The 55377-nt window shown below is 42.6% G+C and overlaps 1 protein-coding gene and 1 long non-coding RNA gene across 5 annotated transcripts; one reads left to right on the forward strand and one right to left on the reverse strand.

Annotated features, from left to right (window-relative positions):
- Positions 1-11098: 11098 nt before the first annotated feature.
- On the reverse strand, positions 11099-16528 carry LOC134464410 (uncharacterized). Of its 2 annotated transcripts, XR_010037884.1 has the most exons (5): positions 16210-16528; positions 14463-14565; positions 14242-14340; positions 12213-12285; positions 11099-11823 (listed from the first exon to the last, which is right to left on the reverse strand). It is a non-coding gene; the product is annotated as an uncharacterized LOC134464410 (long non-coding RNA). The 2 variants fall into 2 exon arrangements; XR_010037883.1 differs by lacking the exons at positions 14242-14340; positions 14463-14565; positions 16210-16528 and adding exons at positions 13119-13220; positions 13357-13423.
- A 6463-nt stretch (positions 16529-22991) lies between these two features.
- Positions 22992-43409, forward strand: il17rel (interleukin 17 receptor E-like). Of its 3 annotated transcripts, XM_063217861.1 has the most exons (19): positions 22992-23157; positions 23410-23544; positions 25599-25626; positions 26332-26475; positions 28873-28976; positions 29363-29477; positions 29796-29840; positions 29945-30084; positions 30511-30582; positions 31065-31119; positions 32555-32718; positions 39396-39440; positions 39564-39621; positions 39850-39995; positions 40309-40374; positions 40477-40534; positions 41797-41937; positions 42067-42126; positions 42316-43409. In XM_063217861.1, exons 2-19 carry the CDS (start codon positions 23437-23439, stop codon positions 42486-42488), a joined length of 1722 nt encoding a protein of 573 aa, XP_063073931.1. In that variant the 5' UTR covers positions 22992-23157; positions 23410-23436; the 3' UTR covers positions 42489-43409. The 3 variants fall into 3 exon arrangements, with proteins under 3 accessions (XP_063073931.1, XP_063073933.1, XP_063073932.1); XM_063217863.1 differs by lacking the exon at positions 29796-29840; XM_063217862.1 differs by lacking the exon at positions 22992-23157 and having other exon boundaries at positions 23249-23544.
- The last annotated feature ends 11968 nt before the right edge of the window (positions 43410-55377 follow it).

Here is a 55377-nt window from a genome sequence, read left to right on the forward strand (position 1 = left end):
AAGCAAAAATAAATCAAAAATAAAATTTAAAAAATGGAATAAAAAGAATGGTATGTAAGCTTATATATAAACTATGCTTTTGATGCAAAATTCAGTTCTGTGATGGCCGCTGCATAGAAACTGTTTTTCAGTCTGTTTGTCCTTGTCTTCATGGACCTGAATCTCCTGCCCGATGGCAGCAATTCAAAAAGACTGTGACCTGGGTGGGATGTGTCTCTCAGAATGCACTTGGCCTTTTTTAGGCAGCGGGTGCTGTGTAGGCCCTCCAAACATGGAAGAGGGCAGCCAATGATGTTCTCTGCAGCCTTTATGACCCCCTGGAGCTCTTTCCTCTGTGCCACAGTGCAGCCTGGGAACCACACACAAAGACAATATGTTAATATGCTCTCCACTGAGCAGCGGTAGAAGGACACAAGCAGCTTCTGACAGATGTTGTTTTTCCTAAGTATTCTTAGGAAATAAAGTCTTTGCTGTGCCTTCTTCACTAGCCCAGTGGTGTTGACACCCCAGGTCAGGTCCTCGCTGATGTGAACTCCCAGGAAACGGAAGTCTGACACCCTCTCCACACACACCCCCTCAATCATAAGTGGCTGGATGGCAGACCTCTTCCTCCTGAAATCGACCACCAGCTCCTTGATCTTGGCTTTGTTCAGGAGCAAGTTGTTCTCTCTGCACCACCCCACCAAGCGCTCTACTTCATCTCTGTAGGCAGACTCATCCCCATTTGAAATAAGTCCAACTACTGTGGTGTCATCAGCAAATTTCACTATGGTGTTATTAGTGCAGACTGGGGAGCAGTCGTGGCTGTACAGTGTGTACAGCAGAGGACTTAACACACATCCCTGCGGCGAGCCAGTGCTGAGGTTGAGGTCCATGGAGGTGTTATGACCTATGCGCACTCGCTGTTAAAAAGTCTTTAATCCAAAGGCAGGTGGAGTGTGGTATGCCAATGCTTGATAGTTTGTCCACCAGTCTGCTAGGGAGGATGGTATTAAAGGCAGAGCTGAAGTCGATGAAAAGCAGCCGAGCATAACTCCCCTGCTGCTCCAGATGGTACAATGCAGCATGGAGAGCTGTGGCTACTGCATCCTCAGTGGCCCTATTTTCCCTGTATGCAAACTGGTGTGGGTCAAAAGTGGGGGGGATGAAGCACAGGATGTGCTTTCGTACCAGCTTCTCAAAGCACTTCATGACCACAGGAGTGAGTGCTACTGGCCTATAGTCGTTGAGGGAGGTGATGTTGGTCTTTTTCGGCAAGGGGACTATGGTGGAGGACTTAAGACAGGATGGTACAGTGCACTGGGAGAGGGACTGGTTGAAGATCTTTGTAAAGACCCCCGCCAGCTGGTCTGCACAGTCTTTAACCCTGTGAAACCTGAACCATGAAAGCAATGAGAGAAAATTCATTTTTTTTAGAATTTGCTTCAATATTGGTCCCTTATAAGAAATGTAAAAAAAAAATTCAAAATTTTGTTAAGGTCACTGAGATATTTAATGCATCATATATGATGCATCAGGCTTTTAATGAATGAACATTCCAATTTCATGACCATTGAAAAATGACTTTTAATGCATTTACAACTTTTTTTTTAATTTAAAAAAGTTGTCAGACAATTTAATTTGAGGATTATCTTTAAATATTTAGTGAGATCCTGCCATTTTTTTAAGCCTATCCTTGTTTTAGCAGGACCATATTTTACATTTCCCACAGCCTGTTTGGGTATTTTTTTTTAAATCTATGTAAAAACATAGCTGATCAAATGCTTAACAACCGATTTATGAGTGTAATATAGATCATTATTCATTTTTGATGTGTAATTTGAATATATGGGTCCATTACTACAATTGGACCATTTCTCCATTCACTTCAATGCATTTTTTACGAGATCATAATTTCAACATTTTGCATTACATTTTCAAAATTGCAAGTAAAACCTGTTTCTTAAGGCAATATCTTTGTCTTGAAGTAAAACAACTTGTGTGTTTTGTTAAACGATCGTCGTGGTATGCTTTGTAAGTTTCCCTATGGAGCAAATGCGTTGATGGCTGACTTCCTGCCACCGCCGGATGGTGCTTATATGTTTTATCAGTTTTAGCACGATCTCTCTGCAACACGGTGTAAAAATATAAACTCTTCCTTGATTAATTGCACAAAGCAAGTGTTCAAATTAAAGGATGTAGAGTTATATTTCGGAAATTTGTACACAAACCTTTTGCAATTTGACGATATCTCAGCGTCGGTCAGGGAAACCGTTTCTACTCCATTTTTGCATTTTTCGCCGAGCTGTGATCAACTTGTTGTTGACCGCTGCTCTCTTGTGGCGGTTTCCGTGTACTGCAGGACGTTTGGAAATGACACGCAGGATGTTTTTGAGATGGATTTTTTTTTGTGTCAGCGTGGAGAGGGCTTTGAATTTGATGCATCATATATGATGCATCCGGCGCGATAGGGTTAAGCACACGCCCACAGATGCCATCGGGCCTGGGTGCCTTTCTTGGGTTGATGGCCCGCAGTATGCTCCTCACCTCATGCTCCTCCACTGCAAAGACGATGTGGTCAGCGGTGGGGAGTTGCCTTCCTTCCTCTGGTTGAATTGCCTCAAAGCGAGTAAAGAAGTGATTTAGCTCCTCTGCCAGGGAAACATCGCCTTCAGCACCCCCAGCTCTGGTCTTGTAACTGGTGATGTGCTGTATTCCCTGCCACACCTGCCTGCTGTTGTTGCTCTCCAGGTGGCACTCAATTTTCCTCCTGTGATCAGCCTTGGCCTTACGTATGCCACTCTTGAGTTTGGAACGTGCTGTACTGTACAGAGACGCATCCCCTGATCTGAGAGCAATGTCCCTTTCTTTCAGCAGCAGCTTGACCTCTTTAGACATCCAGGGCTTCTGGTTAGGGTAGACCCGTATGTGTTTATCAACTGTTACAGTATCTACACAGTGCTTGATGTAACATATCACACTGTCTGTAAACACATCTAGATCTGGATCTTCAAAAATGTCCCAACAGGTTGTGTTAAAGCAGTCCTGCAGTAGCTGAGTGGCTCCCTCAGGCCATGTTTATACAGTTCTTGTGGTGATGGAATTCCTCCTCCTTAGTGGAATATAAGATGGAATGCAGTTTCAGTTGAATGTCCACTTCTGAAACCAGATTGTTTTGGGTCCAGTAATCCGTTTTGGTTTAGGAAGTTGGTGACCTGCTTTGCAACTGCCCTTTCTAGCGTCTTGGATAGGAAGGGAAGCAGTGAGACAGGTCTGTAGTTTCGACATGAGCAGGGTTCAGTATAGGCTTCTTCAGTAGTGGTGTCACCCTTGCTTGTTTGAAGGAGGAGGGGACAGTGCCGGAGGAGAGTGAGGAGTTCATGATGGATGTGATTGCTGGGACCACTGTTTGGGCAATGTCTTGAAGAAGGTTCGTGGGCACTGGGTCTAGAAGGCAGGTAGTGGGACGGCTTCTTGTGATGAGTTTGGAAACGTCTTCTTCAGAGAGCAGAGTGAATTCATGAAGTGTTGCAGGAGTCGGCGTGTTTTCCAGGGGGGTGTCTTCTGGGCGGGAGGGCGGCTCACAGAATTGCTTGCTAATATTTGCCGTCTTTTCCGTGAAGAAGGTGGCAAAGTTGTCTGGGTTCAGGTCTGTGGGCGCAGGAGGGGGGGGAGGGTTGAGCAGTGACTTGAATCTAGAAAACAACTTACGTGGGTCTGTAGTGTTGCTGATCTTGTCGTTGTAGTAGGTCGTCTTGGCAGCTGTTACAGAGGCGGAGAAGGAGGCTAGTAGAGATCTAAGTTTTTCGAGGTCAGATGGGTTGCGGGTTTTGCGCTATTTCCTTTCCGCCGCTCTGAGGGTGGTACGTCGAGCTCGGATGGTCTCTGTCAGCCATGGTCGCGGTTGTGAAGGTCTTGCAGGTTTAGTGACTAGTGGGCACAGGTTGTCGAGGCAAGAGGTCAGTGTGGAGCTGAGCGAATCCGTAGCAGTGTCAACATCGAGTGAGGAGAGCACGCTTGCTGAGGGCAAGGCATCTGCCAATACTAGGGTGGCCATCGGTCCGTTTTTACGACCTGTTTACGACGTTCATGTGTCCCTCTCTTTGTCTTTCCTCTCCTCCTCGCCTTGTGCTTATGGCCTCGATATACGAGGCAACGTCATTGACACAAACTAGATTGACAGACGGTCGTGTTTCCGATACAGTATCTGCGTCCGCCATGTTACTCCAGATTTTACTACAGACCCCGCACAACAAATTAACTATATTGCTGTACTGGCAACGCATAGTGCAAGCAAGTTTGTCCGCTAAATGCATTTACAACGAGGGCTCTCGTAACTTTTCAACCAGGGCAAAGAAAGCATCTTTCTGCACGGGCGCTCTCTGTATTTTGAGCTCGTGCTGTTGCTATGGTTATCCAAGCGTCTGCAGGAAAAAAATGCTGACAGAAGCGGCTGCCTCTCGTTTTAAAACACAGCTGATCAACACACTCCTGACATTTACTTTCAGTAAAGTACTTCAAATAAATTGTAGGCTATGCACATCATGCATGCATGAAAAAAGATGAAATAAATACAGACTAGGCTACATCAACGGAGGGATTGTCTATCGTATAGCCTACTCTACTGTCTCTGATAGGGTACAACGTTAAATTAGTTGTTCTGATGACTCCTTTATCGGAGTGGGGATGTAGGTGTAATGAAATGCGAAAATCCTTCCCAAAACATCTTGTTTTAGAACTAAAACTGTTTTTGGTAGCCGAGTTAGTCGAGGTAAGATGGCAGCGCAGCTTCCTCATTCCAGCCTGCTGTTTAGAATGACACGAAGTCTGGGAGTGACAGGAAGGCGGGGAGTCAGCCAGTTGAAGCCACGGGTACTGCGCAAGGACGCTAGGATAGATAGTTAAGGGGCGGGGTTGTCCGGCCGAAGTCCGGACAGGTGGTCACCCTAGCCAATACGGATGCAAAGCTAGTGCTAGTGCTAGAGCTAGTGATTCCGCCTATACAGTGAGTCCAATAAGTATTTGATCCCTTGCTGATTTTGTTGGTTTGCCTACTAACAAAGACATGATCAGTCAATAAATGTTATGATAATATGTATTATAATATGGAGAGACAGAATATCAAAAAGAAAATCCAGAAATTAACTTAAGAGAATATATATTAATTTATTTCCATTTCATCGAGCAAAATAAGTATTTGATCCCCTGCCAACTGATTACAGTTCCGGGCCCACAGACCAGATGGGCACTTCCGATCAACTTGTCATCTGTATGAAAGACACCTGTACATACTAACATGCATAAAAGACACATTTAATCAGCAGAATCAGTCCATAGTATGAGTGAATCAGTCACACTCCAACCTCACCATCATGATAAAGACCAAAGAGCGGTCAAATGATATCAGGGACAAGATTTTAGACCTGAACAAAGATTAAATGGGCTGCAAAGCCACAAGAAAGAGACTGGGTATTAATGACCCAGCTGTTGATGCATTTATTCCAAAATGTGAGGAATACAAAATGACTATCCATCAGCCTGTCTGGGGTTCTATACAAGATTTGACCTTTTGTAGGGATTTGATAACCATGAGAACAGAAAGAAAGCACCCTAGACCTGTACGGGATGAACTAGGCAATGATATCAAAGCTACTGGGACCAAAATCACTGAGAAAACTACTGGTAACACTTAATGCCACAGAGGTTTAAAATCCTGTAGTGCACACATGGTACCTCTACTTCAGAAGGAACCTGTGCAGTCCCACCTGAGGTTTGCCAACGGACATCAGGCTGGTTTAGGATATGATAAGGAGGTGCTGTAGTCAGATAAAACCAAAATCAAGCTGTTTGGCATTAACACAATTCAATGTGTTTTGAGAAAGAGTACTGCTGTCTATGATTCCAAGAACACCCTCCTCACCATCATGCATGAAAGTGGTATCATTATGGTTTGAGGGTGTTTGTCTGGCCAAGGCACAGGACAACTTCACATCATCAACAAATGGATGGAGGGAGACATGTAATGTGCAATCCTGAGTGCAAACGTCCTTCCCTCCACCACTACACTGAAGGGTGGGCCATTTTTGGATCTCCCAACATGACAATAATACACAATATACAGACAAAGCAATGAAGGAGTGGCTCAATAAGAAGCATATTAAAGTCGTGCAGTGGCCTAGACAGTCTCCAAATATTAACCCTATAGTAATTCTATGGAGAGAACTGAACCTCCCATTCGCCAAGCTACAGCCACAAACTATTAATGTTTTGGAGATAATCTGCAAAGAAAAATGGGCAAAAATATGTTCTACTATATGCACAAACATTGTCATCAACTAAAAGAAGCATCTGACCTCAGTGCTAGACAACTAGGACTTTGCCACAAAGCACTTTATCTTCTTTAGCTAGAGGGGTCAAATACTTATTAGCCTAAATTAAATACAAATAAATTAAAATATATTGTTTTAAGTTATTTTCTGGAATTTCTTTTTGATATTCTGTCTCTCCATGTTTGAATACATATTATCATAAATTTATAGACTGATCATGTCTTTATTAGTGGGCAAACAGGCAAAATCAGCAAGGGATCAAATACATATTGGACTCACTGTATGTGACCAAGGGAGGGGGGGTGGGTGTAGGGTCGGGTAGGGAGGTGCTGAAATGAAGGAAAAAGTGGTCTGAAATATGCATTGGTGTTACCTTGATGTTGTCTGCTTGGCAGTCCTTAGTCCTTAGCGACATGGTCTATTCCTGCCAGCAAGCCTTCCATTGCCCTCTGAAAAATGGCACACGCAGATGATACGCCAAATGGAAGGCGCGTGTATTGGAACAAGCCGCGGTGTCACCAGTTTTCGGGAGTCTTCTGCCAAAACTAGCTGCTGGTAGGCATGGGACATATCTAACCTGGAGAAGCAGACACCTCCAGCCAGCTTTGCAAATAGCTCGTCGATCTGTGGGAGTGGGTACTGCTCCACTCGAGATGCTACATTCACTGTCAGCTTATAGTCACCACAGATGCGGATGGAACCATCTCCCTTTTGAACTGGCACAATTGGGGCAGCCCACTCTGAGTAAGTCACCGGTTGGAGGATTCATTCCTGAGTCCACCAGCCGAGTCAACTCTGTTTCGACTTCCTTTTGTAAGGGCAGCGGAACAGGGCGCGCTTTGCAGAACCTTGGGGGTACAGTGTCGTCCACATTGATGGTTACTTTTGTGCCTTTTAACTCCCCTAGCTCATCGTTAAACACTGACTTGTGGTCTTCCAGAACCCCTGCTAGGGAGCAATCAGACACCAGATGAAGCCCATGTTGCAGCGCAGGCCAGTCTAAGGGCAGAGTGTTGATCCAGTCACGCCCCAGCAGATTGGAGCCCTCACCCGACACCACAAGTGCGTTAAGGTTGTAGGAGCCCCCTTTGTAAGACACTGTAACTTCAGTAGCCCCCTTCAATTGGATGTGCTGGCCAGTGTATGATCTGAGAGAAATGTTACATGGTTCCAAAGCCAGTGAGGGAGTGTGTGCATGTAGCCGTGAAAATGTCATTTCTGACATGACAATTCGGGACGCCCCAGTGTCAACCTCAAAACGTGTCTCCATGCCTACTTCTTACCGCAGTAGTGGCACTCTCTGGCACCCTCAGGCCTGTGGGCCTCACCACACCTGTAGCAGCGCAGTGACTGAGATGACGCAGTTTTGGTGCTAGGCCCCCTCATAGCCTTGCTGGACTGATAATGTGGTGCCACTTTGTTTATGTCTTTTGGGGACAGTAAGGCTAAAGCCCCCTTCTCCGCCGTTTCAAAAGCTAAGCACATCTCTAATGCTTTCACCCATGTTAAATTGGAGACAGCCAGGAGGCGTTTTTGGAGCTGCTCAGTATTTATGCTCCACACGAGCTGATCCCTCAGCCTTTCTTCTAAAGTGGCGGCAAGTTCACATCGAGCAGCCTGATGTTTCAAACGAGCCACATACGAGTTCACAGATTCCTCACCGATGTGTGCGCAGGACTTAAACTTAAATCTTTCCACTATGACATTGTTCTTTGGTTCGTAGTGGTCCTGTAGCTTGGCTACTAAATCAGTAAAGGACATGTCCGCGGGGGCGGCTGGTGCAAATAAGTCACGAAGCACTCCATAAACAAACGGCCCGCATACTGTTAAAAGTATGGCTCTCTTCTTATCATCGTCAGTAATGCCGTTGCCGACAAAGTCAAAATTCAGCCTTTCGGCGTACCTGCTCCATTGTTCCGTATTGGAGTCAAATGCATCTATCCTTCCAAATGTCGCCATGTCAAGCCAGGTAATTCACTTGCCTCAGAGGTGAAGTTCAACGAAAGTCAAATTCTCGTCCCAGAGTAGACATCAGACGGAAAACCATGTGTATCCTCGTCGCCAGTTGTTGTAACTTAAACTTCTCAGCTTAACATCTTAATAAGATAACGGAGTCAGTCATATCTGCCCATCTGCTCCTGGCTTCCAGCTTTCCTCCTCTCTCTTACTCCAAATCCAGCATGAGGCATGTTCCGCCTCCTCTCCCATCCGACGAGCTGCCTGCTTCTTACTTCATCCATGCCTATGGCAGACAGGGAACTCCACGTAGACCTTGCTGGAAAGCCCCTGCACCCTATCTCCACGGGGAAGACCCATGCCTGCCAGCCTCTGTCTCAGCAGTCTTGGACCAGCTGTTGGTATTTTGCAACCTTCCTTTCATGGGCCTCCTCGCACCCCTCCTCCCATGGTACTGTCAATTCAACCAGGATTATCTTCTGGTCCTTGGATGACCACGGCACTATGTCCGGGTGGAGGGAAGTTTGCACCACCTCAGGGAACTGCAGCCTCCTCCCCACATCCACCCTCATCTCCCAGGAGCTTGCGGCCTGGAGGATGCTGGTTCTTTTCCTTTTGGTGGTCTGTGAAGGTCCAGCTCCCTCCTTGACGAAGGTGATGGCTCTCCTTGCTCCCCTGGGAACCTTGCTGCACTGCTCTTGCTACTCGCTTCTCTTCCTCTCTGCTCCTCACTTCCATTTGCACCATGCCTCTCCTGGTTCTTGTGCTTGCACCTCCCCAGGTTTGGAATTGTGCAGAGCCAAGGCCTTGTCGGTGGATGCACTGGTTGCCCACTATATCCCGCAACTTCAAGGAGCTGACTGCCTGATCCACCGCTACGTTGGCAGCCCACTTGCGTCCAGACCTGGTTGTCATGCCAGCTTGACTGATGAGGTCATCGTTGGAGTCCCTCAGACTTAGGACAACTCTGCATTTCGCCACCTTGTAAGCTTACTCCTCAACTACTGACGACAGGGGGAGTTGCAGTTGACCAGACCTGATGTAAAGGCGCACTGATGAGAAGCTTGGGGGAATGCCCAGCCACCTCCGCAGGTGCTTGTTGGTCCTCCTCTCAATGAGCTCAATGGTGGTCATGGGAAACTCGTAGACTGTGAGTAGCCAAAGGAGCCTGGGCAAGAGGCCATGTTGATACAGCCAGGTCTTAAACTTGCCTGGGAGTAAAGATTTGTCAATCTTCTTCAGCCACTCTTCAGTCTGCTTCACCGCCTCAGCTACGTTGAAACCATCCGCATTAAACCACTTTCCCAGGCATTTTACTGGGTTACCCTCGATTGGTGGGATGACCTCACCCTGGACCTGGAGACTAAACTTGCCGGTGACTCTACCCTTCTTGATGACCATGCTCCTAGACTTCCTGGCCTTGAACAGCATCCCTGCCCAGGAGGCAACGCTGCCCAATGTATCCAGCACCCATCTTGCTTGGAGGTGCGTCACAGTGGTCACTGTGATGTCGTCCATAAACGCACGCAGTACTGGCTGCACAACACCATATTCCAATTTAGGGCCCCGGGTTATGCCTTCCGCAGCGGTTAGCAGTATGTTCATGCCCATAATGAACAAGATGGGGGAGATGGTGCACCCTGTTGGAATCCCCTTTTGGAGGTCCAGCCATTTGGTGGTAAAGAGTGCCGATGTAAATCTGGGAGTCCCAAAAAAGGTTAAAAAGAATGTTAAAAAGGCAAAAAAGTAGGAAAAAATATATATTTAAAAAGTTGAAAAAGTTGAAAGCTGCAAAAAAATAAATTAAAAAAATTGGCAGGTTGGAGAAAGGGGAGATGTGATGAGTGAATTCCTTCCTATGTTGGTGTTTTTGAATTCAACAGTCTGATACACTGAGGGAAGAAGCTGTCCCTGAGTCGGCTGGTGTGAGCACGTAAGCACCTGTATCTCCGGGCAGATGGTAGAAGGGTGAAGTGTGTGTAGCTGGGGTGGTGCGGATCAGCTATAATTCGTTTGGCCCTCCTCAGACACCGCTGATTGTAAAGATCCTGGCAGATTTGATGACTCGCTGGAGGTCTCTCCTGTCTTGGGCAGTGGTGTTACCATACCAGGCTGTGAAATTACCAGTTAAAATGCTTTCTATTGTACAGCGATAGAAGTTGGCCAGTATCCTACTCTCCATTCCATATCTGTGCAGCCGTCTCAGAAAAAACAGTCGCTGTCTAGCCGTCTTAGTGATGCAATTGATGTGATGAGACCAGCTGAGATCCTCCTTGATGTTGACTCCTAGGAATGTATAGCTCTTAACCCTCTCTACTGCAGTACACTCTTAAAAAAGATTGGTTAAAATAAACAAAAAATTAGTAGTTTTTAACCGATCTGTTCGATTAATATGTGTCCGAGAAAAATATTAGTCAAAATAACCGATTAGACTTCAGTTAAAATTTCAACTAATCTAGATCGGTTAAAAAACTAACCAATTCCAAATCGGTTGTTTTGACCAATAGATTGGTTATGTTTAACCAATCTTTATAAGTCAAAAATGTACCAATCCCCCAATGGTTGTTCTGACCAATTTGTTCGATTAATATGTGTCCGACACAGATATTGGTTAAAATTTTAACCGATTTGCTTGGTTAGATGGACACTGCAATTACTTCACTCCAAATTAACAGTTTCAAAGCTATATCAATCATAACCAATAACCAAGATTTGAGTTTGTTTTCACAAAGTTTATTAACAATTTAATTTCAAAAGGCTTTAAAGAACTGATCTGAAAGGATGGGGATACAGTAACTTAGTTCCTTCCCAACACTGATGATGGTTAAGTTGTGTGGACACAACAAAAAGACAGGCTGGTATTAAGGGACATTTAAAAAAAAGAAAAATCAAAAGCAGAGGTAACATTTTATGCTTGGTGAGCCGTTTTCGACGAAAATTCAAATTACAAATGCATGCATATCCTGTGACTATTACTTACTTACAAAACGTTAAGGTTGTGCTTGACAACCGGAGAAAACCTCAGAGTCAACATGATCTTACTTTAAGTTATATTCAAAGAACAGTACATTTTTGCAAAACAAGGAGGCAAGTATCACTTAGAATGGCATACAATGCTGTTTCTCCAGTACCAGGTAAATTACCTGAATCTGCATAGGATGTAGTCTGCATGTCAGTGGAATCAGAAGTAATTAAAATACACATGGTGTGGAGTGGTGGTGTTTGCGTAGATGTTTTAAAAAATGTCCAGTGACTACAGAGCAACTTGAAGTGATAAATGTTCCAGTACCTTGGCCCACTTTTTGGTTGAGATGGTTATATCGTACACATATTCAAAAGAGGCAAAAACAGAGTTAAACTGTGGTGGATATGCCAAGTTACACACCCAGTAGAGCATGAAAAGCTTGTCACTGCGCAAGTCAGGCAATCAGCAACAGGAATGGTTACATTGTCATCCATGGCAGTGATGACACTGCCGTGTCAAACTCTCGCCTCCTAGTAGTGGGGTCCTTGAAACCTTCTCAGTGTCAGTGCCGAGGGATGCAAAGTTGGTTCCAGTCTGAAAGAATTTTTAAGATTTGAGAGAGAGAGAGAAAGAGAGAGAGAGAGAGATACATCAATGGTGCTTAGCCCCATAATGCACGCCATACCATCTGAAACATGCTGTAATAGTCATTGAAAGGTTAATTGCCAGTACTACTCTACTATGACATAACATAGGGCCTTTAGTAATGCTCAGTAATTGCCATTCTGGTAACCACAAAATTTATAACGCCCTGTTTTAACAGGTTATATAGAAAGCTTTACTCTACTGAGTGAACGGTATAAATCATGCAGTATCAGGAAGCTTAATTAACACCAAGTATAGCCAAAATCAACAATGCACACAACTATATCGTGACTTGTTCTTTCTAAATAAAGGTTAAAAAAAATGTCTGGCAGACGTACCAAACTTGGCATCTCCAGAAAGCGTGGAAATTTCTCAAAGATGTCACGCATGGAGGGGGAGTCCTCAGCGATCCTGAAAAATACAACAAATTGAGAAAACGTAACCCAAATACTCCACTCAATGAAACGGTGGGCTCAGTGTCATAGGCCTAACAGCAGAAGGCACCAAGGGTGCGTTTGTAAACTGCCGCTCTGAGCACACAACAATTGGTAATGTCATGTATGAGCAGTGGTGGACAAAGTAAAAGTAAAAGTTAAAAAAAAAACAAAAACAAAAACAGTTTCTTTCTGAGTAAAAAGTAGACCAATGTACTTGTCTTACGACGAGCTGATTCTGCACAGGTTGGATTGAGTTTGTGGTGGGTTCTTGTTAGGTTTTTATTGTTTTTCAGTAATAACACAGTCTATCTCAATAGGTAGGTATACTGGAGCAAACGGTTTAACAGCTATGTAATATCATGTGCTACTGTTGTAATTACACCACAAAAGTACTTTTACTTTGTCCACCACTGTGTACGAGTGTGTTATTCAGACTGTTAGATAGTAGACATTTGAAACACACATTTGGTGCAGATTTATTAAAATTTGCTTACCGGTATATTTAGAAACTGTTTTTTTTCAGTATTTTTAGACATGGTGCTACAAAGGGGATCAATGTACTGTAACCAGGCAGCTGCCATCCTTAACTCTGTAGTGCAGCGTTATGGCTCTATGTAATGTCATAGCAATGTTGTTATGATGTATTTAAGCATTTTCAGCAAGTGAATAGGGTCGCTGGCGACCTATCCTCTCAAAATAACACACAAGATGAACAGGATGCATCTCTGATTAACAGTGTGTGGTTCAAACTGTTAAGACATTTGAAACACACATACATGTGGTGTACATTTGTGAATGGTTGCTAACCTTTAGAAATTCTGTCAATGTTCAGAAGCATTTGCAGACATGGTCAGGGGGGCTCAAGTACGACCAGAGAGCAACCATCCAGCAATAAGGATATCTTCTGAGCTGCACACAACATTAACACACAACACACAACATTAATTTGCATCTCATATTGACAGCATGAAATACATAGCATGTTTAGCACTTTGACTTTTATAAAAATGATTGGTTTTGTGTGAATTCATGAACTTAAACTCACCTCTTGCAACAGTGTTTATTTTCTCTGAGGTACACCACACCAGAGGAATCACTCAGTGTAATCAGACAGTCATCTGCAAAGCATGACAGCACAAAACATGAACATGATTATGCATTTATAGGCCTAATTATTACAAGAAAATAATGAAAAATGATAACACCACCACGACACAATATGATGATGAATAGGCCTAGAGTATGAAACATCTAAAAGATACATGTCTGTATACATGTAAAATGTTTTTTTTGTTTGTTTGTTTTATATCATTGATCATTTTCCCAGACGGATTGACAACAGATGGCTCAAAGAATTCAGTGTGCTAAACTGGAGGGCAAAATGAGCAGATAATGTATCTTTATGGATATTTTACTCATCACTTGAAATTAAATCTAAATCTAAATCTAATCTAAGATGTCACGCATAGAGGAGGAGTCCTCAACGATCCTGGAAAATACAACAAATTGACAAAATGTAACCCAAATACTCCACTCAATGAAACGGTGGGCTCAGTGCCATTGGCCTAACAGCAGAAGGCACTAAGGGTGCGTTTGTAAACTGCCGCTCCGAGCACATAACATATTGGTCATGTCATGTATGAGTGTGTTATTCAGACTATTAGATAGTAGACATTTGAAACACACATTTGGTGCAGAGTTATAAAAAATGCTTACATTTACAAACTGATTTTTCTCAGCATTTTAGACATGGTGCTACAAAGGGGATCAATGTACTGTAACCAGGCAGCTGCCATTATTCCTTAACTATCCTCTCAAAATAACACACGGCATGATCAGGACGCATCTCTGATTAACAGTGTGTGCTTCAAACTGTTAAGACATTTGAAACACACATACATGTGGTGTAAATTTGTGAATGGTTGCTAACCTTTAGAAATTCTGTCAATGTTCAGAAGCATTTGCAGATATGGTCCACTACGACCAGAGCTACCATCCAGCAATAAGGATATCTTGGCCATCTTCTCAGCTGCAATAATAACACACAACATTAGTATGCATCTCATATTGACAGCATGAAATACAGAGCAAGTTAGAACTTTGACTTTTAAAAAATACATGGATAGGTTTTGTGTGACTTTATAAACTCACCTCTTGCAACAGTGTTTATTTCTCTGAGGTACACCACACCAGAGGAATCACTCCGTGTAATCAGCCAGCTTCCATGTAGGATCCTTCAGCAATATTCTGTCATCTGCAAAGCAAGACAGCACAGAACATGAACATGATTATGTATCAATATGCCTAATTATTACACAAAAATAAAGTTTGAAAAATGATAACACTACCATGACACAATAGGCTGAATAGGCCTACAATATGAAACATCTATAAGATGCATTTCTTAAATTGTTTTCATTGATCATTTTCCCACACGGATTGACACCAGATGGCTCAAAGAATTCAGTGTGCTAAACTAGAGGGCAAAAAGAACAGATTATATATCTTTCTGGATATTTTACCCATCACTTGAAATGAAATCTGATGCATAGCCCACTTGTTAAGACCTCTAAAATCACTAGGCCTACTAGTAGATCCAAAAAGGATGGGCAAAGAAATCTAAATATTTATTGCAGTAACCATACAAATTAAGCATCTTTGATCAAGCCAAAAATTAAGCACTCTACACATCTGGGTGTTTCTGGGCTCATTATTTCAGGAGAAATCTGTCAAATAGGTAATGCCTATTTATTGAAAAGAACACGATCTGATGGCTGACAGTGGTTTCTCCCTGAACAGAGAGAACAGCCCACAGAGTTGGCAGTAACAGAATGGGACAAAACAGCACACTGTGTGCATAATAACAAGTTCAGAATCAGTTTACTTACTCACTTCCTTTACACAACGAACAGGGAAAGGCACATGTGTTAAAACATACTTCAGAGCAAGTGTATAGTCAAAATGAGTTCGTTTCTAACAATAAAAATCAGGCATAAGTTGTGGCTACTTCAAGCTTCTGAGTCAGCTAAAATATAAGCTGATGTTGCTAACGAACTTCTAGCTAGCTCTTCTCTCTGGTATTTGTGTTTTACTTTGGCTCAAGTACATTAACTGGATATCTTCAGAGCATAATTATACTCAAAGGGAGTTCGTTTCTAACAAAAAAAAAAAGACTTTAGCTAGCTAATGTTGCTAGCGGACAAGAGATTCATTATTCAGTTTGGCTAGCTCTAATGTTGCTAGCGGACATTTAGCTAGCTCTTAACTTTGGCGCCAACAGTCTTACAACACTAACTTGGCATGTTGTAACTTCAGAACAAAATTATATCCAAAATGTGTTCGTTTCTAACAAGAAACCAATATTCAGTTATGAATACATCGGGCTATTTCAAACATCCCTCAACAAAGGCAACATGATTTAACCGTTAGACTATAGCTAATTGTTGCTAGCGAACCACCTCATCATGCAGCGCTAGCTCTTTCAGGTGAAGAGGCCGGCGCAAACAATCTCTGGCCGGCGGGGAAGCACTCCCTTCGGCCCTCCTCCAGAAACCACTGATAGCTATGTTGCTAGCGGACATTTAGCTAGGTCTTGACTCTGACATGGGTGTTTTGGCACCACTGGACAAGTTTTATAGCTCTTTCGGAGCAAATCTATATTGTACATTTCGTAGAGTTTGTTTCTAACAAAACACAAACTTTCCAACAAAGTTGNGAAAACAACCTAGGGCTAAGTTAGCATACCGGTAGTTATAATAGTGGCCTGTTAGCGGAGGTATGGTCTGAAGACAAATTCATTGCAAATTACCATCCTGAACAAGAAACTGTTTCGTTATTCACTGTATATTTGGCATTGTCTTGAAATTATTAACGAAACATTGAAAATAAACGAACTTACCTCACAAAGTGTTTGAATTCCACCAATATCTCAAACGGCTTTCCTGCAGCACCAAGATGGCGGCTTTGTCAGAAAATTGAGAAGCAGAGTTACGTACTTGACGTTGAGCGTCAGACCTGCGTCAGTTACCAATCTCTTAGTTAACATTTGCTTAACCAATGATATTAGTCATTTTTCAACCAATCTTTTATTAAAGTTAACTAATATCTTTGTTAAATCAACCAATTTGTTCTTAACCAATGATATTAGTTGTTAGATAACCAATTTGTTTGTTTAATAGTTACCAATGTCACAGTTAATTTGACCAATATTGCCTCAACCAACGAGATTAGTCACTTTTTTAACCAATCTCTTTTAAGGGTGTATCAGCGATGTAAATTGGCTGGTGTGGCTGGTGTTGTATCCTCCGGAAATCCACGATCAACTCCTTTGTTTTGCTGACATTCAGGAGTAGATTGTTATCCACACACCAGGTTGACAATGCCGCCACCTCAGCCCTGTAGGCCGACTCATCTCCATTTGTGATGCAGCCAATTACGTAGTGTCGTCAGCAAACTTAATGATGGTATTGGAATTGTGAATGGCTGTGCAGTCATGTGCAGTGGCGACTTGGACAAGTTTACTGCTTGGCCCCGCATTGCTGCTTGCAGCTATATTTTATTTTAAACTTGATGAAATTCACTAGACTAGTGTTAAAGGTCCGGTTACTTTTTCGTTCATTCATGATTCTATTTTGGAAGTCGCACAAGAAATGAAAAAGGACTCAAAGGAAACTCACGCGTGAAATGGAATCCGCAGAGACATGTTTTGATATCTGTTAAGCACTGAATGAAACACTGAATCGCATAAAAAATAATAACATTTCCCTCTTGCTCAGCCAAGATGTGCACATGTTGTTATTTGTTCAGACATCTTTTCCCATTCTTTGAAAAAACATGCAAACAGTGAGACAGTTGCGTCGCGGCAGGAACAGACAGTTGCGGGTTCAGAGGATTTTGACAGCTCTGGTCATCCTATCAACCTTTCCGTTTCCCAGCTCATGTATGTGTAGGCTACTGCCTGGAAACCTCCAGGGATACCACTAATGCCGCAAATACATAAAGTGCAATCAATGCATGCATACATAAACAGTAGCTATTATGTTTTTGAAGCGCTCGGCAACAGCGCTTGCTTCAGCGCATCACTAAACTCGCGAGCGAAAGAATAGACTACTCAACGTTTTTGTGGGCTAGCGTTCAGTCCGTTTACAGATAAGACTTAAATGTTTAGCCTACGAGACTTCTAAAATAATGATGCAAGACATAACGCATCTTACAATAATAATATCGCCATAACTCCTATGTCGCAATTAGGTAGGCCTACCCTTTTCTGTTGCCAGTCAGACTACAAAATTTCCTTCAGGGTAAATGATAGGGTCAGTCACACAAATTTCAATACATAAATAAACAAATATTAGCCTAATCATTGAAAATTGCTCAAAAATATTGTCAATTTTTCTAATAATGAACGAAAAAGTACACGGACCGTTAAACTAGTGTTTAAAGAATTCAAGACTGAAGCTAGGCCTACCTGGCTTGCTTGTCTCTTTGGCTCTAGATTATTTTTATTTTTTGAAATTAAGAATTTAACTATACCTTTTTGGTTGCAAAATCCATCTCCAACATTTTCTGAAAATTTCACAAAAGGATGTCCAAAATTCCCTGACATTCTGTCAGTTGAACTGTGCAGTATCTCTCAGCAGAGGAAAACAGTACTGTACTCTCTCAGTGGTTTCAGCAAAGTAAGGTGAAAACCAATATTCTAGTTTGAACATTCTAGTTTGAACATTCTACCATGAGCATTCTAGTTTGAACATTCTACTTCAACAAGCTGCCTCCTTTATGATGTCATTGCATTTACAGAACCCTTTGCATACATCCCTGTCCACTGTTTCATATGATTGAATGAATGAATGAATGAATGAATGAATGAATGAATGTATGACTGAATGATTTAACTAACTAATTAATTAATTAATTAAGTGTGCAAGTCAATTCATAACAACAGGTGCCATTAGGTTCACTCCGGTGGGTAGAAATTCATGCAGCTAGTTTGACTTGAATTTGTAGCCAAGGTGTCAGGGCAGGAATCGAGTTGTCCAATGGTTCCGCACATTCTCTAAAAACCCAAAGAAATGTCTAGACAAAATTGGATTAAAACACATTCCAATGTAATGAATGTGTGAAACGGGTTGGTTAGATTTCACTCTGCTGTTCAGTTTAATCAGTTTGATAGTAAATGAAACTTTTTTCACCTCTTTTGTACCATTTCAAGCTATTCAATGAGTGTCTAGAACTTGCAAAAAAAAAGGAAAATTACGGTGATCCCAAATGTATGGACAGTAGTGTAATATCTGTGCAGACCATTTTATTTCATAGTGTTACAGGCCTTAATGGTTATCATTTCAGGCTTTCAGTTTGATTTGGGAAACATGCAATAGTGAGGGATTTGGCAATTTGGGCAAAACAGGGTAGTCATGGGTAAGTGGTTAGGGCATCAGACTTGTAGCCCAAAGGTTGCCGGTTTGACTCCCGACCCACCAAGTTGGCGGGTGGAGCAATTAACCAGTGCTATCATCCATTCTCTTCTATGACTGAGGTACCCTGAGCACAGTGGTGTAGTCTACGTAGAATGCGGGTATACGGAGTATACCCACTTCTAAATTTCAGGGATTTCAGTATACCCACTTAAAATTGGTTGATCCATTATTTTGAATAGCACATATATATACAGTATACCCACTTCAAAAAATGCTTGAATATACAGTATACCCACTTCAAAAAAGTAGACTACACCACTGCCTGAGCATGGTACCGGCCTGCCGCACTGCTCCCTTTCGGACGTCATTAGGGGTACTATGTAGTGTTGGTGTGAATTTAACTGATTTAACAAGAGAAAAAGCATTTAATGATGGTGAAGACTGGGATTCACACAAAACATGCACACCCCAGCCACAAATATAACCTCTTTGAGATCACCAGAATCAAAGTAAAATTCATTAAAGAAGTTCATACAAGAATTCACAATTGTTGAAATTTACGACCAGGCAGTAATTATTTGCACTCCATGTAGCCACACAAGTCATCATGAGAAGGCCTGATACGTAACCTTTTAAGGTCACTCATGTCACAAGCACTGTACATGTAGGCCTACATTCAAACCCTTGAGTTGTATTTCCTATGTACTATGTCATCCGATGATCTTATGTCTCACCTTTCACTCAAAGTATTTGTTATTTATTTGTTGCCTTGGGTGGGAGTCCTCTAATTTGTTATCCAGATGGCTCTGTTACCCAGAAAACTGCACCAAGGATTCTTCCTTGTTGCATGTTACTGGCTGCAGACTGGAACAGGTCTTGGCTTACATGCAAAGTCTTAGAAGTGAATATGAAAAAATAACTGTTTTTAAGTGACTTTGATCCAATTCTGCCTTACGTAATATTAATGTGTGGGTCACGGCCAGTCTGCCAAGAACCCTGTTCCCCATTCACTTGGGGGGTGGAGTAACATTTCTGAGAAGCGTCTGCTACCTTTCTGTCACAGAACTAGTCATTAGACTTTTACCGTACGTTGACAGACATACCAGGAAGTACTGTGCATGGGGATTATTAGGGGTCATGGAGTAAAGTGCTTTTACGGTACAAGCATGAACATTTAAGTTAAGGAAATGTTATTTGCTTCTCATCTAAACTAGCTGAGCTAGATAGTTACAGTAATCAAGCAACATCTCGTATTGAAACACATGGTTGCCGAAGACATTGACTACGGACTCTCTGCCATCATTGGAGACTTTAAGGAGAGCAATTAATACTGTAGGAATGTTGTTGGGTTTAGAGTTACTCAACAAAACCTTTAGCTGCCACTGTGTTTGAAGTTAGTTTATTTTCCTTATTATCTGTTAATGTTTTATGTATGTTTATTTTCCTTATTATGTGTGAATGTGTTTGCCTGCGTCTGGAACTTTTTATTTGCTGCCATTTTGACCAGGACTCCCTGGCAGAAGAGACACTTAGTCTAAATGGACAGTCCTGGGTAAATAAAGGAAAAACAAAATGAAACATAGGCCTACATGTATTTCACTCAAATGATTTTAGAAACTTTCAAACTGATGTAGTTGACAGCACACAATGCATTAGAATGTTAATCTTCATTCGATCTCAGCTAAAGAGGCAACACAAAAAAAACTCTTTAAAAGTGTTTCCATCAGAAACGATCCAACGATTTTATCCTATGTTGGGTCCTAATCCATTTTTTTTGCTCCAAATACAACCTGAGGCCCTTGGCTGCTGAAACAAAAGCAAAGCGAGTCTCTTTCTGGCCACAAGATGTCACCCTAGTGTTAAGGGCCTCTTTTTATCTTTTAGTGGTGACAGAAAAAAAACACATAATCTGCTGTCCTTGGGTGGCTATCAGGGCCACAAAGACTTTATTTATTTATTCATTTACTTATTTACTTATTAGCCATGTTTGTGTGGTTATTGAGATAGGACGGTGAAGATCTTGGACAGGAAAGTAGAGAGATATGGGGACCCAGGCTGAATTCGGTCGTGGGTGCCTGCCCATTCAAGGTATGGGGCATTAGCGCGATGCAGGACAACATCCCTATGGGTTGTGTGCGTGTGCGTGTGGAATTTGTTTAGATATTTTAGATATTCTTGGGATTTTTACATATACATTATACAGTGAGGGCAGCAAGAGACACAATGAGTGTGGAGAGAGGCAACTTGGGTCAAACCCGGTTCCCTGGTATAATTAATGGTCTGACTGAGACTGAGCCACCCCGCCCCCAGTGAATCACGTCTTATGACATCCAAGCTCATGTGATACCAAATGTGTCCTTCAAGAAGGAAAGAGGAACGCTGCTGCATCTGCCAATCATGATTTGAGGTTGATTTGTCTTCTTCAGGAATGTCCCGGTTTTGGTAGAGGAGGATTTTCCCTGCCTGTTGTGCATGTCATGGTCTTATGGATGGCAAGGCCAGGCCAGCTGCACGTCAGTTTGTAAAAATAAATAAATAAATAAATAAATATAAACTTGGAAAGTGCCCTGGTGATAAAAAGAGTGGTGGTGTGAAGGTGGTGTTGCAATGGAGCTGTGCATTATATCTTATGGACAGAAAGCCAGCACTGGCCTGCCCTTGCCATCCAAAAACCCACACATCACCTTGCACCGCGTCATGGTCTTATTTCTTTATTTGCTTTGCTTTGCTTCAAGAGCAGGTATTGTTGTAAAGGAAGATCTTCTGGCTAGCGTGCATCCCAAGGGTAGGCTCAATTAAACCTTTCCTACCGCTTGTGTTGCATTCAGGCTTCAGGTTGGAGTGAAGCACCTGCGCACCTGTCTGCACACGTCTTGCCTAGTAGGTGAGTCGATATAGCCTACTGTATATAGGCACTTTGGTTGGCTACTTTAAACGAAAATCATGCTGTAAGTTGCTATGTCATGGACCATGTTATCTGATGTGATTTAGCCGAGGCTAAGACACTCATGAAAGTGAAAGGGATGCCATTTCCCGGAAGCCGCGGCGATTCTTTGATATCGACGCATGTGATGTGATGCTTTTCACCTGCTATACCCAGTCCAGAGACTATCATAAACGTAGGCCTATAGTTTGATCTGGCAACATTAGCTGATTGTCGCGCACTTAGTAGGCCACATGTTAACTTTTAACCAACGTCGATTGCTTAATGTGTGTGTGTATAATTATTCATGATTGATGATGATTGATGAGTGATGATTGTCGACATCGCTTGCTTGTAGTCGCCAGTTAGGACGGTGTTATCATAGGGCACCGCGGACACGCAAGGGATTACAGGAACTAGCCGTATTTCCTGACAATATTGTTTCATTCCTCTCATAGCACGACTGTGTGAGGAGGGAAGATGGAGGGTTTGGTATTTTTGGCAGACATCCCAAGTCTCCCTGAAGCTCAGGGAGTCTCCCTGATCTTGATAGTGGCTCCTCGATGCCCCGAGTCAGATGAATTGGCCTATCCCTGATTTTAGACTTTGCATGTTAGCGTTTTTTTTTCTTTCTTTTTTTCCCCCCAATTCACAATGTGGGACAGATAAAGATAATGACTCGTGCGGCATGCGTGGAATACTTCGAATAGATTGCGCGCCCTGCAAAAGTCCCAGGAAAAATAGTAGGCAGGTCGGTATTCTATGCAGACTGGACGATATAGGACATGAACATACAAATGTTTAAACACTAACTGTTTTGTTTGTCGGGGGTGTCGAGGCTCGATAAGCATCTCCCTGAAATGTGTTTTTGGAACGGGGTGTCTGTTTTGGAGAATGCGCGAGTGCACAGCATCTAGGAAACGCATGTCCTCCTCAGCAGAAGAAAAGCCCTACAAGACATAACTTGTTGCCCCGCGCGAGGTTTCTGGATACAACTTACAAGTTAGTTCTAAACTATTCAGTATGCCTAGTCATTGTGTGAGTTATATTGACAACAGACATCAGCTATTCCAAGAAGGATGCAGTCCTGGTTTAAAAAAACACACGTTGGCTATCCACCAAAAGAAAATCTAGGCGTATAGACTGTTATTATTACTGCCCTTTAACACACTTCTCTTTTCTCCCACATGAATAGAGTTTGACCTCTCATACAATTTAAGACTTCCTGCTAACACTGTAACAGCACTTACTGTAATGGGAGTTCTGTTATGCAGGTGTACAGTGTTTGCAGCAGAACCGCACAGCTGCCATTTGCCCCGGCACGCCTCTGGATTTGACGGGGGACTCCGGGATCAGAGGCCGTGACCCAGTCAGTCATCATGTACCTGAGAATAACAAGTCTCTGCAAGTGTACGTGGGAGTCTGCATGAATGCGGGGGTGGCGTGAGGCAGGGTTTGGGTCCATTTAAGAGCGTGCAGCAGGAGGAGAGCCCAGCGAGGAAGAGTGGTGGGTGTGGTTACTGTATTCATTCATGTATTTATGTGTTGTTGTCACTGAAAAGTTGCTGAGATTTGCTAGTTGGTAAGGCTGGGTAGTTAACTCCCTAAAGGAGGTTCAGTAATCATAGTAAATGTTACCTGCGAATGTTCTGTAATGTTAATTGGAAGTGGAGATGCAAAAATCTTACAAATGATGGGATTTTATTTTTGAGTGATGAGTTAATCCACCTTAATAGTGTTTTGTTGAAATATTAATTAGACTGTAGAGTGAAGAGACACAGAGAAGATGAGGTCCACATTGCTGCTGATGCTTCAGATGTTGGATCTCTACACTTACCTGTCACATGGTACTAACATTCAACACGTCCAGCACTGTGGAACGCACTGCACTCAGGTAGTATACCATCTTATCTACTATGTATCTATTTACAATTATTTGCACAGGTTATTTTATAGTATTTAAGTGTTTTTTTTTTGTTTCTTTTCAAGGTAGACCTGCGATCTCTGTATGGAGGCTAAAGGCTATTATTGTTTTGCTGAAATAATTTGTTGAAATGGGAGTGAGTTGGTCACAATGTGTGTTGATTATGAATAGGCTTATATGGTAGGCTATGTCAGTTATACGATCAGCAGGCTATTGTGTCACGTCCCTTCATTCACTCCCCTGTTTTGAGCAATGTGTTTTTAAGTGCAGTGGACTTGATAGAAAAGAGTTAATTTGATGATGCATTGGATTTTTAGCTGGGATAGCCTACGGGCAATATTGTGTCATGGGTTTTTGGCAGATTGATAACTATCTGTGTCATTCACTAACAGGGTGAGTCATTTCTAATGTGTTTCCAGGGTGATGATGTGTGGAATGGGAAAACCCTGCTGTTAATATCATTTCATAATCAAGGTAGAATGATGGCAACATGATTCCGTGCTCCTGGACACGGATGTTAAGGACACAAAATCCGTGTCCAGGAGCACGGATTTTGCCAAAATTCCATGCTCCTGGACACAGAATTATTTTCCGTGATGGACACACAGAAGTGCTCTCTCTATACTACCACGGCTCTATGTTTCCACAGTCAGATTTTTCTAATTTCAAATATTTTTTCTATAAAAAACATTTCTTACTGACAGGTTAGGGTTGGGGATTGTTTTGGTCTGGGCACAGCTAGTTTTCTTTCATTCATTATATGAATTTGACAGCCTAGCAACCAACTGGAAAAGGTATTTCTCAAAAATATGTCTTTAATGACAGGTTAAGGTTAGAGAATGTGTTGGTCAGGGCACAACTTCAATTGCTATAGCATTATTTTGTTTAGGATTAGCATTTGGTATGTATTTTCTAATGATAGAGTTAACACAGTGCTGTGGTAATAGCCTATAGAAAGCACTTCCGTGTGCCCATCACGGAAAACAATTCCGTGTCCAGCAGCACGGAAAACAATTCCGTGTCCAGGAGCACGGAATTTTGGCAAAATCCGTGCTCCTGGACACGGATTTCATGTCTTTAACATCCGTGTCCAGGAGCACGGAATTTTGGGAGATCAGGCTGATGATGTCAACAATGGTTATAAAAAAAATAGACTTTTGGTTTACCCTATTATTTGCCAATACCATGAGCGCAGTGGTGCTTTTTGTTTACCTTTCCAGATAGCTCTCAACACATTGTTTAACCCCTTCGCGCAGAACATATGTTATATAACCTTACTGTCACCAAAACTGTAATAGCTATGTCTTAATCTGTTACTTAAGGCTATGTTACTTAAGTTTGTTCTGATGTAGTTGAGTATTTTCAGCCAATAGTGAATAGTGAGCCCACGGGCGACCCCATCTGCACTAAGAGGATATAACGTCGTGTTGCCAGGTTGTTTGGTACTATAGGGTTTCCAAGAATGTGCTCGGAACTGTCAGATGATTTAGGTCCAATCATGCGGATGGGGCCCCCACTTCACTGTAATTCAATAGCCTTTAATAACTGCAAATTATCAGCCCACTCATCAAAATGTCACACACCAAAATAGCTCTGAGGAAGAAGCTTTTGGCGGCCTCAGTCTTGACAGATGCGCCCCACCCTTGTAAAGAGAGAGAGACAGAGAGAGAGAGACAGAGAAAAAAAAGATAACGTTAAGTGCCCACTCAGGGAGAGGAGAAGAAGAAGATGTTCTGTTGCATAAAACCAGGATGTAGTGACTTAAAGCAGGCACTTGGGCAAACCCCTTCTGTCAAACCGTTTCCTCATAACACATGCAATCTCCAAACCATGTATGCACAGCAGTGCACAGCACTGCGCATGCAAATCATTGGCTCTGCACGCTCTGTTGTTCATGGTAGTTTAAGGTCATATCATCACATTTTAGATATGAACTTTACACCTTTGCCTATTACTAGCTAGGTTAATAGCTATCTTTTTGGTACCTTATTAATGACTCTTTTCCCCCCTCCTCTGTCTCGCAGGGTTTGCACTGTAAAACGAAATCTTATTGTGAGTATGCCTTGCTCAATTGTGTTATCCACTCAGTTTGCACATACTGTATGCCGTTAACATGCAGGGTTGAATTTACAATAAATCGGGTAAAAAGGACTGTACACTAACTGTGCTTTCCAAGAGATACAAGTCAATCACTACCATATCATATGTATTAGGGCTATAACGATACACTCAACTCACGATTCGGTTCGTATCGGGATTTTTGACCTACGGTTCGAAACACCCCACAGTTTCTGAAATGTATCTCCATTGAAGTTTGGAAACACTATCACATCATATCATGAGGTTGCTTTCTTGACTAATGGGTAATAAAACTTTGAAAGGGCGTATCACGGTACTGCCTCCTTGTACCACGATACAGCATCTTGACTCTGTGCATCACGATTTCTCGGTTTGATACAATATCATTACAGCCCTTATCTGTATAGATCATAATCATACATTTCACTCTTTGCATGCCTACGTACGTACCTTTAGAATACAAAATAAAACTGGGTCTTTAGTAGAGTAATAATAGAATGACATTTATTAATCCCAAGTTGTCATAGCACAGCAGCATAGTAGACACTAGATCCACAGTACACACTACACAGTACTCAAAACCCAAGACACCATGGACATAATTGCACAGCATACCGTGTTAAATTAAATTGATTTAGTTGCTGACCTTATCCCTTTTTCGTTGTGTGTTACAAACAGCAAATTTGTCACTGTGTAAGAAGCCACCAGCAGGCCTCCAGAGCAAGCTGTCTCTCGGCATGAGCATCTCCACCGTCATGAGGTGTACAGGGCATCAGCAGTGCTCCCTACAGCTCCAAGTCAACAGCTCCCTGACTATGAACGGTACAAAATACACTTCTCACCATCTATTTGGTCTTTTTCATTCCTTTATTGGTGCAGGACAGAGACAGACAGACAGACAGACAGACAGACAGACAGACAGACAGACAGACAGACAGACAGACAGACAGACAGACAGACAGACAGACAGACAGATGGGGAAGAATCAGTAAATGATCTCTGGTTGGGTTTGAGCCAGACTCCTCAGGTTTATTGCATGGCGTCTTACAGTGTTGCTGGTTTGGGCTGGGCCCAGGACAAAGTGATCTGAAAAGACCCACCGAATACATACTATAACACTGCAATGGGTTCCCTCCATCCATGGGCCTGGGACGCCTGACCTGTTTGTTTCCCTCTGGCTGGCTTCCCCAGCGTTTTATCCCACGGCACCTACCCCATCATCTCTTGTTTTCACTGACTACAACTTTTCTGTATCTGTCCTGTCCATCTGACCAGGAAGGTACTGCAGCAAGGATGAGTCACTTGGATGACTCATTGAACTCCAATTCACCTGAGGCCAATGGCAAATCTCCTGTTAAATGAACCCTTATGACTTCATTGTCCTTATGAAACAAAGTTGTAAAGCTCTCCTGAATCATAAGATTTACTACTAACTTTCAGGGAACGTATCCACTTACCCCCTACCATTTTGTCCCCAAGTGGTGCATGCAATGACTTGTGTACTTACCGTAATTAAAAAAAAATCAATAACAGTTGACTTTCCTTTTGTGATTATTGATTTTACAGACGTCGGAAAACACAAGCTTAACGTCTGTAAAACCCTAGTTTTATTATGGAAGACCTATCTGAATGATCAATTGTAACTCTGTTCTGGGCAAAGATTGGCTTAGTGTTCCAACCACAATGGCCACTCTAGGTGTGGTGTTCAACCAACCATGGTGTCTTTTGCCCTGGCAAGGACCAAAGGCCATTTGGTTCACTTCACCAGTATATAAGGATATGATCATGAGTTGCTCAGGGCGATACTCTGCTCCCACACACACACAGCTTTGAGTGAAGTGTAATGGTTAACTTGCATTTGATCTTTAAATTGTCATTCACCATTCATTCATTTGTATCTCCTCATGTGTCATCATGCCATTCATGGGTCCTTAGTTAATAATACTTCTGTTCAAAGATATCCACCTCCTGCCGTCGTTGGTTGGAGAATAAATGGATAAAGTAACTCTTTACACTTCTGTGCCTTAACTTTTTTGACTTCTCAGTAATTCTGCAGACATGCATGTCATTAACACACCTTTCCTTTGACCACTTCCACCTCAACAAGTGGGCTATGTGAAGTCTTCATATAGCAGAACAAAGCCTCAGTTAAGCCTAATATATCACATTAGCATGGGTGGATTCCAATATGCAGACTCCCATCCTCCCTTGCTCACCTGCCTCCTTGTGGCCTTGTGGTGACGTCACTGACAACAGAATTGTATTTCAATATCTCACAAAATCTCAATTTTAATGTCATTTTATCGTTTGCAAATGGAATGGTGTCCCCCAGAAGTTGCTGCGGCTAGTCTGACGGTGGGGAAACTTTATTGTTTTGTCCACGGAAACGGGGCGTCAGCGAAACGCGAGGCCACACGCACAGACTGAGGACAGAAGTCTGCATATTGGAATCCACCCCATGTGCAGCTTCATCGTGAGCTACATGTGCACAGCTCAAAGCCTAGGACAGGGACGTGTCTCATGGCTTTGTTATCGCCAGCAGCTCTGTTTTTAAAATTACATCAAGGCTGTGTTTCCCAAAAACTATTAAGTAGTACTTAATCCTAATGAGGTGATCCTCTAGGCAATATACCACATACGTTTATACATACAATAATTTTATAGGCCTACATGCAGTATTTTTTCACGCACATGCAAATAAAATGCTTGCGCAAAGTGCATGTGTGAGGGAAAATAGTGCATATTTAAGCTTAGTGATGATGTGACACCTATTTATGATGTATTGCATAGAGGGCATCTCATACTTAAGGACTACTTAAGGGAAATGCAGCCCAAAGTGTCTCAGTCACATACCTCACATTACACATATTCACTGCAACCTGATGTGTGTAGAAGAGGGCATGGATCTATGGGTTGTGTAAAACCAAGTGCGAGAATCTCCGCACACTGTTTTCTGCTACCTGTTATCCCACATTTCAAGTGATGGGGTCTCCAGTCCCCAGGGCTTTTTGATTCAGCACCTGTTGACATGGATGTTTTGTGCATTGGGAATATACCATGATGCTACTTTTGTTCTATGTACCTTTGTTCGACTGCTGTCAATGAAGAGAAAATAACTGTTGAACTCTTCCAAACAAAGGACCTCCTGTCAAGAATTGGACAAAAACATTTCTCTATAACTTAACGTGACTCATGTGTTCTGTATTCTGTATCATCCAGAGCGTGTGAAGGGTGTCACCATATGCGCTGTTGCAGCCGGCACAATTGAACGCTGCAGGACTCACAACTTCCTCAACCCAGCGCAGAAGCTAAGCGGACAGCAGGTATGCCTTATTCATAGTGCCACCAACAGCCGTAAAGTAATATTCAACGGTGGAAAGTTTGAAATTACATCATTCCACTCTAGTCAGTGCTATTAAACACATTTCACAATAGCATGGCATTGGTTAGGTGGACCAACATGGAAAGATCCATGCAGATTGCTAATTTTCTATTTTGTTTTTAAATTGGCTCTATGTTTCACTTTGAAAGGTGCAAACTTTACCAAGGAGGAGTTTTGTGCATTCAGGAATGCATGCTGGTTGCCAGGAGTTTGGCACACCACTAGATTCTGTGGAACTAAAAACACATTGTTCAGACCTCTGTTCTTAATCTTCGAGACTTCCCCCGGAAAAAAAACAAACATATTTTTGTGGCTTACCTACCACAGGTGGAAGTTCAAGACAACTGCTTTGAAGTGGGAGTTGGCCAAGACGTTCACGTCTCTGTGAAAACTGTGCCTGAGTTCTGCCATTTGTGGGTTTCCAAAACATACAGCGTTCCAGGTAAGGAGAGTGAAAGGCACGTGATTACACATGAGTTCATGTGCACAGCCTGAATGAATGCATGAATGCTATCTGACATGACATTGTTGGTAGAGTCAACCCACCCACAATCCACCTTCATACCTCCAACAGACCACCAACCGACATACTGCAGTATACATATCTGATGCAATGATTACATTTTCCATGTAGGCACATCACCAAGCTATTCATACAAAGCAAATTATCTTCGCAATTTTCCTAAACATAAATTTAAGATGATGCGCAGCGTGTTATGACTGTCAGGAATTGAATGTGAGGTCATTATTTTTATTTTAGGCTGTAGCCATGCAGAACTTCAAAAGAATGTTCCGGAGTGCATTGGTATTTTATTTATTTTACTATTTTTTTTCAGTTATTTTGCTACGTCTGAAACGTGACCACTGGTTTCTGACCTCAATGTGTCATCTTGTCTGTCACTGTTGCAGCTGGGAAAATAGCATACCAACTGGACTCTGAGAGAAAAGAGTTGTCTGTGTCGGTGACAGACATGCTGGAGGATGCAGATTACAACCTCAGGCTGTGCCACAAGGGATACATCTGCCGTGGCATAGACACACAGACCCTGGTGAGACCACCATTTACATACTACATGTCTACAGGTTTAATCTATGTACAGTATGTCCATAGATCTATTGTCCCCATGCTTCTATGGTAAACTCTATAGAACCTCACAGAATTCAATCTGCACTACATAACACCAACAAAATTAGAAACTACTGTAGGTTTATATCTACGCTCTAAATTGGTCCTTTTTCAACCCGAAAAGCAAACTAGATGGTCATAAATGAATGCCACAGAGATGGAAAATGTTTGTGTATACATACAGTATAATGCCCCCCAGGCTTGAGGAGAGAGTATGCTATGTTCACTATCGCCCACCTAGCATGAAGTCATGCTCTGTGATATCTTGATTGTTCTTGTTGCAAACACAGACTTATGTGTCATCACCCAATTAATCCTCGACAGTTTTATGTGCTGTTTGCATTTCCAGATAAAAAAGGAGGACCCAGAGAAAAAGGCCACATTGCGGTACACCAGACCACTGCCTTGTTTATGCATCGAGGTAAGTACCTGTGTAATTACTTCACTGGAACCAGACGAAAGTCATATCTCTCACTGTCTCTACAGACACAATCATTCTTAGACATAAACAAACTTGTGCTGAGCTGATGTTGCTGTTTTTGGAGGAAGTGGAAACAAATGCACTTAGATTTGGTTTGCATCTTTGTGTGCAGTGTAGCCAGGTAATGGACACTATTCTGTCTGTGAAACGCTGCTATTGTCTCTGAATAGACTTTACTGCCATAACACTACACTACTACGACAGAGATATGAAAATATGACTATGCCTATGAGAGTTTAACACAAAAAAAATAATGAATCAATACAAACAGTACGTGGACTGTTAAGACAGAAAGATGAGACTTTTGCAAGAAGCAAAAGTTTCCTCAGGCTATATGCTGCCAATGATATCTAGACTCTAGACATGTTGTCTGTGGGAGAGAGATGGCTTCTCTTATGACCAACTTCTTTTTCACTTGACAGGGCTGGTCCTCTGTAGTCGACGCCCCTCGGGTCCAAGTCTGTCCCTTTAAGAAAAGTATGTTTGTAATGCTTTGTATTTCTTAACGTAAAAAAGGAATGCTACAAATGGCATTTCCTCATATTTTTTGCTGCATTTCTGCAACAGAGCTAGTGGTTTACTTGTGGTGGCTTGTATAGAGTTAAGTACAAAAGAGAAACTTCATTGATCCTGATGGAAATTGAGGTTTCTAGGAACTAATTACCTCCACCAAAGACGTTATGTTTTTGGTCACGTTGGTGTGTATCTGTTTGTCTGTCTGTTTGTTAGTGGTGTCAACAATGATCGATTCGGCGATCCGAATCGATCCGGGGCATGGACGATCCAGATCCAGATCCAGCAAGTTCCAGAATCAATCCGGCAATTTTTTTAAGTTTCAATTACTTCCATGGATATTTCGGGAGCAAATGAATGTTAAATTAAATAAAAACACTTCAAAACATTGCAAGACTGATACAGACTGATACAGAAAACAGCCAATAAATTGTTGCTCAGTATCTGGCTGCTCATCATGGCTGTTCATTTGCTTTGCGTTCAGTAGAAATGTAATGCATTGCAATGCATTGTAGAATTGAATCGAATCGGATTGGATCTGTTAGAATCGAATCGAATCGGATCTACTACCTCCCGAATCGTGATCGAATCGGATCGTGAGGGCAGTGTCAATCCACACCACTACTGTCTGTTTGTTTGTTTGTCTGTCTATCAGCAGGGTACGGTAACTCAAAAATTTCTGCACAGATTTTGATAGTAGGGAATGGATCGCACTCAATTTTTCTTCTTTCTTGTGGTTTTATTTTATTTTAACTTTGCAGGGACTGACATGACAGACGTTTCGGCTGCACAGAGCCTTCTTTAGTGTCTGTGCAGCCGAAACGTCTGTCATGTCAGTCCCTGCAAAGTTAAAATAAAATAAAACCACAAGAAAGAAGAAAAATTGAGTGCGATCCATTCCCTACTACTAGATTACTTCAGAGACGCACCAACAAGACGGAAGAGCGCGGTGTGTGGAAGATAACCTTGCACAGATTTTGATGAAATTTTGTGGAGTTGGTAGAAATGACAAAAGGAACAAGTGACTCAATTCTGGTGGTGATCCGGATCATGGTCTGGATCCAGGAATTTGTAAAAAGATTCTTCACCATTGCGACAAATTTTCACATTCCAGTTTCTAATTCCACAAAAACAAGGCAGAAAGACTTGGAAAAATTAGGGTGTACCAGTCAAATGTTCTATCAAACAGCTTCATTCAGCTTCCTCTCTGAGTGCATTTCTAGTTACGTATATACATTGCACAGCAGATAGCACAGACGTTAGGCAGATCAATCATCTATCTGCATACAAACAACATTAGCTGGAGGGAGAGGGAAAACAGCAATGCAGAAAAAAAACACAAATGTAAACCAACAAGGTGCAAAGTGTTGTAATAAAGGTGTGTGATCATTCATTGCAGATATGGAGGAGTTGTGGTCAGGGGTGGCCTTCAATAGTGCAGAGCAGACACTGTCATGGGAACCGGCATGCCAGACTGAGGTGGCAGTCAGCCTTTGCCAAAACACGGAGCAGAGCGGCTGTCACGATCTAGCCAACGCCTCCCAGTCTGTTACGCGGGGCAAGGTGAGATGGCTTTTTTTTTTAACCAGACCGGTTGTCAAAATAACCTTAGGTCCAAAAGGGGGTCCCAGCAGAAAAAGTTTGGGAACCACTGGCCTACTACGATGTTGTTCTTTTTTTGTCTTTATTGCATGAATGGACAAGAAGAGAGTGAGAAAGATAAACGGGGTAGAGTTGGGAAATGACCCTGGCTGGATTTGAACCTGGGTCCCCATTAGGCCAGTCAATCTAGCTGTAAAAAGGCCAAAACATGGGACGAATTGCAATAGTAATAGGAATTGCAATGGTTCCTACTTGTAAGTAAGTAGGTGCTCCTTAAAAACCCATTGCATCACATATTAAAAATCTACGGATTGATATTTAGTGCAGCATGCTTTTTTCAAGGTCGAAGTTGGATTTTACCCATTCATTTTTCGGTAACACTTTACTTGACGCTGGTGTCATAGGCATGTCATTGCAGTGTCATAATGTCATAACAGAGTCATAGATAAGGTGCTGTTTCCACGTAGCTGGATATTTTTATATGTGGATATTTTTTTCTCTTGGTTGCATTGGTTTTGCATTGGTTTTGGCCTTCCGTTTCCACGCAGCAGATATTTAAAATCCAGGTTTTAAAAGCAGGAGAAAAAAAATCCTGTTTAGGGGGCTGAAACGCATTTGTTACAATGAAGGATTTATTTTCATCCTCATGTTGCGTTTACACCTCAACAGGAGAAAAAAATACCCTGCTAAAAAAATATCCTGCTACGTGGAAACAGCACCTAAGTCAGAAATACTATGTCCATGTCATAAACATTTTATGACTGTTGGCCTTAAGTGACATTCGGTTATGGCAAAGACAACCGCATGTCACTTAAAGCCAAAAGTCATACAATGTTTATGATATGGACATCATTTTTATGACACGTTCATAACTGTGCCATGACATGTTTATGACACGTTCATAACTGTGCCATGACACAGTTATGACACTGTAATGACATGCATATGACACCAGCGTCAAGTAAAATGTTACCCATTTTTCAATAGGGTGACAATATAGGAGATACTAGGTGAATAAGATAACATTTTTTAAACTACATATTGATTTGAAACTTTCACAGTTGTTAAACCCACATTAGGGTAACTATTTTTTGTATTGCAAGTTTTCTGAAATATGATGATTAAATATGCAAATGAGGTCATATGTACTGACATATATAATACAATCTGTGGTTACAGACCAAACATAAAGCAAATTGCAATAGTAATGGTTCATACCTTCAACCCCTCTGCATTACATATTAAAAGTCTACCCTCATCAATTTAGTGGAGCATACTTTTGCCAAGGTCAAAAGTATCAGGTTTTACCCACTGAATGTCAAAATGCATTGGAAATCTGCTTCTTCTGACCTTTAACCCATTTTAGCCTGATGACTCATATACGTATGTGGTTTGACCTTTGGTGCCTGGAGACACAGAGTATACGCTGCATTCAGACTTGAAATTTTTGCTTTTATAATAAAAGTTTGGATATGTTACAGCTGAATGAACACACTCTAATTCAAGATGCGGGTCTTAGCAGGCGTCATTCAGCAGGCGTTTTTTGCAGGTGCTTTAGGCATCAATGGGTTAAAAAAAGTATGTTCCAGTGAAGTGATGAAAGTTGATTTGTCATACGTAATAGAGGGTGGATTAAGTATCAAAAAAAGTGTGAATCATTACTTTTGCAATTTGTTTTATGTTTAGTTCTGGCAAACCCAGTGACTACTGCGAATAGGGCAGTTGGAGGACGACTGGAGGACGTCTAGGAGAGACTGGATGACAGCAGGGAAAGACCGCACTGGGCGTGGGCGGCTAGTTACCTAACCCACTGGTCTCTCAATAGAGAGACACCCAACTCTAACTACGAAGAACCAAAGAAAGCAACAACCCGAGGGCCCTCCGAGAGGCGGGATGGAAGATGGGCCCAACAGGACGGACAACATGATGACGACAGCAATGGAAAAGGATTACGAGAAAACCAGAACGCCAGGAAATGAGAAGATCCTCCGAAAGTGTGCATGTGGATGGGAGAAAGTGATCACGTTTAGGGGCTTACGGATCCACCAGGGGAAAGCAAGATGTGGACAGAAGGTCCAACAGCAGCCTTGCACTGCAACAGCAGGTGAGACAAGAGGGACCAAAAGCCAGGGCAAAAACCACAGAGCCAATGGACCCAATGTTGCTGACGGCGTGAGGGTAGCAGAGGAGGATGGTCCACTGGTGGAGAACGAGCCCCAACGCGAGCACGAAGACCCAGTCCTCACCACGCCAGACAGGGCAGAGCCAAACACAGAGACCAAGACAGCCGCCAGAAGGAGCAAGATCAAGTGGCCAAAGTCTAGTGAAGCAGAGGCATGGCGCACACTGGACACACACTTGATCAATATCCTTGGGGAGTCACTGCATGGAGGGGCAGAGGCCAAGCTCAATCTGATTGGGGACATCATATACCAGACCTGCAAGGACAGGTTTGGTGAGATTGTGCCCAGACAGAAGACCATCCAAAGGGAGAAGGGAAGGAGAGAAAAGGAAATCCTCCAACTGGTTCAAAGGCGACGGCAACTACGTAAGAACTGGAGAAAGGCAACACAGGCAGAGAAGGAAGGCTTGAAAGCCTTGTGGGAGGAGGTCAGGAAGAGGCTAGCCATGCTACTCAGAGCTGAGCGCATCCGGAAATGCAGCAAACGGAAGCAAACAGAGCGAGACTGCTTCTTCAAGGACCCCTTCAAGCATGCCAGACAGCTGCTGGAGGAGAAGAAGACTGGCAAGCTCGAAACAACCAGGGAGCAGTTGGAACAGCATATCAGAGAGCAGTATAGTGATCCACAAAGGAGCGTCCCCTTAGGAACACCAGGATACGTACCGCGACCTGCACAACCAACAGCTGAATTCAACATCATGCCTCCCAAGCTCAGCGAGGTCAGGCAAGTTGTGGAGAAGGCAAGGTCCTCCTCCGCACCAGGCCCCAACGGAGTCCCCTACAAGCTCTACAAGAACTGCCCCAAGGTACTGGAGCTGCTATGGTACTTAATGAGAACCATTTGGAAAAAACAACTCATTCCATCTGAGTGGTAAAGAGCGGTAGCAGTGTTTATCCCAAAGGAAGCAAACTCCACAGAGATTGGCCAATTCCGTAACATCGCCCTCGTCAACGTAGAAGGAAAGATCTTCTTCTCAGTGCTAGCCAGAAGGATGACCAACTACCTGCTCCAAAACAACTACATCGACACCAACTGCCAGAAGGCAGGAGTGCCAGGTTTCCCAGGATGTGTTGAGCACTCCACAATGATCTGGGATCAGATCCAGAGAGCTAAGCGGGACAAGACAGATCTGCACGTCATCTGGCTTGACCTGGCGAACGCATATGGATCAGTCCCACACCAGCTGATCACTTACGCCATGGAGTTCTTCCACATGCCCACTTGCATTAGGAACATGATAGCATGCTATTTTAACAACCTGCAGATGTGCTTCTCTACTCAAGACTTCACCACAGGGTGGCAGCGGCTTGAAGTCGGAATAGCGATGGGGTGTGCCATTTCTCCAATACTCTTTGTCGCAGCATTTGAGATCATTCTTATCGGTGCTAGGCAAATGGCAGGAGGAATCAAACTGCCAACTGGCCAGAGGCTTCCCCCGCTAAGGAGCTACATGGATGACGTCACCACCCTTCTTCAGACAGCGCCATGTACATCAAGGCTTCTGAAGAGGATTTATGAGCTGATGTCATGAGCAAGAATGAAGATCAAGCCCTCCAAGTCCCGTAGCCTGTCACTCAGGAGAGGAGTCAGGAACGACAGCACCACCTTTGTCATCAGAGGAGAAAAGATCACACTACTCACAGAGCAACCAATCAAAAGCCTGGGGAGGCAGTGCACTGCTGAGCTTTCCGATAAGCAGATGGGGAAAGCTGTCATGAAGCAGCTCTCAGATGGCCTGGCGAGGATCGACCAAAGCCAACTCCCGGGGAAGTACAAGGTCTGGTGCTACCAATTCACTCTCTACCAGAGAGTAATGTGGCCCCTGAAAATGAGCGAGATCCCCTCATCGACCGTGAGTAAGATGGGTGGGAAAGCCAACTCATTCATCCGAAAGTGGTTGGGGCTGGAACGGTGCCTCTCTGACACTGGCCTGTTCGGGAGAAACATGCTCCAGCTACCATTGAAATCACTGCAGCTGGGCTACAGGCAAGAAAAGACTGGTGAAAAAGTTGGTGCTTGAGCTTTGGGAAGTCCACAGACGAGTCAGTGAGGAAAGCCAATGCCAGGGTCCTAACTGGCCGCAAGTGGAATGCCCAGACAGAGGTCGACCAAGCTGTCAGTCGGCTGCAACACAAGGAAATCGTGGGAAGAGTCCAGGTAGGAAGAGCAGGCCTAGGATGGGGAGATGCACCACGCTTCTGGTCCAAGGCCCACCGCAAGGAAAGGAAGGAGATGGTGGTGGCGGAGGTCACAAGGATGGAGGAAGACCGCTACAAGATCAAGGCCGTGTCTCAGGGTCGGCAAGGAAGCTGGACAACCTGGGAGGGAATCTCAAACAGAAACATCAGTTGGTCAGACATATGGAAGATCCCACAGGCAAGACTCAGCTTCCTTATCCGCTCAACGTATGACACGCTTCCCTGTCCTCGGAACCTCTGCCAGTGGTTCGGAAAGGAGGAATGTTGTGCACTCTGCAGTGCTCCCAGCGCAAGCCTCCAGCACATCCTGTCAGGGTGCAAAATCACGCTCTCTCAGGGCCGCTACAGATGGCGCCATGACCAGGTCCTGAGAAAGCTAGCCGAGGTGCTGGAGGAGTGCAGACAGGGTAGCAGAATACCATCGCCTGCAGAGGACTCTACCATCTTTATTGCGGAAGGAGGAATTGGACGCATCAGGCAAAAAGAAACAACAAGGCCCTTCACTCCCGGCCAGGAGTGGAGCATGAAGGTTGACTTGGATAGAAAGCTTCACTTTCCCACAGAGATCACCACCACATCTCTCCGGCCAGACATAGTGGCTTGGTCTGCAAAGGCAAGAGCGGTAGCTCTCATAGAGCTCACGGTACCATCGGAGGAACGGATTGAGGCTGCCTTTGAACGGAAAAAGGCCAAGTACACCGAACTGGCTGCGGAGTGCCGGGAGGCGGGCTGGAAGACTTCCATATATCCAGTGGAAGTTGGATGCCAAGGCTTTTTGGGGTTGTCGACCATACGCCTTCTGAAAGATGTGGGAGTCACTGGAGGAAGGCTAAAGAAGGCAACAAAGGAGCTGGCAGAGGAGGCAGAAAAAGGTAGCTTTTGACTCTGGCTGCGGAGGAAGGACAGGAGCTGGGGGAATAACAACTAACCCCCAGAAAACAGCCGCAGGGATAACATCTATCAGCTGCAGGGGGTGACAGGGAGACGTCCCTGTCACTGCCCCGCCACCGGAGACGTTTCGGGATTAAAGGGGCGAAACGTTGATGACACGGTGGTTCCCGACTGATGACCCTGCAGCTGACCCATGGGCACTGGAGGAGGTGCGACAGGCAGCAATGCCCAGCAGGATGTAACACCTTCCTGTACAAATCCAGTCCATTGTTTCAGATTTTGACACATATTTCTCATTTTCATATGTAATCATCACATTTCAGACAACTTGCAATGCAAAAATTCTTTCTCTTAGCTTGAATAAACTACTGTGAAAGTTTCAAATTGATATCTCATAGTTACATTTTTTACCCCATTCACCAAGTATCTCCTATATTGTCTCCCTGTGGAAAAATGAATGGGAAACCTCTAATTTCACCTTGAATTTTTTTTTCCACTAATGTAAATCTTCAGATTTTTAATGTCACTTCGACATACCTAGGGATTACAAAAAAACTTGGGATGATTCCTATGTCCCGGGTCAAACATTAGATTCACAGGCCTACATTAGTACTCTGACTATTTATGGTGCAGTGCATTTGCCCAGTGCGTCATTCAGTAATATCATCACCAATCTGTTTACCTAAGCACGTTTTAAACAGTCAGCCGACAGTGATGTAATTCATACAGTCTGTTGGGCAACCTGCTGAACCTACCTGCTGGTGTTTTCCGTCCAGTCATTTACTTAGTAGGTTGCCAAATCACCTGCTGTAAGGGCACAGGTGGCAGACGTACAACAAAGTAATCTCAAATGAATAGCAGGAAGTGATGAAGGGTTATAGCATGGCAACCGCTGCTGATGGCAGGTTTCCCAGCACAACTCATGATGTCCTGCTGTTGGATTTTCACAGTATTTCAAAACCCGGTTGACCCACCAAATATGAGAGCACGGAAGATTTAAAAAAGTAGGCAAAGAATCACAACATACATGGAGTATAATACAGTTCAGACAAAAGAGAATGATAAAGACTTCAAGAACGGGGTTGCTAATAAACAAAGACCCAAATTGGAGTGGAACTCCAGGTGCATTGGAAATATTGGACCCCTTGAATGATTTCAGATTTAGCAATACAATATAAGTATACTAATAATAGCTTTCAATGGGTTTCTGTCAGTTCCCTTTCCCCTGCTCAACCAACTGAGACATGGGAACAGTGGGGAATGACACTGAGTGAGAAGTGAGAAGAGGGTGTGCCCAGAGAAGAACCAGGGGCTGCAGTCATGATGTTCATGGCATGTTCATATTTCTTTCTGCATTTTATTTCAGGTTTTGTTCTCAAAGGTGGAGCCGCACCCACAGCTCTGTATGAAGGTGAGGAGAGGGGGCTGATAGTGTTTCACATGTCATGCCGATACTGACCAGCCGTCTTCTTCGTGTGAGTCACTCCCAGACTGCTGACTCATCCTAAGTGTGTACTTTTTTGTCATCCATCAGTTTTCCACAAAAACGGGGTCTTGGATAAGGTGTCCCTTTGCTGGCAGCGATTGTACAGGTAATCCTATTGTGATGCTCACCTACCTCACCTTCATGACAATAACAGTCTGATATTCTGTCTGTGTGGGAGGTATGATAGATACTCTAATGATGGGGGTTTCTTTCATTTTACTTTTACACACTCTGTAACCTGGTCGTGTCCTGTAGCAACATGCGGTCACATCACTGGAAAAAAAAGACATGACGGAACCAGAATGATTTTCATCTACTCCTCCTTTGCTTTCAGCATGGCACATAGACGAATTGAGGGTGAACGGCAAGACGCAACTTGTGGTGACCTCAAAGAACACGCCGACACTTCTTCTTAGTTTGTGTACAAGGACCGGACCCTTGGCATGTGAAGAACACAAAGATGTAATCATCGTCAATGTTGTGAGTTTCAGATGTCCTCCAGATTACTAACTGATACAAATCTACACGTGCTAATTTAGCGCAAGTAAACAACTTTCTCTTTTCACTTGAAACGTTCACGTGGAAAGGATATTTGAATGTGGTCTGGCCCATTCTAAGTTAGCCAACATGCTACAAGTATGTACGTGTTGCCAGAAATGATTGGCAGTCATGCAAAGTTTGTGGTTTGTCTAAGGGAAATAATGTGGTTTCAGTTTTGCATGCAGGTACGTACATTTGATGCACTTGTATCCTGAAATATAATGAATTTGTGTGTTGACATCTACATTAACAGACCAAACCTCAGATGGTGGTGCCCAAACTAGACTTGACAACGTGTGGTCAGAATTGCTGCATTCAGGTCAGTTTCACATTTTCTACTTGACAGGCTGAATCTGAATCACAAGTTTGAAAGTGAATCCATCTATATACCGGTATAACATGTCAAGTTCTGTTCTCATAGGCACGAAGAATTGATGTGAAGTATGCAGCTAAAGTTCTCCTCTGTGACTTCAAGTCACGTAAGTTCAGTTATCCCCCGAAACCTTGTGGAACATTTTTCTAAATGTTTTTGACTGCTTCGACATGTAAAATGGTATCCCAGCAACAAGTCTTTGTGGTTTTGTTTACAAAGATAGTAATATAGGGGACTGACACCATTCCTCACTCTTATCAGATACGGGTACAAAGTTTCGTTGCTCATGGCGCAACGTGTATAAAGCTCTAAATGTTCCTTGAGGAAATATGTGTTGATGGTTGTTGTGGTGTTTTCGGAGTCCTCCCCTGTGCTACGTGAGGCAGCCGCGTGGGTGTGTCGAGGGTGTGGTTGAGGTCAGGGTTTACCCTTTTCTGACAGGGCTGACTCAGTGTCATAGGCAAACAAAAGCTCACGAGTGTTTTATTGTACTACGTATTGTCACCTGAGATTTGAATGGAAGATTTGATATTTTTAGATCTGATTTACTACTGTAGGAGTCACATGTCAGTTATTTAAAGAATGCACTTATCAGAATGGGAATGAGAAGAAGAATTAAAAAAAACATTAGTAACAGCATTTACATCATATTCTGAAACAGAAGCTCAGCATTACATTACATTACATTTGACACCCGCTTTTTAACCAAAGCGACTTAATGGAGGACATAGCCTACAACACTTGCAGATACATAGTGCACAGGAAATGTAACAGAACAATAAGTGCAGATGTCGAGTAGGGTTACACATAAGCACAGGGTTAAGTAGAGTGAACACAACACAACATGCCACGGAATGTACCCCAGGACTGGACCAGCTTAAGCATTTATGCAGTAACTAGTCACGAAAGAGAAGAGTCTTTACTTGCTTCTTGAGAGTTGGGAGAGATGTGCCTGGTCTTGCTGCCTCTGGGAGTTTGTCCCACCACTGAAGGACAGTGGCAGAAAACAGTCTTGACAGTTAACAGTCCTACAGACCCCTCAAGGCCCTAAAGACCCATTCTAACTTGGATATCATGTCTAATTTCCCTGTGCACTGCACTGTATGTACATAATGTTTTTTGTCTATTTCCATGTGTGTGTTTTAATATAAAGTGAACTGGTGCACCCATGAGTTACAGCAGGCCTATGCAAGTCAAGAAGCATCCAATTTAAAATGCTTTGAACTGACTTAAAACTTAATCAAGTTCAATGGATTTTTTGTGTCTTGTCTTATTTCACGTAGTCCACAAAAGCCCAGTGATATTTGTATTCTTTCAGCTGAGCTTGAATTGCTCTGACTTACAGTATTGCCATCCATGTCGTTACAGCTGACATCATGGAGGCTACAGCCCCTCTGGTCTCCTCTCGCCCCTGGCAGAGTGTCTGGGTTGTCGCCCCGGCCGTTGGCGTGCTGACTGCGCTGCTTGTGTCCACCCTTTTGGTTGGCGCTGCCATCACAGCCATCACAGGTGCTAACACATCTCACACACTGAACATTTATTGCAGTGATGTGGAAACTAATTTATTTGAACATTTAAATGCAGTATTGTTGGTTCATTTCTAGATGGTATACTGACAAATGTGATATAATTGTGTAGTTTACCAGAAGAGGAGCACAAAGAGGGCGTGCCATGTCACTGCAAGTCAACACAACACTGGTAGGTAGTCATATCTTAGAAACTTAAACTCGCGCCAACAAATCCATTTCATAGGACTAGGTGTTACTTGCTATTCCTTATTAGATACGGTATGTACCTAAGACATCGATGAGACAGTGTGTCGTTCAAATCAGTGACGGGATCCTTTTGATCCATGATGTAATCATATGGTAATGGTTGTTTTCTCAGGCTTGATGTCTACACATCTGGTCACTCCAGGTTCAGCAAAGCAGTTTTCTCCTCAGAACATGTTTGTGGTGTCCACCCACTGTTATTACCCAACGACTGAAGACGCACCTCATTTTGAGAACAGCGAGAAAACAAATCTGCTGAACTGGGTAAAAAAAGACTCAATGATTTAGTTACATGGTGACTTCAAAAGGGTTAAATTGTGGTCTGAGCCTCTCAGGGGAAGTGACAAACTGTCCTTCAAGCGTCAAATAAGTCCTTTTGCCTACAACTAAACTTTTTTTTATATAAGATGAACTGTATGAATGAGAATCGTCACAACTTATATGATGCATGTATGTATATGGACCTTGAACGGTGTTCTTTCAATGACTACAAAAGATCCAATGCTTTACTGAAACCAGAGTTGGCTGATAACCTGAGTGTGTACCTTGTTAGTATTTTAGTGAGTAGTAGTTGTCAAGCATTAGTTGGCATTCCCAAATAATTGGACTGCTTGAATTGCTAGATATTTGCTTACGGCTTGTTATGTAAGAGGTGAATTAAGTTGCAGAATTGAGTGCTTGGTGTGATAGTCTGAACGAATATATTAATGACACATGTACAGAAGCGTTGGCACTGCCATTTGTATTGTAAGATGTATATTTTTGTACCCTGTTTTGATGTCATATTTATTTATTCATGTATTAATGTTAGGTCATCTCAGGACGTTGGGGTACCATTTGATTTGTTAAGTTCTAATATCACAATGCTACATCTTATAAGTGTCTCATCGAAGACCAGATCACCCTCTGAGAACTTTGAAATGAAAGCAGATTGACCAGAATGATCTCAGAGCTTTGTAGTCACAATAGCTAGGCCAAATAACGTTAGCCTAATAACTGTCAAGTGAAAAGGCATAACAGCAGGTGTTGGCAATCTAAGCCATGTGTTTCCATGCACATAAATCAACCAAAGGACAATGTAGAAGGTTTAACATAATGCGCCAAAGGGAAGACGGCATTGACCCTGCCGACAATTTGGGAAACGGAATGGATCCTGCCAATGTTTTGCATTTGATATTGTTATGTGGTTATATACTACTGTATTGTTCTACAAACCCCAACTCCGATGAAGTTGGGACGTTTGGTAAACAGTGAATAAAATCAAAATGCTATCATTTTCAAAACATTCAATCTATACATTAGATGGAGAATAGTGAAAAGACAACATATTAAGTGTTAAAACCGAGAAAAAATATTGTTTTGGGGGACATATGTACTCATTTTTAATTTGATAAATCCAACACGTCTCAAAAGAGTTGGGACGGGGACAATAAATGGCAGCAAATGTCGAGGAAGACTAAAAACAAAACAAAAGACAACACTTAACAGTTAAATACATTAACCGATTGATGAATTTATATAAAAAACAGTGTTAATTCCTATCTTGGACATGATTTCACCAGCTGAAATGGTGGGTGTATTCCTTGTCATGTTTTGCAATGTTTTCCTTTCTGTAGTGCTTACAGTGTGACAGTTCTTGACCAAAAGACCACCATTTTATCACCTGCTGGTCCTTATGATGGAGCCAAACTGTTAAAACCTAGTAGAGAATGCAATTTGACCTTACTATGTGGCAGTAATCGAATATCTCCCTTCAAAATATAATGCATGAGTGGCTTTTCATGCTGTTTAAAACCCATTTATACCATTCAGCACTGTATTTAACTCTACAGATGAGTGAGAACATTTTAACCAATGCACTACTCCACCTGCATGCCATCATTGAGGCTGACTTTTGAAGTTAGCACTAACACAAGTTGGATGGTCCATTTTCACTGTAGTGCAGGATGTGCAATGCTCTATTATTGTCAAAAAGAATGGACTTCTACAACCTCTGCCGATTTCTGTAAGCAAAGGACAGTTTCCCATGTCTTCTGGGTCTATTTCAAGTGAGCTCAGGTGCTTAGGAGAATGTTACACCCCTGTATCATTTGCACGCATTAAGCATTCTTAATATGGTCAATTTTCAATAGCTCTAATTCCTGGAGTGCTAGAGTGAGACTACAGCCAATATATATTTCATGATGTCATGAACCTATACAATGATTTTAGTAACAAAAATATGTCTTATATACACTCAATCGTGGTAAATCAGAGGGAATTCAAAAATGTATGTAATAACTATGGTAATTATTCCCTTTGCATCTTTAATTCTGAGTGACTCACCCTCTCTGTGATGATCTTATACCTGGACACCTATATTGTCCGTCAGTACAATTCATTTTGAAATGTTCTTCTTTGTTGTTTTATCTTATTTGGATGTTTACTAAATTTCACTGATCCCCGTCCCAACTTATTTGAGACGTGTTGGATTTATCAAATTAGAAATGAGTACATATGTCCCCCAAAACAATATTTTTTCTCGGTTTTAACACTTAATATGTTATCTTTTCACTATTCTCCATCTAATGAATAGATTGACTGTTTTGGAAATGATAGCATTTTGATTTTATTCACTGTTTACCAAACGTCCCAACTTCATCGGAGTTGGGGTTTGTATGTCTTTACATGCATATTTATTTGTAACTCAGTGGTAAAATTCTGCATCATTTGCATCATTCCAGCTAGGCAGGATTAGTTTTCTGCGTGTGGAGTCATGTAGACTAGTAGACAGGGCTAGGCACTCTGAGTGGGCAGGGGAGTATCCCTGTCATAGTGCCTGCCAGAGTTCAGACCACACCTGCATCTGTCACATCAAAGACAGTATTTGTCTCTTACACTGACAGATCCCTTAAACTGACAGATCCCTTTGTACTTGGTCCCTAAACACACAAGTAGCTTAGTGCTACTGACTACCAAAAACAGGGCCTTTGTACGTCCCCTGAATGCTGAGCCATTACAATGTTCAGGCTTTAATTTTTTTTTCAACTCATAGATTCTGTAGATGTTGGCTGTTGTATTATTGGTTCATAATACTTGAGCCTGACTGAGACCTATACGCATGTTATCTGAAACCATGTAAACTGTCAATAAAATAAGATCTGATAAAGCATTGGTCCTTGTCCATAGTTTGACATTCACACTTAAACGCCTGACTCAGTGGAGTAATGATGAAATTGCGACACACACACACACACACACACACACACACACACACACACACACACACACACACACACACACACACACACACACACACACACAAGAGAGAGAGAGAGAGATTTCAAAAGAACAAGTGTATAAATGCTGAAAAAGAACACGTGTCGTATTGCCACTGTTGAGTGTGCTCTTTACATAAAAAATATGGCAGCAACAACAGGGTTGTGCAAGTGAAAAGTGAAAGCCCACCTGAGAAACTCCAACTCCCATTGTCATTGTGTCACAGCACACAAGTGCACACTGCACACAATGAAACTGCATTTATGCCTCACCCATTTATACCAGCCCCCAATGGCACCCCAAGGGAGCAGTGATCAGGGTACCTCAGTCATGGAGGGGGATGGGGGAGAGCACTGGTTAATTACTCCCCCCATCAACCTGGCGGACAAATTGTTTCAGAATTTGTTCCATTAACTTGTCTTCTTTCAAAATAATGATAGGAAAATATCAAGTCAAAAGTCAAGTTTTACCTCAAACTCACACATTCCACACATGTAGACGAAGGTCTTGTTCTCTACACCGCAAAGATGGAGATACAGTATGTCACATTAGTGAGTACACCCCTCACATTTCTGCAGATTTGTAAGTATGTCTTTTTATACGACAACATTAAAGACATTTCACTTTGATACAATAATTAGTGACCTGTTGACATATATAACAGATTAAATTTGTTGTTCACTCACAAACAATCAAAATACAGCCATTAATGTTTTACAACATGTTACAAAAGTGAGTACATCCCAGGCTAAAATCCTGTAGAGTGTCTGAGAAGGGGCCGTGTTGGCCTGAAATGTCTCGAAATGAAAAGGGATTAAAAGGGAGGTCATCGGTGTACTTTTCAACCTTTCTTTACATTGAACTTTTACATTTTGAGTCTGCACCTGGCTAAAATAGATGGGTGTGAGATTTGAATGAAATCCTATGGAGAGTATCATGATCTGCTTCAGTAGTCACAGTGCATGTTGACATACATGCTTCTTTAGGTGTAATTCAGATTTCCAATGTTGACAGCATTCATACATCCCCAAACCAAGTCAGTCCCACTTCCATGCTTGACTAGCCAGATGATACACTTTTTTTTGTAAGTCTCAAGAGAGATGAACAGACCAAAGATATGGATCACTGGAACCATGTCATGTGGTCTGATGAGACCAAGATAAACAAATCACACTCTGACATCATCCAAAGTGGTTGAAGTAGGGCCTACCTTTTGAAGGTTCACTCAAATATGCACACAGTTAATGCGATAGGGCATAATTTACTTACTTACTTACTTAGGCCTTTAAATTCCCATAGGAACATAGGCCATTGACGAAAGTCTTCCATCCTCTCCTGTCTTGGGCCCTCCGCTCAAGTTGTTGCCACGATAGCCCTTCCTGCTTCATTTCCTGCTCGACAGATCTTCTCCAGGAGGTTCTTGGTCTGCCTCTTTTTCTTTTGCCCTGTGGGTTCCATGTCAGTGCTTGGTTGGTTATTGCTTCTTTACGTCTGAGTGTGTTACCTATCCACTTCCACTTCCTCCTCCTTATTTGATTTTCTAGTGGGTCTTGTTTGGCGAGTTCCCACAGGTTGGCTTTAGGGATGGTGTTGGGCCAGAAGATTCCCAGTCGGCGACTGAGGTATCTGTTCATGAATGTCTGTAGTTTGTTGATTATACAGCTTCAGGCCACTTTATTAGAATAGTGTGAAAACGTTGATTTATTTCCATAATTCCATCAATGTTAAACTGTCAACTGTTTGTTGACCTGGTGTCCCACACTTCACTCTTCAATATACCCTGCAGATTTCCATGCCACGTTTTGGCGCTAACTCAACAGTTTAATTGTAAATCACCAGAAATGAAACCCCATTGAAAATGAATGGGGTTTTATTTCTGTTGAGTTAGAACTAAACTGGTGAGTTAACACCAAAACGTGGCATGGAAATCTACGGGGTAAATTGAAGAGTGAAGTGTGGGACACCAGGTCAACAAAGAAGAACAGCTGACAGCAAAGCATCAAGGATATCTGGGCTTCCATAACTCCCATGCACTGTTTCTGCCATTGACTTCAATGTTAAACGCATCATGGCTGTTATTAAGACAGAGAGAGTCCTAACCAAGTATTGAACATTGCATGTTATGTAGAAAGTACCAAATTTCAACTGATTTAATGTGACCCGAATTTTGATGAAGCAAAATGTGATTTTATTACAATATTCTAATGATGCGAATTCCCCAATTCATGTTTTTTTTTTAGCTGGAAGGCCAGCGTATTTAAAAAGAAAAAAAAATAATGAATGGAATAGTTAAAAAACTGGGCCATGAATCTACAATCCATGACAGTTTAACATTATTGATGGAATTATGGAAATAAATCAACTTTTTCATGCTATTCTAATAAAAAGGCCTGGAGCTGTTACAGTGGTGATCTTCCAGGTTTCTGAGCCATACAGTAAAGTGGTCTTCACATTTGACTTGAAGATCTGCGGTTTCGTTTTGAGTGAGATGTTTTTTGCCTTCCAGATATGTTGTAGGTCGCCCTTGCCTTTCCAATCCTGGCTTGCCAATAGGGCATAATTTGCATTAAAATAACTGAAGTTCTGACAATTGCCAATGCAATGCAAATGTCTTTATTATTTTATGTCCTTAATACACTGGAGAAGTTCTATACTCCTGTGTATTAATCAATGTTGGCCTATCTATAGGTGCCCTCTTGCTTTACCAAGGTGGTGGCATCTCTGCACAGTGGAGGTACTCTTGTCTCCACAGGGAGCAGTTTAAGGTTATATTTCATGATCTAATGGAAACACAAAAGTGTCTGTTTCTGTATTGCCGTACTAAATCTGAAATATTTCATGGGTTCCAAGATTTCTAGCATTGGCCTTGGAAATGCAATACTGTTCCTTTGTAGGTGTCTTTATTCCTGTGCATACTGTGTTTTGCAGATGTACTGTATTTATTACTGTGCATACTGAATACTCTGGCTGAGTGGGCAAAAATACTATGAGGAGGAAACCTCAGCATAGTGGGGTGCACTCTGCTTGGCCAGAAGCAACCTATGGTGAAGGGCCATGACCTGATGGAATCACAAAAGAAGTGTCTACTAGTTCAGTGTTTCTCAACCTTTTTTTAGGCGAGGCACCCTTTCAATTCATGAATAATGACAATGTCCAGGCACCCCAAACCAACAAGCCGTAACATGGCATCGCATCCGATGCCACACAAGCTTAGAAAAGTTGGAGACATTTGGAGACGTCACACGACCTATGTTCGAAGTTGCGACCTATATTTACTTTATTTTGCGTAAATGGCAGATGAAAGATTCCACTGACATTAACTTATCAATTTAGACAAATATGTATTATATTACATCATTTATTTATCAGCCACGTTTCCGCGGCACCCCATGGTGCCCCAGCCCCCCTGTTGAGAAACACTGTACTAGTCCTTTAATTCACACTTCTTCTCGGACAGGAGGAAACAAACTCATGTCAGTGCCTGATCAACCTGTTTCCCCCTTCCCCGAGCATGCACAAAAAAATCAAACGTGCGGAGCAGAGCAAATAACGTTTTACAGCCAATTGAATTTGCATGGCTTCCTTATTTGTACAGTATTTTGACGCAGACAGGGCTCCCCTGACATGCCTAACAACGCAACTTCCTTACAACACAATCCACTATGCAAAAGGCTGACTGCGTCAAACACTATACACTAACTTCCTCTAAACGTGTCTGTGTGCTCCTGTCTGCATCTGGGATCAGATCAGTTCTTCAGCATCTCCATTTCCTTGTAGCCCAACCCAGTTCACAACCAAGTGCAACCCCGAAATGCAAATAAGAGCCAGCAATATCGAGTAATTCCAAGAATCTGTTCAAACTGTTTCCTTGTCTGGTTTTGCATGAAATTCTAGGTGTTACCTAGGTGTTACCACATACAGTAGCCTACTGTAAGACCAATCATTTGTTGAATACTTTTTTTGTGTGTGTTAGAAAACAGAACATAGCACATATTGACAAGCATGTATCACAGTCATTGATATAGTGTGTCAATACAGAGCATGGAGCCATTTGAATCTTGTAGTCTTGTAGGAGTCAGTCTTTTCTTCTAATGCAGGTCAGTAAAGGATCCCAGATCTGATGATAATATTTATTTGGTCCATGTTCTTCTGATACCTGATCTTCTCCAGGCTCAACACATTCCCCATTTCCCTTGGCCACATTTCGTAGCATTGTGCAAAGTCACTGCAGGACCATTTTCTTCCCCTCCACAACCATACCTAAAGAGACAGCTTGAGCCTCACATGTGTTGGTGCTCCTGTCCCTTCCAAGGTGGCATCCATGTTTAACCCGACAGTGTTATAAATTTGCTGTTACCAGAATTGCAATGACCAAATGAAGTCATAATGCATTATTAAAGGACCTGTATTATGTCATAGTAGTGTAGTACTATGGTACTTAGCTTTTCAATGACCATTACAGCATGCCGCTGGAGGTATGATGTGCATTAAGGTGTTACATGTTTTCTTGAAGGAAGAAGAAAAGCATTGAAAAATGTCACACCAGTAACCACTACTGCACTACTAACACCACATACCAGGAACCCCCCCCCCACACACACACAAACCCACACACACAAACCCACTGAATCACCATGACTGTGCAAGAGACTATTTCCTTTCCTGTAACTGTACCCTTATCTTTCAACCGGCCCTTTAATTGACTGTAACCCTTTATGCATTACTCTCATTTCCTACCACATCATGGTGATGATGAATGAAACCCTCGCTCCTGGGGAAATATTGGTTAATTAAGCTTCAGGTATCAGACAAATACTATTGGTGTAATTGCAACATAATTGATAACATTCAATCAACTATCTAGAATAACAATTCCTTTAGTTTATGAAGTCTGCCATGTGTATCATATTGTGTTGTATTGTGTTTCATGTGTATTGTATTGTATAGTTCATTTTTTGTGATGACTCATTCACCAAACCAGACTGAGTAGGGTGACTCTCTTGATGACTCATGACACCTTTGCAACCCTGAGCGATTTAACTTTGTTAAGCATTATCTAGAGGAAGGTAACTAACAGCACACAAACTTCCACATAGAGTAGGCTATGCGGATATGCAACTAGATAAGGTAGGCTACATTTCCACGGAAAGCAGAAATCCTCTGACGCTCTGACTCAGATCCTCTTTGGTGACCTTCCCGACTTAATTGCTGACCACATTCTAAAGGGAAATACTTTTACGGAACAGGTCATCTGATAGTCTTGGTCATGTTAATAGGGCTACATGGGAAGCATCAAAGGTAAAGTCTTATTCAGGTCAGTGCAGTGCTAATTTCGTCAACCATGACTATGACTAAAATATTTCGTCAATGCCCTTTTTTGACTAAGACTAAATTGGGAAGGCAATGACTAAAATATGACTAAGACTAAAATTGATTTTCGTCATTGTGACTAAGACTAAGACTAAATTTTAAAAAGCTGACAAAATTAACAATGGTATTAAATAAACTAGAGAAAAAGAGAACCAGTGTGTGAAGAGGTTTTATTCTGTACAGTGTGATACATGTTAAATAGAGAAGCAGTGTGTGGAGAAGGTTTATTCTCTACAATCAATGATATATGTTAAAAGTGTGTGGAGAAGTTCTGTAATGTACAGTGTTGACTAAAATGACGAAAATGACTAAAATTTGACTAAGACTAAAATTGATTTTCGTCATTTAGACTAAGACTAAGACTAAATTGGGAAGGCAATGACTAAAATATGACTAAGACTAGAATTGATTTTCGTCATTGTGACTAAGACTACGATTAAATAAAAAAAAGCTGACAAAATTAACACTGGGTCAGTGCCAACTCTACATAGGAAAGAAGATGGGTAGATGATGATGTCTAACTTCCATGCAGCACATAACAATAAGGAAATCAGAAAAGAAATACTGAGGAAATACTGGCTAAATCCAAACATTTTACTGCTTGTCCATAAAAGTGATTGAGTCAGGTCTGCACTGAGCAAAAAATATATAATGCACTACACTTCAGTAGTGCAAGTACTAGTTCATATTATCCTCTGTCTCTGATGTTTCTGATACATTGACAGCAGGCTCAATTGTAGTAGGCTGAAGAAAACCCTCCAAAAAATCAGTTCAACCTGAGGTAGAACCAGGGCTGGTTTTGGCAATCTGTACATTTTGGGGATATTGAGAACAGTTGTCCGTATTACCAGAGCGCAGAACAGAGTTTTAGTATTTTTTTATTAGACTGCTTCTAATTTCAATGTGCATGTTGTATGTTGAATGCGGCGTGTGCGCGTGCATTCGTACGTGCGTGTGTGTGCGTGCGTGCGTGCGTGCGTGTGTTTAGGTTTAACTTCAAACTTTGATGCAATAAGAGAATGCAACTAAGAGCCTCAGGGCCCCCTTGACTCCTGGGCCCTTGGGCCTCGGCCCAGTGGGCTTGTGCAGTAATCCGTCCCTGAGGACTGCATCTGCCAGGCCACGCTGACGCCACCTGCTGTTTGTGCCTCCGCTCTTTCGCAGTTGAAATGACCAGGGGCAGAGGTATGGGGGGAGCTATGTAAGCCATATGAGGGGCCCTATCAGTGATTTTCCCTGGGGCCCTGTGGGCAATTGTTCCGCTGTTGTAAATGACCTAAAACCTAAAGGTTGCAGTTTAGAATCCTGAATCAGGATTTGGCAGGTAAGGGGAGTTACTGTCCATCCCTGGCTTTGAGGAGCACTAGTTGCTTCCTGGGCAACGTTAACAAAGTTAGGCCACCGACATGCTTGCTGTGTGCCTAAAACTATGCATGCCACCCTTTCCACCATCGCTGGACTCTATCACAACTTCAACATGGAAGTGTGGAAGATCGCCTCACGTTTTTTTGTCAATATTGCACCGTACGCACGTGTCTGCATACGATTGGTGCTCTACCGTGCACAGAATGGACATAAAATTCACAGGAGGGGCAGTGACTTTTGATCGTCACTCATTTGTAGATGATGCCAACATGGATCACCAATGTGACAAAAAAAAGAACTTTCAAAAGGGCATTCTTTGACAAGTAGGGCAAATGGGCAGGTGCTTCAGCACCACCTTGTCCCTATCTGTGCACGCTTGTGATGTGCACTGTCTGTTGTGAAGTGCTGTGTACTCGCTAAGAGCAGCAAGACTGACTTTCATTGGACCATGCACTGTCAAAAAATAATGCAGGCCTGCTGCATTTGCTTGCACTAGCTCAACAAGTCAGTTGGCACCCTGAAGAGATGTCAACCGTGTCATGTATTATTTGGGCACAGTTAGCTTCCTCAACAATTTACTAATACCAGAGCGGTTTTATGGGTATAGACCGGCTGTGCTAATACTCTCTTGTGCTCATGTAGACATGTACTGTAGGTCTACTGTACACACTACTTATGGACGAAGATCGCCATCTATCTGATATGTGTAGAGTTACAGGCCTAATGTCAATAGTACTTGTTCTGACCAGCAGGTGGTAGTGTTTGCTGCAGAATGCAGGCAGCTTTCACATCGCTCTGACCCTGTTAACCCAAGACAGACAATAGACAAGTGCAGATACAGCAGTATTTTTTGTGAGATAAAACAAAAAATGTCTGCCAATTTAACAACCAGTATTATCTATCAGTATTATTTATAGAATGAGCTACTCCACTCTATTCTACTCATGGACATTTTCGGCTGTTACAAAACCAGCCAAATTATTACTATTATAATTATTATCATGTCCACACAGCAGGGAGTAAAGGACTATGACTTTCATGTTGAAAGAATGGCCTGAAAGACATGGAAAAGGTGACACAGCGAACAAGTCTCCACAACACACAAGGCACTGGCAGGTGAGGTAACCATGCTGTTGACATTATGGACATAGCAACGTGGGCTAAAATCCATCCACCCAGGTAGGCATTAGTTAACCTGATTTACATCATCTGTACTGCATTCGGCGGCATTAGAAGGCTTATATGCCTCCTTAAAACATGGAGAGAGTCAAACAAAGAGTCTCAAGCACACACAACACAGGTGACTATATTGTTGATGTTGGACCTAGGGCAGTGCTGAAAGGCAGGCAGGCAGGCAGGCAGGCAGGCAGGCAGGCAGGCAGGCAGGCAGGCAGGCAGGCAGGCAGGCAGGCAGGCAGGCAGGCAGGCAGGCAGGCAGGCAGGCAGGCAGTACCACACAACAAGAAGGCCCAGGCATCCACGTCTCTGCACTGCACAGCCTAGCCGTGGCCCGGGCAGAGACGGCCCGTGGGCAATGTGTAAGCCCCCTTGCCTCCACACAACACAATGGAGCGAAAGAACCACAAGCAGCGAGCTGAGACAACAAGCGGATGAGCTAATCCGTGTTGTTCAGCATTCCAGGCATAGCATACCGGCGCGGTGTTGTTCCAAGTCCAGACCCCGGCGATGGTGGCTTGCCGACCGGGTCACACTGACACCCAAATGGAGCGGTTGGCTGGGGCTGGGGCTGGGGTGTGGGGGAGCTTTACACTAAACTAACAAACTGGGCGCGTGCGGAACTACTGATGTCACTGGGAAGGAATGTTTTTGGGGGGTTCAAGGGGGTGCGGGGTGTTATGATGGTTGATGAGGTGGAAAGACTGTAGAAGATAACAGTGTGTTTTTAAGTGACTCTCTCTCTCTCTCTCTCTCTCTCTCTCTCTCTCTCTCTCTCTCTCTCTCTCTCTCTCTCTCTCTCTCTCTCTCACTCTGTGTCTCATGATGATGCGGGTTGCGGTGAGTGAGGTTTGACTGTATACGGTGTTGAATTTGGCAGGTATGGGTCAGACTTTCCCCGAAGACAGCTCGTGTTGTCTGTTTTTATCCACTGTCAGTCAACCACCTCAAATTGTATCTAGGTCGTCACAGTTTGTGCTGTAGTTGCAGTGGTGCTTATTACCACACATTCATCATAATGTCATGATTTCCATGCCCTTATTGTGCAACAATTATTCATCTTTAGAAGGGAAAGGTATCCTCTTCACTCCTGCTGCACTTTCACAATCTGGTGCGTCACAGCCAGGAGACGGGGTCCTAAGTGCAAGTAAGAAAGACAGTCACCAAAGCATCTTCAGATGTGCAAGGTGGTCCTCTTCTGCTTTATTAGGACCAAGACCAGCATTTTGATGTGCAAGGTGGTCCTCTTCTTTTTTTGATGCCAAGACTAGCATTTCGATGTTGTTACATCTTCCTCAAAGTCACTAGTCAACACACTCCACACAAAAAGGACACCTTCTGCAATACCCCCCATCACCATACTACCTTCTTGCAATAGCCTCCCCCAACAGCTGGCAACAGTTGACCCACCCATACATCTAGACAAAGACAAAGCCATGCAATACGCAGATTTAAGATCTAAACAGAATTGTAGTATTTTCATTTTTAAGTAAGAATGTGTATTTTTTGTACGTGTTTTTTTTTTTTACATTAGACTCAATTCCATAATTATCACTTTCATCTGCTGTTGGTTATGACTACTTTGCAAATAGTGAATCTAGTGAGTCAGTGAGTCAATTAAAGGAAGAAGATGTGATACATTAAACAGGGCTGTAATGATTAGATTCTATGATACAGCAACAACTTGTTAACAACGTGTGTTTTTTACACTAAATCGCTCAGTTCAATAATCACTTTCATTTGCAACGAGCAATGACTACAACACCTTGTAAATAGCGAGTCTATCGGTGGGTTAGTTAAAAGAATGAAGCCGTGCTTAATAAATGCCAGGTCACGTATGAGCAAACCAATAAAGAGTCCTGAAAGGCCGCGGGCTCCCCGGAGACTGCTGACCTCAGCAGAGAAAGGCTCTTTTGTGGACGCCGCCACCCTTTGACCCCGTTGACCCCGGCACACGCCTCACACTCACGACCCCTCCTCTACTCGCCATCGCAGCCGGCTTGTGTGT

Source organism: Engraulis encrasicolus, chromosome 15, assembly GCF_034702125.1.
Source record: "Engraulis encrasicolus isolate BLACKSEA-1 chromosome 15, IST_EnEncr_1.0, whole genome shotgun sequence".
Lineage (NCBI taxonomy): Eukaryota > Metazoa > Chordata > Actinopteri > Clupeiformes > Engraulidae > Engraulis > Engraulis encrasicolus.

Excerpts from the sequence above, each read along its gene's own strand:
- il17rel (XM_063217861.1), top strand. The coding sequence starts at position 23,437 with ATGAGGTCCACATTGCTGCTGATGCTTCAGATGTTGGATCTCTACACT. Across the intron at positions 39,996-40,308 it reads ATGTAATCATCGTCAATGTT|ACCAAACCTCAGATGGTGGT; the intron begins GTGAGTTTCAGA and ends CTACATTAACAG. Across the intron at positions 42,127-42,315 it reads TGCAAGTCAACACAACACTG|GCTTGATGTCTACACATCTG; the intron begins GTAGGTAGTCAT and ends TTGTTTTCTCAG.